We start from the raw sequence: 72089 nt of genomic DNA, 5'->3' as shown, positions 1-72089 counted from the left end.
CCGACCGCCTCCGGGCTCTTAAAGGCCATCACTGATGTTGTCAACTTGTGGCTTGGGGGGCTTTGTCCAAAAGTTCTAGCGGAGTTCATTGCTTCGGCACCGTTGACCCCCCTGTTGAAGCCTGACAATGGAATTAGACCCATCGCAGTGTGGACCATTTGGAGAAGATTGGTGTCGAAAGTCGCTATGAGTAAATAGGGGAAAAGGTTGCTGCTTATCTAGGGGATTTCCAATTCGGGGTTGGGATCCCTAATGGGGCAGAAGCGGTATTGCATAGTGCTAACAGATTTTTGAGCGCGTTTCATTCTGACGGGTCCCTGGTTATTTTCGAAATCTGTTTTACAAAACGTTAAGATTTCGATTCCAGTGTTATTAATCTGATAAAATAATCGAATTATCAGTTTCATTATTTTTTTTGAAACTGTTCTTATTTTCGAAGATGTTCTTGATGAACATCATAATTTTCGAAAAACTAACACTAATTTGGATTAACTTGGGAAACTGAAATCTGTTAAAGAGATAATGTTATCTCTAAATTTAATTTCAAAATCTTTTAAATAAAATAAAAGATATTATTTTGAAATCTTATTAAATTTTGAGATAATCTAAAATTTTAACAGAATCTCCCAAATCCCTTAAAATTAGGAAATAGGTTATCAGGTTGATTAAAATTAATTTTTCGAATTCTGCTAATGTTGCGAATCAAGGCATCCATTCGCAACAAATGGACTCAAATCGCAACAAACAAGATGTTGCGAAATCGCATGATGTTGCGAGTACTCTTAATCGCAACAACTATGTTGCGAGTGCTTTAAATCTTGCGAGTAACATGTTGCGATTATCCACTAATTATGTTGCGAATCAGAACCTGGCATCACAAAATGTTGCGAAAGGGACACATGTTGTGAAAGGTCACTAATGTTGCGAGTGCTTAAGATGTTGCGAGTATTACCTATGGATGTTGCGATCAGCCTTGACATGTTGCGAGTATTACCTTATGTTGCGAGTACTCTTAATCGCAACAATTATGTTACGAGTACTTCAAATCGCAACAATGCTGATTACATCGCAACAACATCATTCGCAACATCTCTTATAAAGCATCAATCGCAACATTACTTATGACCTCACTATCCACAACATCTAAAATCCCCTAACCAAATTCGCAACATTATTTCGAAGTAATCGCAACTTCTCTTATATCTTAGATGTTGCGAGATGATCGGAAACCCTTATGATAACCTAACTGATTAAGGGACCCAAGCAGGGGGCGCTGCCCCCCGCACCCCCCGTTAAATTACTTAACTTAAATAACACTTCTAGTTCACTTCTGCTCAACGGTGATGTGTAACCTAATATTGTTATTTAAGTCTAATTAAGTATGTCACTTAAAAGTGTATGTCCTAACATTATCAGACATTCGCGTGATTTTAGTTTTGCCTTAAATACACAAAAGTTTTCACTTCTGCCCAACGGTGATGTGTTATACTTAGTGCATTGCGAACCTACTTAGTGCCTAAAATTTTAATTGTCTCACTTCTGCCCAACGGTGATGTGTTACAATTAATTTTGCACAAAACTTTAATTTTCATAATTGCTTGAATATATTCACTTCTGCCCAACGGTGATGTGTTTTTTATTTAAGTAGAACTTAATTTAAGTCTGTTATTTTGGTGTTTTATAATAGACTATATCACAGCTTCCTTATATAATGGTCCTTACTTGTTTGCCTGCTTTAGATTAAGTGCCCTTAGATCACTCTAAATTCTTCCTTAAGTTTCCAACTAGATGCCTTATTTAGATTAGTATCTTATTTTCTCATCTTATTTCCACCAGCTCCCAACTGTGGGATTGAAACCTTGACTGGCGCTAACTTTACTGCTTGGAAAGACTCCCTTATGCTGACACTTGGTATGCTGGACTATGATCACGCGCTCAGACATGAAGCTCCTCCTGCTCTTACTGATAAGAGCACAGCTGAACAAAAACTTGCTCATGAAAGGTGGGAGAAGTGTAACAGGATGTCACTTATGCTGATCAAGAACTCTATTACTGCTACCATCAGAGGAGCCATTCCTGATTCAACTATCGCCAAGACTTATCTGGCTTCTGTGGAGGAACAATTCAAGGGAACGTCTAAGGCACATGCTTGCACTCTTATGCTTAAGTTGGTGACTACAAAGTATGATGGAAGGAGCGGTATTCGTGAGCACATCATGATGATGCAAGACACGTCGAACAAGCTTAAAGACTTGGACATGTCAATCAGTGAGGGTTTCTTAGTCCAATTCATTATGACTTCTCTTCCTGCTTCTTATGAGACTTTTAAAGTCAATTACAACACACAGAAAGAAAAATGGTCAATGAGTGAGTTGATCGTTATGTGTGTCCAAGAAGAGGAACGTCAGAAAGTGGACAAACCTGAGATGGCTTACCTTATGACTACCGATAATTCCAAGAAGCGGAAAGGAAGTTTCAAAAAGAAAGCTGCTTCTAAGTTCCAGAAAAACAATACAAGTAAAAGCACTGCCTCCAGCTCTAAGAATCCTTCAGGGAAGTTTTTCTGCAAGTTCTGTCGTCTGACAGATCATAAGCAGAAGGACTGCCCAAAATTTAAGGAATGGCTGGCTAAGAAAGGTAATGATCTCTTTATGATACTTGAGTCCTTTAATTTAGAAGTTCCATCTAATACTTGGTGGGTTGATAACGGTTCAACTGTTCATGTATCCAATTCTTTACAGGGATTCCTTACAATCCAGAAGCTGGAGGGAAACCGAAGAACACTAAAGATGCCTAATGGAAAGCCTCTAGTAGTCAAGGCTGTGGGAACTTTTGAATTACGCATGAGAACTGGGTTTTGTATTAAACTTTATGATACCTTATATATTCCTGAAATTACCAGGAATCTTGTATCAGGAATAAAGTTAGACAATGACGGTTATGTAATTTCTCATGGTCATGGCAAACTTACTATTAGCTTTGAATCTAAAGTTGTTGGTTTTGGCTATCTGGATGGTCTCTATAAATTAGAATTGGATGATGATTTTACCAAGTCTTTGTTATCATATAATCTTAATGAATCACTAACAAAGAATAAACGAAAACGAGACTTAGAAACCTCATCTAAGTTGTGGCATGAACGTTTAGGCCACATTTCACGAGAACGATTATCTCGACTCGTGAAGGATGAAGTCTTACCATCTCTCGATTTCACTGATTTTGGAACTTGCGTCAAATGCCTTAAAGGTAAAATGACATCAGCGAATAAGAAAGGTGCTACAAGGAGTTCTAATTTATTAGAAATTATTCACACTGATATCAGTGGTCCTTACACTATCGCTGGAATAACTGGAAATAATTCATTTATCACTTTCATTGATGATTATTCACGCTACATGTACTTGTATCTCATTAAGGAAAAATCTGAATCATTAACAACTTTTAAAGACTATAAAACTGAAGTTGAAAAACAATTAGGTCTTCAAATTAAAGTTGTTCGATCAGATAGAGGAGGTGAGTATTATGGTAGACATACTGACATTGGACAAGCTCCTGGCCCATTTTATGAATTTTGTAAAAGCCAGGGGATTGTGAACCAATATACCATGCCCGGTACTCCTCAGCAGAACGGTGTTGCTGAGAGAAGAAATAGAACCCTAATGAACATGGTTCGCAGTATGTTGGCCAACTCTAATTTACCTCAATTTCTCTGGACTGAGGCCTTAAAGACAGCTGTTCATATACTAAATAGGGTTCCTTCCAAATCTGTCCCTAAAACTCCTTATGAACTTTGGACAGGGAGGAAACCGAATCTAAGATATATGAAAGTATGGGGCTGTCTTGCTGAAGCAAAGCTTTATAATCCTTTTCTAAAGAAACTTGACCCGAAAACGATCAGCTGTTTCTTTATCGGCTATCCTGATCACTCAAAGGGTTATCGCTTCTATTGTCCTTCTCACATTACTAGAATTGTAGAAACCAGGCGTGCCGCATTCCTTGAGGATTTTAAGGTCAGTGGGAGCAGTGAAAATCCTAATGCTGATTTGCAAGAAGCACAAGACGCGGGGGAGAGGGATTCCTCGCTCACATTAACTCCGATTACTCCTCTTGTACTCAATGCTGCACCGCATGTCACTGCACCAAATTCTACAGAACTTATCATACCAGAAAATGAAGTCACATTAAACGATCAATATCAACACAATGCTGAACCCGATAATCAACCCAGAAGGTCATCTAGGCCCAAAAAACCTACTAATTTTGGTGATTATGTAACCTTTCTGGCTGAAGCTGAAGAAATGGATGATGGAAAGCTTAATGATCCTACCTCTTATCATGAAGCCATTAACAGTGATCAATCTTCTAATTGGAATAAAGCTATGACTGACGAGCTTGAATCCATGAAGCAAAATGACGTTTGGGATTTGGTTGAATTACCCAGCGGTGTCAAACCCGTAGGATGTAAATGGGTCTTCAAAACAAAACTGGATCCGAATGGAAACGTTGAACGCTATAAGGCGAGATTGGTTGCAAAAGGCTATACTCAGAAAGAGGGAATCGATTATCAAGAGACCTTTTCTCCAGTTTCTCGAAAAGATTCTTTAAGGATTGTCATGGCTCTAGTAGCTCATTATGATTTGGAGCTACATCAGATGGATGTCAAAACTGCTTTCCTTAATGGTGACTTGGATGAGGACGTGTTCATGACACAGCCTGAAGGTTTCAAACCCAAAGGGCAAGAACACTTAGTCTGCAAGTTAAAGAAATCTATATACGGGCTAAAGCAAGCATCGCGTCAATGGTATCTAAAGTTTGATGAAGTCATGAAGAAACAGGGTTTCGAAAAAAATCAAGTGGATCAATGCACCTACCTCAAGATGAGTGGGAGCAATTTTACTATTCTTGTCCTTTACGTAGATGACATTCTACTGGCAAGTAATAGCTTAGACATGTTGTGTGAGTCGAAGCGCTTACTTTCGCGAAATTTTGACATGAAGGATCTCGGAGAGGCTTCTTACGTTATTGGCATCGAAATACACCGAGATAGACACAATGGGATCTTAGGTCTATCCCAAAGGGCCTACATTGAGCGTGTCCTAACCCGTTACAACATGAAAGATTGCAACCCCTCTGCAGCTCCAGTAGTTAAAGGAGATGTTTTTGGCTCATTCCAAAGTCCGAAAACAGAGGCTGAAAAGGCGCAAATGAGAATGATACCTTATGCATCAGTAGTTGGAAGCCTTATGTATGCTCAGGTCTGTACTCGTCCAGATATCGCCTACATCACTGGAATGCTTGGGCGTTATCAGACTAATCCTGGTCTGGCTCATTGGAAAGCAGCTAAGAAGGTCTTGAGATATCTGCAAGGGACGAAAGACTATAATTTGACTTATAGAAGAAGTGATCATTTGGAAGTGGTGGGTTATTCTGACTCTGACTTTGCTAAATGCAAAGATGATAAGAAATCCACTTCAGGGTATATCTTTATGTTAGCAGGCGGACATTTCATGGAAGAGTCATAAACAACAGTTGACTGCAACTTCTACCATGATGGCAGAATACATTGCTGTTTACAACGCTACCTGTCAGGGAATGTTGCTTAGGAATCTTGTCACTGGACTCAAAATTGTCAATTCCATTTCTAGACCATTGAAGCTTTACTGTGATAACTCAGCTGCCGTTAGTTTCTCGAACAGTAACAGTTCGACTGGCGCTGGACTATTTCTTGATACAAAGTTTTTGTTCGTACGTGAACGAATTGAGGAAAATAATCTTTGTATTGAGTATATAAGTACTAAAGATATGCTTGCGGATCCGATTACAAAAGGTCTCCCATCTAAAGTATTCGAAGAATTTGTTTCGAGAATGGGCTTATTTAAAGATCTTATTTAATGGCATATTGTACTTACTTACGTTTATTAATAAAAGTTTCCTCACTTACTTGATTTACTTGTCTTTTAATATGTTCACGCTAGCCTAATGACATATAGACACTAATATGTAAGTCAAAATTAAGGGAATGATTTGATCCTAATGTTAAGTTTTAAATTTGGATTGTAGTATGATTAATGGGGGTCTTGTTTCGATTACTGATTCAATGACTGTATTTCTCTGCTACATTTGGGTTTAGAACTAAAATGAGTATTAATTCCTGCGCAGGCTTACCTAATGCTCATAATAAATAATCACTCGGCCAAGTGGGAGAATGTTAGAATAAATATATTTATATATTTATTTATGGCCCTTATGATTATTTATATTATTATAATTGATCAAATAATATCATAAGCCTTATTAGATAATAGGTAAAAGCTTGATGGACGCTTTTACCCTTAAGACTAATTAAAAGGTTTCCCCTTGGGTGTATATATATAGAGAGATAATTAGAGAGTCTAAGGTTGGTTAATTGGCTAATCATAACACCTCAGAGTCACCCCACAACTCTCTCTCTCAAATCGTGTTCATCAAGAACACGTAACTCCATCCTAACCGATACACCCTAAAGGGGAACCGAATCAGATTAAGAAGATGTCGATCTCCAACATCACTGGATTATCAGGTATTACATCCTTACTCGTTTCCATTATATCATCAAATAGAAGAAACTGATCAACACTTTAATAAATGATCTAATGATCATCAATAGTAAGCTACTATTGATCAACAATCACTTGATCCAATATTAGCAAATGATCATCAAATTTGGTTGTCGATGGTAACTGACATAATTGGTAATGTAGTCATCAATGTATAAGTGTTTGTCAATAGCAAGTTACTAACGAGGAATTACTACTAATTTGATTGAACAAATACGGATAGTTATAACCATTAGCCGACATACTTTTTCAAAAGAGTTGTGTTGTTCAATATGCGTACGATAAACTGTAGTTATAGATAATTACAATAATTTGATTCACGGGTCTAAAAGTTTCTAGTAGTGATGAAAAGAGGAAACAAAAATCACATGAAACAAATCGTCTCCAAAACTTTTGAAGGTGTACCATATCTTTTGGGATATATTTTTGGATAAAGTTTGGATAAATAGATGTTCTTGTGTTCTTTGTTTTGGATGAGGTTCGAACCATGTGATGCTAGAAAAAGGGAGAGTACAAGAATTTAATGATGGAGATCACAAAATCTAAACCAAAAGTATAACAGAACAATTTTATGGTAAAATTACAAGTATAGCCTTTTTCATGAATTTAATTTAGAAAGTTTTAGAGTTTATTTAGAACTACTTGACTTCAATTTATCTGATTACTTAACATAAAATTTATCAATCATGGCAAGACATGTGTCTCGACAGTGCTAATATATAGAGATGCGGCAATGTTGTTGTGTAAGGGATCTCTTACGTTGATGTGATATTTCAGTCTGAATCTACTATGATAAACACACATAGCATACTCAGTTCATTAGTAATTTTAAAAAGCCATTGATTATTTTGTTAATTAAATTGATCAAAGTGAATAATTTTATGATTTTTGCTCATTTTCTTATTGCATTTTATATCCTTTCATCACATATACATTGTTTTAGTTTATTCAATGTCCAATATATTTGAGTGTTGAGTTATATGTTGGACAATGATTTAAATATTTGTTAGCCGTAAAAACAACTCAATATAAATAAATAATAATGGATGACATAATTAAGTTTTTGTGCATCAAATTGTTTTCATTCTGTCGTTTTTTTAAAACCACATATCATACACACATCTAATCTACTCTTAATTGTACTCAAACGTTCATGACTGGACTCAAACTCTCGACCTCTAGAGAAGTGAGCACTTGATAACACATCAATATACCACTGGGCGAAATGTTTGTTGATATTAAGTAGATGAAAATCTTTTTGTTTAAACTCGTCGTTTGATTTATTTTGTAAAAATAAAATGACCACTTTATTTTTTATAACTTATACATCTTGCATCAGAAGTTACAATCCACAACTTTGGAAAAGGTTACAGTTGGATTTACATGTTTATGTTTGAAACGACAAATAAGACACGTGAACATGTGGTCTCGAAAAACTTATGCCCACATATTAAGCTATGAGGGGTCACTGTATAAAAAACTTTATTGGCAATTTTATACAAAAATATCTAAAACTATAAGAAAAAATATCTAAAACTATAAGGCTATGTCGACACGCTTTTAGTTATAAGCGAAACAAATAAATACAAAACGTTAAAATCAATCCAAGATTAAGTTCACAAGCGTGACACACTTTGCGTGTGTAGTGAAGGAAAATGAAAACCCTATATTCAAGCGAACGTGATCGCTACTTCGTCTAACGAATAGAATATTATTAAAGTTCACATTTGACACGCGTTATAACAAAATCTTAATACATATTGACAAAAGCGCACAAACAAAGAGTAATATGTCATAAGAAACAATTTGATTAAGAGACATTTTGTTACAAGACTCGTTTACAAAATACACAATCACAATAATTAAGTTATAAGGCTATGTGTAGTGGAGGGGCTACAAATAGAGACGAATTGTGACACGTGGCGTCCAGTCAGCATGGGGTGAGAATTTGTTTTTAGGGTGTAATGGTGTAGGGGCTACAAATTGGGCACACAGTACATTTTTTATTATTTTCTTTTTATAATTAAACTAATCAAATAAAAACCAATTTCTTCAAAAAATTAAATAAACATGCATTAAAATTAAAAAGAAATACAAAAAAATACATAACTAAAAATATAAAAAAACATATAGCTCGGTTGGCGTACATATTTAGGTTCGGGTCGGGAAATTGAAACGAATAGCTCGATTGGTTTAGGTTCATCAGGTTCCATTGTAAGTTCACGTTCGGTTGGTTTTGCGAATCATGGTGTTGACTGAAAAGAGGGAATGAGTGGTTCGGTTGATTCGGGTTGTTTCTATGATTCATTTTGCATATACATTTATATGCACACACAACATATATACATATACAAATACATATATACACACACAACACATATACATATATATATATAAATATCACACAACATATATACATATACATATATATACAGTAGTAATATAATAATAATATATAATATAATAATAATAATCTTCATCTCTTCCAGGCGACAAAAGAACCCCACCCATGCCCCAATTCGCCCACATATCACTGGGGGGTGGTGTTCGCGCCCCTTCACGCCCACAATTCGCCCAAGCACACGCCCACTACACATAGCCTAATGGTTTTCTCTAATCATTTTTTTTATAAACCACTCCATTAAATGTGATAGATGTCAACTTGATCCTTCATTAAGTGATTTGTGGCTTGGTGCATGAACTTATTATCTAATCTAAGGCTGAGGGGTGTGGGGGGGCGCGAGAGGGGGCGCGAGTGGGGGCGCCAGCCAATAATATTGTGACGTGTGGCAGAGAGAGAAACTTGATAAGATGGGTGTTGGTAGTGGTGCTCGCGCCCCGGGACATGGTGTGGAGGGGCGCGAGAGGGGGCGCGAGCGGTTTTTTTTTTATTTTTTTATAAATGTATTAAAAAAACGTATTATTAAAAAAACTCATAAATTATTTAAAAAAACACATTAATTAAAAAAACACATTAATATCTAAAAAAAAATTGACATTGGATACAAAAACACATGTCTAAAAAATTGACATTGGATACAAAAAAACATATCTAAAAAATTGACATTGGATACAAAAACACATTAACATTCATCTTATCTTCTCTCTCTAAAACTCTATACCCATTATTCTCTGATCATAAGCTTCTTTACAGATATTCTCTCTTTATAAAGACAACAAAAACACAAGTGGGGTTTGATATTCAAAGTTTTAAACTCATGTCTACTCTCAAAAAAACTCTATCAACACTACTGTTCTTGGTTTTGTTCTTCACTTCCATTTGTCTCCTCAAAAACCCTTCTTTAGGTATGTAATCTGATCTCAAAACAATTTTTTTATTTTTTTTGTATGTTTTGTTGTTGTAATTTTACTTATTTAATTAACTACTCCTGTTTTGTTTTATAGTTAACAGGTTTACAATGGCTTCCAAACACCAAGATTCTGAATATATCCACTTTGAGGTTAGGTTTTATGTTAATTACTTTCTTCTTCTAAAAAGAATTAATTTCTTCTTCTAAAGAATAAATTTTTTTTTTAATAAAAAACGAGCCCAACGGCTCTATTCACGCATCCCAAGCCTCCTTCACGCCATTCCCAGCCGCTAGCCCATCCGCGCCTGCCTCTTTTTCCGCGCTCGCGCCCCTCTCGCGCCCCTCTCGCGCCTCGGTGGTGTGGTGCTCGCGCCCCGGGGCGCGAGCGGCTGGCCTCTTGCGCCCTTTCTCGCGCTCCACACCCCTCAGCCTAATAATTTATAGTACCAGTAAACAATGTCATTATTGTTGCATAAAATAATCATGAATAATAACATTGTTTGAAGTTCAAGTTGGCCCATGACAGGTTTTACTTAAATGTGATATGTCTCTCAGCTGGAAACCATTAAATATAGCAACTCAATTCTATGAATCATGTGTACCATCTTATGGCTGTTTCAACAGCTAAACATTAACTCAATCATAATATAACAAGAAAAATATTCAGAAATCAAATATGAAATATAACCAATATATTTACTTGACCATAAAAAAATAACAAACTATTGTCTTTGGAGTGGTTCTTTAGAACAAACTACTAATACTTAGAAACAAAAATAAAATCACTAAAACGTGACATGATACTTAATTTGATATATTTATACTTTCTTAACGACATCACCATTTTTACTTAATTCAACGCCGTTCGGGTAATCAACATCCACCATAAATCTTGACCAGAACCAATGCTTCTTCCACACGATCACCATTTCTTCAATCGGGATGTTCTTTGTTTCAGGCAAGAAGAAGTACACGAAGATTGTCATGACAACGACCCAAAAGGCGAAGAATAGGAAAAGCCCGAATTTAAAATGGCAAAGCATGGTTAAGAACACTTGAGCAATTAGGAAAGTGAAGATCATGTTAACGGATACGTTAATACTTTGAGCTGCTGATCGAATCTCCAAAGGAAAGATTTCACTAGGCACAAGCCACCCAAGTGGGCCCCATGACCACGCGAATCCAGCCACGTATATGCATATGAAAAGCACAACTATTATCGCGTACCATTTGGGCAAATCATCAGCCTGGCCATTCACTCCAAATTTGATTCCAATGAAAATCGCAACCGCAACCTATTCCAAAAAAAAAAGTAAAATTAAAATAAGATAAATAGTAAGTGTCACATATATAGTTGAAAATAATTTTGGAATGAATTTATAACTTTGTGTTGGTAAATACTCAATAGTCAATTTTTTTTACAAACCTGACAAATGAGCATTTGAGTGCCTCCTTCAAGGAAAAGAAATCTACGTCCCCACTTGTCTACACCATAGATCGAAACACACGTTGCCAAGACATTTACCGAACCCGTGATCACGGCTGACATAAGCGAGGCATCATCGCCAAAACCAATAGTTTTGAACAAAACGGGTGCATAAAACATGATCACGTTAATCCCAGTCAACTGTTGGAAAAACGGGATCATTATAGCCATTGTTAGTTGTGGCCTATATTTCTTTTGCAACAAATTCCTCCACGGGTGTTCAATTTTCCTCGACTCTTCACTAGCATAGATTAAATCATTAAATTCCTCATCGACATCATCAACGCCTCGGATTCTACGAAGCTTTGTTCTCGCTTCCTCTTTCTGGCCACGCTCGATCATGGAGTTAGGGGTTTCGGGGAGGATTAGGGACCCCACTGTGATAATCAAGGCGGGGACCACCGCACCCCCGAGACTAAGCCTCCATCCCAAATTCCCATCGAGTTTGTTAAAGAAGTAGTTCAATATGTTAGCCACTAAGATACCGATTGTGATCGATAATTGAAAGCCGATATTGAGTGACCCTCGGTACTTGTATGGTGCCATTTCCGAAAGGTATAGCGGTACAGACTGAAATTAAAAAATAAAATTAAAAAATAAAATTATAATATCAACATAATTGTTTTTTACAATATTTATATTAGTATAATATTATACGATAATAATGTTACAAAAAATCACTTTCCTTGTCATTGTCGAAGTCAATTGTGTAGACGTTGCTATCACAAGTAAACGTTTTGTGGTGTGATAATTGGAAGACAAATAAAGTGACAACATGTGCAACGAAATAAACACAATAATTAAAGTAAAGATATTTTTATTTTATTAACTTTTTAAATTAAATCAAAAAATAGTGTATTAATAATAAAACACTTAAAACAAAGCAATGGATATCAGAGTACGGATTTGTTTACATAAGCAAGTTGTGTGGTTGGTCAAAAAGTTTAAACTAGTGTCAGAAGAATAAATAAGTTTATATGAATTTAAATAACTGATTCATAATTTAATTTTGAATATAAATTTTGATTATGCTAATAAGTACGGATTAATGTCTAGTTATACGTTTACTTTTTAAAAATTGTTTACTTCATACCTAAATTATATTTAAAAATTGTCTAAATATTATTAGATCGGATCGTCATAAATTACTATTTTGGCCTTTACGTTTGTCTTTTTAATCAAACCATCACGTTACTGCCAAAATAGTAATGAGACGAACCTGGGGTTAAAATAGTAATTTACTATCGTAAATAAAATAATTACCTGATTGGCAAACCCGATACCGAAACCGAGAAGGATTCGACCAACGATGAGCATCCACACGGCTTGAGCGAAACCGTTAATCAAAGCGCCAGCGCAAAACAAGACGCCTCCGAAAAGCATGGAGAGCTTCCTTCCAAGTTTCCGGGTGACCGTTGATGCAACCAACGACGACAACAACGCCGCTAGATACAAAGATGATGTGAACATAGTTAATGTTTGACTGTCGAACTTACAATACTGGTTGGTAGATTTGTCGGATTTTTCTTTCGTATAAACTGATGGGAAGAACTTCTTTAGAAATGGATCCATTGCTGTCACACCACCTGTTTTGTAACAAATTATAAACATAAGATTCATAGTTAAAAATAATAATAATATTATTAATAATAATATTAACAATAATAATAATAATAAATTTGATTTATAGATTCATAGTTTTTCATCAAAAAAAAAACATAGGATTCATAGAATTTTTTTTAAAATATAAGACTCAATAACCAAAAAAAGAAGTTTAACAAAAAAAATTTCAAAGTTGGAAACTATACATCTTAATCCCACACCGTTTAAAAAAGACTGTTTCATATGGATATATAAATGCCGTTTTAACTGTATATTTTCAAAGTTGGAATCTATAGCCAACCCGTTGTTCGGAAAATGCTCAAACGGCCGTTCTGACCAATACTTTTCATTTTTCATAATTTATCTCAAATGGTCAAAACGGCTATCCAAATACAGTCCAAATAACCGTTTTAACCAAAAGTTTCAAATTTGACAAGTATAATATGGACGGTTATTTGACAGTGTGAAATTAAATGGGGTGGTGTAGCTATAACATGACATTATTATTATTACTATTAATAATATTATTACCGGATATTCCGATGTCATAACCGAAAATAAGACCACCCATGGCAGCAACAACGCAAGTGAACGTGACATAAAGAGTAAGGTTCCCGGGGTAAGCTTTGTTACCGCCGGGAGCGGTCGGAATACCACCGCCGGCCATAATGACAACTGTTATGAATTATTAATGAGAATAAAAGGTTATGAAAATGAAAATGGACTATTGTAAGCCAATGGGGAATATGGGTATATATAGAGGTTAAATGTGTATTGAATTAGATCTATTTAATATTGTAATATATGTCCAGCTGGAATAAGATTTAAAATAGGAAACAAATTGTTGTTATTTTGACAACGATCTTTTTTATAAGTCAGGATTTAATTACAATTTTATTATTCAAAAACCAAAATCCTATCTTGCTTTATATCTACTTTAGTACTTTTTTATTTATTTATATTTAAATATGCACGTCAGCATTCGAAAAAATAAAAGATAAATAACAATATATTGAATTGTTTCCAAAAAATAAAAATATAAAAGAAAGCAATAAATTAAAGATTTGAAGTCACTTGTCACCCAATTTCCACGGATAAGAATTGTGTACCAATAAACTTTTGATCTTTAAGCATTCTTATTCTTTTAAAATACATTTCCATAAATGTGTGAACCCAATTTTGAATTATCCAACCCAAAGTATATTTCATATTCTTGGAATCTATTTTTAATAATAAGTGCATGAGCAATTTTAAGTAAGTATTGTGATTATCTTGGGAAAATTATATATTCGGGTGTTAAGTGTCATTTTAGTATATGTTGTTTATCCAATTACGAAACTTTAGTATGTTTTTTATTTTATTGTGAATAGATATTCCATTTTTCTAAAACTTGAAATTTTGGTATTTTTTTCCTAACATCATCTATTTTGTTCGTTAAGTTATTAGTAAATTGGTAAGTTTGTGGCATTTTCATTTATGTGATTTGTTCATTATACAACTTTAGTACCTTTTTTTTTAAAACAAGTATTATAATATCAAGTTTAAAAAAGTGAAGTAATCATTTGCAAAAAATAATCATACTATGTTTCAACGTATTGTGATTATTAGGATTTATGTGGTATGAGATCGTGATTATTCTAATGAACAAGTAAGTGTTGTGCTTATTTGGACTTATGTGGTATGAGATCGTGATTATTCTAATGTTTTTGTTGGTGTTCGCAGAAGGAATATAATTATGTATCGGACCAAACAACTTGTTTATTTTATAAGTAGTTTGTACTTTTATAAGTCTTTTAGTTGATCATAAGTCATAACTAATCAAACCCAAATCTTGCATTCCATGAACTAACTGTTTCGCTTGTATATATGGTTGTACGTCAATTACCGTATGATATATTAGTTTTTACATACGTTTCTTCGTATCGTTTATAATCTTTTGAAGATTAGTAAATACCCAAACTAAAGCATCAAGACCCAAACTAAAGCATTTGTGACACAAATATGTAGTCAACTTCGTTTAGAGCTTCTTCAATAGGACGTTTTTAAGGATCGTGAGACTAGTTTATGAGTTCTGAACAATTGTGTACGGGTTTTAGAGACTAGTTTATGAGTTCTGAACAATTGTGTACGAAACTGTGTTTTTGGTGCCCTTGTAACAAATTTAAAGTTACTAATTAATATTGTATTGTCAAGTTTGTAACCCTCTATACGGAATCTAAAAAGTATACTTGATATGTGATCATTATGACGAGTATATTTGTAGTCACTATTTTTCTCATGAATATATTCGATGCTTAAATAATGATATTTATAATATAGAATTGAAAATGATAGTTTTACAAAATACAATCTTAACATTGAAACCAACTACAAAAACTATGTATTATTTTAGGCAATATGCCTTTAAAAAGTCAAGTTGAAAACTAAAAACGTTTATAAAAAATAAATTCTACACCAAGAACGTTGATAAAAAAAATCACAACTAATTAAAAACGGTTATAAAAAATGTAATATTAAACCATACAACACAACAATGGTTTGTTAATAATTGTATTATTAAGTTATTTAATGTCTAGCTATTATAAGTCGTGAATTGGCGACATTATCTTCTTAAATAAGTAATTTTAATCAAAAAAGGATTTTTTTACTATCTTTTTCATGTTATCATTTTTTATTAACTTCTTCTATAATTGGTTATATTGCTATATATATGTTAAAAAGGTTAAAGTAGCAAGAATACGTCAACACTCAAATTATCCATTTTGAATAATACAAGATAAGATCGTAAGAAATATGTAAGCAACCGAACTATATATGTGAATATATTGACTTATTGGTTGAACTCTTGCTAGTCAACATTTTAGTTTGCCACGTTTACAAGAAACTACGTATATGTAACATGAATATGTATATATATATTCATACGTATATAGACATATCAGAAATTACCCTTATTGAAAACCAAATGTATTATTAATTTATTATACATAACATACACACCGATACGTACGTATTCAATGTATACGCCACGTGTCCTTTCAAAACCAACCGGATATCGATCATTCTAGCCTACCGACAAGTGATAACATCAAAATATCAAATTACAAAGTCGCCTACGTACAAATTATCCTGCTTTTACGCTTACGAATACGGCGTATTCAAATGAAGAGCAAGTTGCAAAATGGATCAGTATGAACATACACACATACTAATAATAGAAACAATTTGACTATATATTCTTTAGCAAATAAAAATAATAGTGTGTTCATTTGTGAATAGAAGTTTTGAGTCAAAAAACATGGCCTTGACCAAACTAAAAGTCATACTAAGATATGGTGAGAGTTATATGTGGTGTGACTAAAAACTAAAAAGACATTATTTGGATGTATCAAGTGCATAATCATAAATGTTATACGGTTTTAAAGTTTTTCCTTGAAATTTAATGATTTCATATTAATAAATATTAATGGTTTCGCACTTAAATACGAACGTTCCTTGTACACCCTTATACACATTATGTATTTTCATTATTATTTGAAGAATGCAAATATATTGTTACCATTAAAGACCACATAAATAAACTATATCTACATTAATTATATTTTATTACACTATTAATATTAGTTAAGTTTATTTTAAAAGGCAAACAACATAACATAAAGCAACTAGCTAGCAAGAAGCTAGAAACGACAACACTACTTAAACAGCTAATAACAAGCAACAAACAAACACCCAAATTAAAAGAGATTATACATTATTCACGTCCAACTTAAGTTGTAATTTTCAACACTATTTTTACCCATAAAAGGATAGATTTCTTGACTTCTTACACGATTCAATTGGCAGACGGCTTTTTCTAGTTAGAAATAACTTCATTTCAGGACCTCTAAATGCACCACCAAAGCTTCGTTTTTAGTAGGATTGACTTTGTTATTCAAAAAGGGGTAGCGGCGCAGCTTGTTGCCCGTTTGCCTGCCACTTTATTATAAACGTTTTCTAGTAAAGGATCGTATCTTTAATGCACCACCAACAAGCCGAAAGAATCACCGCGTGTACATTGCAAAGTTTATTGTAAATATTGCAACATCTCGTACATAATATGTATAAAAAGTTTGTACCCCCGAAACTTATGTGCCCCGACGGATGGTACGGCTTGCACACCCTCCGAGCCTCCCCTGTTAATATGTAAAACTTTATTAAATTATAGGTTTATGACGTCATTAAGATGACGTGGATTGAGAAACGGATGATAATTATCATCGGTGAGTAGATAATGATGTAGTTAATGGAGTGTCGGTGGGCTAGAAATCTGGGAAACGCGTGATTTGTAATAAACTTGTCACTTTTACAGCAAAGCCCCTGGTCCCACACATATCACGAGCCACTCCCCTTTATGCTACTCCTTAAATGTAGGGGTAGAATGGGAATTATGCTTCATGTTTATCTTAATTCTTGTACGTGGACATACGTTGGACAATCTAATCCGCATATTAATAACCTTTTTACGTGTGAATGAATAATACAAGAACTTTGAAATATATACTTAGGGGGTGTTTAGGATTGCTTATTTTCATCAACTTATAACTTATAAATTTTTTGAAAAATAATAAAGTGTTTGAGATTGCTTATATTGTGAGAGTAAAAGTTCAATAAGTTACACTTTTATAACTTATTAACTTAATGAAAAATTATAAGGAAGTAAAATAAGGAATCCCAAACACCCCTCAGTAACGTAATACTTGAAATAGAATGATGGGATATATATAAATTAAAAAAAGTCTAAAAATATGACAAGATAATAATCACATAAAAATATTAATAAAATAAGAATAGTAACAGTTTATAATTTCTTATAATATGATAATTTTGAAAACACTTTACTACTTTAGAATAACATGAAAGGTTAAAAAGGTAATATATATATATGTGGGTAAATATATTTTGGATCAAAATAGAGTAAAATAATGGTAGGGGTCGATGTAAAGGATTGTAAACCATGGATTTCATTATTAATCAACTTTTTACACCGAAACATAGATATCGTCATAGAAAAAATAACCATGTCGAAATGGGAAAAAAACACATGAAAAAGCTTTAACGAGTTGTTCATATATACATGAATGAATTTTACATTATCATGTGCAACTCTGTTTTGTACGAAAATTACATTAAAACTTGATAAAAATAAACATGTCAGAATAATATACTTAAAAAATAATTATACTAAAGGTTCAAAAATGTGTGTATAAGTTCTTTCCTTAAAGAATTCATAATACATAAATTCTTTAAGAAAACTTATTAAATTTTCACACATAGTGTTTTAATCTTATTTAAAATCAAGCACTTATTTTTTTAAAAGGCTAAAATCTCTTAATGCTCCTATGTATACACTATTTGTAAACATATTTTTGAATCTTATAACAAAGACAATTTGTGGCATCTATAAAGACATAGAAAAATAGAAAAGGGAAAAGTTGACCAAGACTTAGGCTGGACCACAAATGCATAATTTAAATTTTGTTCAGAAAATCAACAAATTTTGTACCGGTTCAAACTTATACCAGCCACTGGCATTCTTTAATTTGGAGTGTTGTGGGTAAAGAATATATGCCAAGTTACTTGTGGAAATCATGCATATAAGCATATTACACTATTAAAACTTTGATAATCAATATAGGCTACTTGACCAAGCAAAAAATGATGGACCATCTAGCAAAGATGTGGAGCCAAGGACCCCTATATAGGGCGCATCGACTGTTCTAACGAAGCTCGTAATGTAATGTCATCGTCTTCGAATCAAGGTACAACCTGTCATCTAATAGTGCATTTTGCTCCATCACATGTGTTATTGTCATCACCAATGTTATTATTAGCTAGCTACAAGTGTTATTTATTTAGACTTTGGTTAACTAAAAACTTTTTTTAAAATATATATATATATATATATATATATATATATATCAAACGTTCCACTATTGGAAACATCTTTATAGATGATTTGGCATGTCCTTTAGAAGATTATGTTATATGATGTAATAGTTTAATCTTGTATTATGTGTTACTTTACTGGTAATGGGTTTGAAGATATTTTGATAGAGACTGAGATATGATAATGATGATGGGTGTTGTATATGTTTCCATAACCAAACCCCACACATGCTTTCACTTGGTGCCCATCATTAAAAACCTTTTAATTTCAACAAAAAGCTACAGTTCACCTTTAGTATTCAATTCAAAAACTAATGGTGCTTTAAAGTTTAAACTTCCAATTAGGTTCCCAAATTATTAAAAAGAAGGTAGTGGTTGGAATAATTAAATACATATGTTTTGTAAGCTCATGAAGTAAGATGTGCTTATTTTTTACTTGTTAGCAGTGGTAAGGAGTCAAATTTGTTAAATATATGTTAATCTAGACTTAGTTATGTTACTTATGTAGGTCAATTGTTATGTCCTATTTTAGTGTACGGGTTTATAGTGTAAATACGTAGTAAGTCTTTCAATTAGGTTAAACTAATGACCGGTTATCCAAAAGATGGTTCTTAAATCGTTGCATCCTTACACACGTCGATTCATAATCAAGAAAAGATGCCCGTGTCAATAATTTGTATTATATCACAGTCAGTTAATAGTATTGAAGAGGTAGGACCCCGCAAAGCCCAGTTGGACCCGCAAGACACACCTTGAAGAGGTACGTCTGCGCAAGGACCAGCTGGTTCCGCAGGACCCACCATGCTCAGAGAGATGAAGACCTTACACGCAGTAAGCCAGCTGTTCACGCAGGAAAGCCTCCCTTGGTACAGTACCCTACCTGTTCCCGCAGCTGTGGGTACAAGCCAAGAAGGAAGGCTACCCGCACTAACAGTAAGGCTACACGCATAAGGCGCTAACTCTTATACTTCAGCAATGTCACCTGAGGAAGGAATGAGCAAGGCGGGAATATTCCCGCCCAAAAGAGCCAGTCCGTACGCTTCTGGAAGATCTTTTGTACTATACCTGCCAAGGTATGGACAAAATAGACAAGATCTGACCAAAGCAGCCCATGAACCAATCACAAGGTGACAGCTCACCGACAATAGTACGAGGAGGAGCACGCTCCAGTACAAAATGTCACTATCAGCCGCTGCCTACCCACCAACTCCCATCGTGGCACGTACGTAGCCCGTAGTTGGTGGAAAAGGAATATTATACAGCTGGCCGTACCTGCTTGGAAACCTACCTTCGGCTATAAATACTCCAACACCTTGGAACGGTATGATCATCTTATCCTCTCTCTAACTATTTCTCTCAATATACACATATTCAGAGCAATCTAGTCTGATTCTCACGCCGGAGGGTGGTCACAAGGAGGAACCCCCCCTTCTCAGTGACGAGCTCACGGTGTCTGTTTTGCAGGTCAAGAAGAATAACCATCTTTGCCGGACCTAACCCTCGTGGGAAACATCTACTTAACCCTAAGATTATCCGTAATCTGCCAGGGTCATTTAGTGTTTCTTCAAGTATACAAATGTTCTTCCATATATTCTTCAAGATTATTAATTTTGTTGATAATTGTTGACTGATTGATTCCATCAAAATTGAGTATTTGCATGATGAAACTCTACTTCGGCTTGTTTAATTTAAAAGATTTCGAGCTCAACCTATTTTAGCTCGGGTTATTATTAATTTGTTAAACTTTAACTTACAAAGAGGTCATGTTGGAGGATATGGAAGATTCGAAACAACAAACAGGTCAATAACACAAGTCCTCATGCTATAATGTTGTGGTGGAGAATAAGGAGAATGCGTTTTTATGGATGAAGCGACGGTCAAAATTTCACGACATGGATCGAAACAAATGGCGTAGTCATAATTTCTTTAATGTAAATTTGTAATCCCTTGTTTTTGTTTCCGGTGATTCTAGCTAGCTTCTTGTTTCATTTTTGTTTTAATAAAAAAAATGTAGTTAACAAAATGCTAGATGATTAATGAATAAAGACTGTGGGCTCGAATATAACAGAAAAAAAAATAATTATTATTATGATGCATTCAAAATAAATACGTGACTTGAAAGTCAACCATGGCAAATTGATAGAGAATGTCAACTATTGACGTCGGCCATGCTGAATTTTATTTTAAAAATCATTTTTTTCCACTGAATTAATGACTCTTTTTTCACATCTATAAATATTAAACTCTATTGGATAACTACTTTTAATGTTTTAAAAAGTTAATCTGTTTTTCTTAAAAAAAGCCTTAATTCAATTGAAAAAACACATATAAGCATTTGGGCCTTCCCTCATGAAACCATACCGTCAGCTGTTATTTGATAGTCGTTGTATCAGCACAAGCCACAATAGCAGAACTCTCTGGCATAACGTGCGGTGGGACGAAAACCGGATACCAAATGTATAAAAGGATGTGTTATATGTTTGAAATTTCTTTTGAAGCATATCTATACAGCTTCATCTACGTGTATATGTTTGATCAACACTATATATAAGTGTTTAAATGGCTATTTGGCTATCACAATTTTACAAATTAATTTTGTATTAAGCATTCTTTAAGTGTCCAAAAGATAACTTTATATCCATTATTTATGTACACTATTTTTAAATTTTTAAATGTTTTATCCTTGTTTCACACTACAAATAAGTTAACCGGTAAACAATGCCCGATAACAGACGTTATTATGCAATCAAATCATACCAAATCTAATCATCCGGATCCGGGCCCAATAACTCATGGGACCCAATATCAAGTTTTTTTAATTATTTTGTATATTTTTAAGGAGTTTTTTTTTTTTTTTTTTGTTAATTTAGATTTTTACACATTCAATAAATGAAATAGTACTTCAAACGTTGGACCTATGTTTCCAGTTGATAAGGACCACACAAGTATTTATTATTTTAATCCTTTTACTTAATTAATACTCATTGGGGTTTTCTTCAATCTATCGCTTGGAACTACCCACAATACTTGATGCAGCTTTCCTAAGACGTAACGCCAACTGTCGATGCTAACTTTGACGCTCCATGCTCGACTCATTCAAAAATACTATCAATAAACAAATTCGCCACTGTGCAAAAAACCCTTATGTCAGATTACGAACATGAAACAAACTCACCACTATGCAAAGCCCCTCAAGTCAAGAATTAAGAAGCAAACTCACCACCATATGAACGGCCCTTGAAGTTTTAACAAGATGGTTTTTCATTAGTTTAAATTTTGGGTTTACCGGGTTCCTCGGTTTAGTTCCCTTGATTTCGTAATGGACAAAATGCTTATTGTGTTGTAGATATAGGAAAACCAATAACCCAATATAGTAATTCAAGATTCCTGTTTTAATCAAATTGAGTTATTTTGAACCAAATTAAAACCGATTACCTAAATATGTGTCGTTTTAAAAAGAACCGAAAAATGTGTAATCCAATTCAATATTAAACGATTTTGGTCATTTGATTTGTTGACTTAATCAGTAAAAGTCAAATATTGAACATAGTGTATATTTTGTTAGTTAATTTCATACTAAATATATCAGGCTATGTGTAATTGAGTATTATAAGAATGAACAAAGCCCCTACATCATTACCCCTAGCATTGTTGGGCATTGTAAGTGAAATTGAGTTACACACTAGTTGTATACATTATTTTATATGTAATTTTCTTTATTATATTTAAAAACTTTAGGACATGTAGCCCAGTATATAAAATTAAAGCCCAATACAATTAGCTTGACTTAAAGCCCGACTTAAACAACGGACCTAATCCTATTGTGTTTTGTCCACACACTTTTGTTAAATGTTAATACATATTATATGGTTATATTGAATATTTTTTTTAACGAAATATGTTATAGCTGATAAGAGAGAGTCAATTTTCAAGTATCATTTAAAAAAAATAAAAAATTCTAAACTTTTTGAAGTGTATAATTAAATATTGGAAGACCAAAATGAACTAAACTTCTAGAAAAATTGTATACATACGAAAATTAACTAGCTATTGATTAATAATTAATATAACTTTTATTTTTCATATAAAACATGTAAAATTAGATAAATGTAAAGTAAAAATGAGTTACACATTAGTTGTCGATCATGCAAATATTGAGGTTGATAGGTACCACTAACAGACTTACCTTTAAGTGTTTGAGGTACAATTATCACACTTATGTTTTATGTGTTATGTTTGAGACATTATATGTGGTTCTTTAAATAAGTGGTGAAAAAACTGTGGCTTGAAAAATAAAGTGTTCTTAAATTGTAAATTTCTTATTAAAAGTAAATTTATCATACAAAGGCGTTTTGAAAAAAAATATTATTTATGGATCAAAAGGTGTATTATAATCTTGTCACAACTAAAAGACAACTTATTTTATGTTAGTATACCAAACAACATTTATACAACAATAAATACGCATATATATCATTGAATAATAAATTCATAATAAGGTGCGAGCTAAACTCAAACATGAAAAATCACATACGAGCTTAGTTTGAGCTTTAATCATACTAAAACGAAATGGTTTGAACTCGACATCTTTCTAAGTTAAAAAAGTTGGTCCGAATCGTACACAACTACATTACTTCTGACAAACATGAAAAATCACATACGAGCTTAGTTTGAGCTTTAATAATACTAAAACGAAACGGTTTGAACTCAACATCTTTCTAAGTTAAAAAAGTTGGTCCGAATAGTACACAACTACATTACTTCTGAACAAATTTTGAATAAATAGTTAAATACATGTTAGATAACATATGTAATAAGATTATTATTTGATATAGAACCTGCTTAGCTTCATTAATAAATAAATATGTTGCTTTTGTTATAAAATACTTATCTAGAAATTATATATGGTAAGTGTATATTACTTGAAATTTAATTACCATTATTAAAACTGAAAGTTTCTTTATTATCATCTCATACAAGTAATTAATATATGGTAAGGATATAATTTTCGAATTACCGTCCTATTTCTGTTAGGGATTTAAAATTTAAAAAGTTAAACTTTCCCAACAAGTAACATAAATTCTAATTTTCATGAAACTTCTTTGTGTGTGTGTGTATATATATATATATATGCTAGCACGTAAGGGTCATTATTATATGTACATGCAAAAGTTTATATTCTGAATATTTTCTTGAAATCAACTCTCTACTTGAATAACAATGGGTATTCCACAGAAATCAAGAAATACCACCAACGATATGAGTTTGAGGGTTTATAGGCGGGGAGAAAAGTGCGTCGGTAAACACATTAACCAATCAACCATCACTGTTAAATCGCTTCCGAAGGAACTATTAGTTGATGTTCTTGCCCGGGTTGCATCGTCCTCGTTCACAGATCTTTTTAATGCGAAACTCAGGTTAGTTTCATACTCATGAGTCATGATACTTTTTTTTTTCTGTTTTTATCATGTTAATTTGAACACTACATGGTTATTTGGTATAATTTATATGCATATTGTTGATTTTGTAAGAAACTATTTGTTTTTTCGATATGATTTTATTATAATATATAATATATAATTTATATGCCTTTAATGTTATTCATAGGCATGCATATTCTGTTCTGATTACTGTACAATTTCTTTTTATATTGCTATTGTTGTAAGTGAATATCATCCGTATATGCAAACAAAATATGATAATAAACCTTTACTTATTATATTTGTTTTTTTTTTTCTGAATATGTTTTTAGTTACTTATTATCATATAAATCGGTGTATGCCATAGATTTAAGTTTAAGCTTGTTACAATATTTTAATCAAGTTCTCTTTCTTTTCTTTTTTTTTTTTATACAGTTGTAAGGAATTTCTGGATTCAACATCAGACGACTGCATCTCTCAATGCATCTCCATTGACAAGTTCCCAATAATTCACTGGTTTCCGCCAAGTAAAGGAGTTCTTTCTTTCTTGACTCACTGCTTTGAGAAAGGAAACCCGGAGTCGATGTTCAGACAAGGAATGGTAAGAATAACTAATACATACATGAGACTATAATCGTTATATCGTGTTTGGTTTGGTTTGGTTTTCAATCTAAGATGCTAAAGGAAATTTTATTTAGTCCGGTCTGTTAATTAATTGTCCAATTTAAAACATTATTGCTTGTTTTTTATTTTGATCAAACAAGTACTAGAAAGTAAGTTTTACATGTTGATTATCACTCAACATTATAAGTTTATAACTAACTACAATAATGATTTTTTATTTTTACAGATTGATTATTTCAGTCAAGTTAATGTCAAAGATGGACTAGAGCTATTAAAAAGGGCGGCCGAGAAGGGACATTCCGAAGCAACATATGCGTATGGCATGATTCTTCTATCACGTGGGGATGATCAATCGAGTCAACAAGGATTAAATCTTTTGAATTCCATGAATAACTCAAAATCAAGGAATTGGAATGTGCAAGATTGTAGAAATAAAATCGATTCGATTTTAAGTCGAATGTGGATCAACAACTCTGTCACTCTAGAGAAGGTCGACACAAATTGTCAAGAACAAGATCACGTGATCCGTTTTAAAAGAAGAGGTTGGAGTTTAGATAAAGATGAAGAAATTGCATGTTGCGATACGTGTTTGTGGTATCGGGAGCTCATTTATTTTTGTAAGGCCATGAAGGTTATTGTCTAAAAAATTTGTAAGGAAGAATATAAACTATGAACTTATAATGCAGTAATAGATTGTTTTGTTATCAATGATTTAAGTTGATTATCTTAGTATGTATTTTTGTTTTTTCTATCTATAATAATTCTGTAGAAACAGGGATTAGCATCGGGTACTGATTACCGTTCGTACCGATACCATAGCATGTCGATTGGTATTGGATAACCATTTTTTCATAAACTCGGTACCGGTACCAACACCATATAAAAATGAACTTTTTGTAACGATTACCCGTACCTTAGGTATTTGATACTCACTTTTTCAGAAATTAGGTATCGGTCTATTCGGTATCGGTAATGGTTTTCACTAGGTGACAAAATGATTCATTCCACCCTCATGTTTGTTTACGGACCAACATCAACATGTATTGGATGTAAAAAATACTTTTTCCGGCCCAGTAGTTTGGGGCCCTAGGGTCTAGGCTACAGCCTAAAAACTTCTTGCAATGGGCCGGACCTGTTTATGTTTATTAACTTATTATTTGTAATAATGTTTAATTGAACGTTCTAACTAGGAACATATCAACATTTCATGTTTGTTTTATGTAATAACATTTGCCTTTCAAAAAAAAATGTAATAACATTTGGATAACATCTCATATTTACAATATTGAGCTATTTGGATATCTATCTACTCTAGACATGTTTAAAGGTTTTGTCTGTGTAAATTGACCACTGCCCCATTGATTATCGGGATCTTGTTTATCACTTTATGTATTTGTAGACAATTTTATTTGGATAGCTTGTTTTATTTATTTCTGGACAACTTTCTTATTTTTTATTTTATTTTATGCACTTTGTATAGGGACATAATTAAGGCCAAACCGAGAATAACAAACCTAGTTGATGAATCTACTATGGCCAACCTATTTTGATCTATTCTAAAGTTGTCCATCTTAACCTAAACTCAATTTGACGTGTCATACACGTTCTTACAACTCAACTTCTCAGCTTAACCACTCTTACCGTTCAAGTTCTCATAAGATATAAATATCCAAAATATTACAATTTAAACTATGATTAATTACCAAATAAGTATGATATCATGTATTATTTATTCTTAGTTTAAGATTACCAAATTCTAACGATTTTAACAATACATAAATAATTAAAATTCAATACAAAAAATGAGTGTTTTTCTTTTGACCACTAAGCTTTTTATAATACACAAGTAATCAAATTTTAAAGATAAAAAATGCATCTTTTTCTCCTTTTGACCACACCAAATTTTATGTTCAATCAACACCCACTATCTTGGATTCTTGTCCTCTTTTCATGCCTCATTCATTTGGTTTCCCTCCAAAAACATATGAAACACACTTGCACGTTGTGCATAAAAACTTGTACACTACACTTCTTTAGCACCACAAAACTAAAAGGTCTTGTATACCCCTAACCTTTTTTACACTAATTGTACAAACCCCTAAAGCAAACCACACCTCTTCAATGAAAAAAATTGAAGATTAATGTACAACCCAAATCAACACACCTATATCTATAAACACTCCATATGCAAAATCAAAATTATACCCAAACCTAATATCCGGTTTTTGTCTCAAGGAGACAAAGCAAATAAGGACACACAAATGCTAGTACGTGGACGATGAAATCGTACTCGTTTAGGAGCATTTGGGGCTTCGATGTCATCAAAATCGCTTGATGGGAAGTCTTCCGAGTTTAACGAACATCTAAAAGCCGGGATCTTTTTCGGTGTGCTATATTCAAAATGCCACTTCTTTGCAATCACAACCTGCATTTTGTACATCAAAATTAATTTTCATGTTTCTGGTAACAAGGCGTTTTTCAAAAATTAAATAATGGGGCGTTTCCAACCCTCGTTTTCTCTTCAAAACACCCATACACCACTACGTGTGGAGGTGTTTTGAGGGCTTTTTAGCTCTTGACATTTGATGACGCGTTTGATCAAAAGGCCAATCACATCTTCAGTTATTCGGTTATATATTTTATTATTTATTTAATTATTGAAAACATTATATAATCATTTACACAGGCTAAGAACCAGTATGCATAAAAACCCCACCCGCCCAATGTCTACATGACAGTGATGTGACCAGACATTTTCACTTCCACTACGATGTCCCAAAGTACAATTTAACAACTTACAGCTTCTCGTATCTGCTTAGACACATGAAACAACCTCTTCAAATCATCATGTTCCACTCCACAAACAATCTTAATCTATTCAAAAAATCAAAACCCAAAATCAGCAAAACATCATACACAAACTACACAAATTGATTAAACAACTTAAAACTTACCAAAAGTTCTTCAGGAAGAGCTTCAAGCAAAGACTTTTGACAACAAAAACCATATTCACTATCCAAAAACTGCTTCTTTGTGGGAGTATTAGTAACATCATCAACTGAGTCAATCTCCATATGATTCAACATCAATATCCTCTTTCTTCCAAATGAACTTGTACGTTTAACTAGTCCTAAAGCCATATTGGTCCTGATGTTACCATCATAAACAATCAAACTAAAGAACCAAGACCCATATCAAATATAACAAAAGAGGAATACTTAGTAAATAAATACCTTTTTTGAAGTGGAAATTAGGCCTAATTTTGTGGTGGTGGTAAATAGTTAATTGAAGTAACGGTTGTTCTTAGAAGGAAATAAAGAGTAGATCTTGTAAATGGAAGCTAAATTAAAGTTGGTTTATATAGATAGATAGAGATGGAATATTTTAAAATATTTTTGGTTTTGTGGTGGGCCCACTTGAATTTAACATTTAACTTCCTCTATATCGGTTATACTTGGTGGTGGAAAAGACTCGAAGTTTCCGATATTTTGGGGCTCTGGTTCAAGAATTATGTGGAATACTGGTATCGTATCATATGAATCAAACCAAAACCGATTGAATATAATCGTTATCCGCACTCGATTTTCATGTTTTATTAGAGGTTTGCATGAAAGCTAAAAACCCGACTCGAAACTAGAAAAACGAAGCAAAACAAAATCTGACAGTTTGGTTTCATGTTTTCGTAACAACCAAATTTACGGTTTGATCTTGGTTTTCCATGTAATAAAATAGATAAACGAATTGAACTGAATTTCTAGATATTAGTTTTTATATATGTACTAGTTTTTATCCCTCGTATTACGGGGTTTGTTTTATATTGTTTGTTTTAATATTTATTTATTTTTTGAATTTATATTTTTTTATTGTATCAAAGTTAATACTATACTTATGGTTTGATGATAAATTGTTTCACATGAAATGTTACAACCCGGTTTAAAATCTATATGCTTTTGATGAGACCCAAGACCCGTTTATTTTTTACTATAAAATTGGTTTTTTTTAATTATAAATAATATTTATGAAAGTTAATAATATACCTATGGTTTGATGAGACCCAAGACCCGTTTATTTTTTTACTATAAAATTGGTTTTTTAATTTAAATAATATATATCTATTTTAAAATAAATAAGATATTAATTTTTAGTATATCCTATTTTATAGGATTTTACATCATTAATTTGGTGAGAATAATTTTTTATTTAATGAGATGTTATAACCCGTTTAAGGAATATCTGGGTTTGGTAAGATCCATACCCATGAATTCGGGTCAAATGCATTAGAAGTCTCCATTTAAAAATCAAGCAAATCTGGTGACTCCAAAAAAGGGGGGAGCGACCACATCGCGACACCTAGGTTTTTTGGATCTTCGTTTATATATATTATAGATTCATAGTAATTATCAATAATAAGTTATTATATAACAAAAATAATTAAGTTCAAAAAAAATATAACAAAAATAATTTATGTCCAAATTCATTATTTATTGCAAGATCTTTTTATTCGGCACAAAGATTTCAAACTTAAACGGTAAAACCGCAATCGGTTTTAAAGAATCTAAAAACTGAACCGTCTACAAGACTAGATTTCGGTATTGGTACCGTTCTTTTTCGGTATTTTAAATGGTATTGACTATTGATAACTGAACCAAAAGAACCGATATGGTATGGTTTCACTCCTTTTTGGTATAGTGCCGAGTGCCGACATCATCCCTAGTAATTAGGCTTTTTAACAATTATTTTGGATCACTAGACACTAATCCACCTGATCATCTTCACCCTTCAAATACCGAAAACCACTCTCATAAAGAAAACCCATCATACCCCAACTTGAAACTTCTATCTTTTAAACAACGAGATTTAAAAAGTTTTTAATTTCTTAATGAGAAGTGGAACATTTAAAAAATAATTAGTGACCACAATACCTATAACATTGTTTCTTTTTGTTTCTAAATAAAAAAAATAATTACGCAACTTCTGGTTTATTCAAGTGCCCCCGTATTATAGCTCGACTTATTCTTTTGTAAAGCTCTTCATGGTCCAACCTTCCGTTCGTGTCTGTGGGAAGATCCATATTAACTGTTTTTCATTGACATCAATTCGATTGAATCCCGAATTAACCAATAGAATTTCCATTAACTCCATGTTAAAACGACTATTGAGCATGATGCAAAAAGCAGTTTCTGTATACGAGTTGTCTTAATAAACTTTGCAGTTTATTACTAAGTAATAAAAAAAGACAAAAAAAATTAAAAAAAAAAGTATGAGTAAACAATTAATAAGTAATAAAAGAGTTGAACTCGAGCTTGAAAATACTCACGAGCTAATGCTCAGGCTCGGCTCGTTTATACCCAACATAATTATTATGATATAAAGTGACTTGCGCGATGCGTATAATCAAAGTCAGGAACCAAACACAATGCCTGTGGTTTTCTCACATCCGTACACCCGCGATACACCATGTGAACGTAGCAATGGTATTTAGGGGGTGTTTGAGATTCTTATTTAGCCTTCTTACAACTTATATAAGTCATAAGTTATAAGATAAAAAGTCATAACTTATGACTTATCCACTCACATCCTTTAACTTTCTCAAACACCTTATAACTCATAAGATATAAGTCATAAGGAGATATACTAATAAACAATCCCGAACACCCCCTTATAGTCACTCATGTAATCAATTAAATTTTCAATCAATGGAACCATCAATCCTATGAAAAATGATTGCATCAGTCTCCGCACTTGCTAATTTGTAACTAAATGGATTTTATAAATAAATTAAAGAGAAATTAATATTAATAAAAAACTCTTGTGCAAATCAGATTTTTGGATCCTTGTCCTTATCTAAGAACACTAAAGTATTGCGAGAACTAACGATTCATGTTTTCTTTTACATAATTTTTTTACCTTTAACATACCCCACCCTTTGGGCTATGTTTTTGTTTTTTCCAAAAAATGTAATAACAGTAATAATAAATAAAATTAAGTGATTATTTCTAACAAGTACAAAGGATACCTTCAAATTTAAAGCTTTGAAAAACGTCATAGCTCTAGTTGCAGGTCAAATCAACTATATGGAAATCAGACTCCATGGGTTACAAGTTTTATTGCACTATATGTTTTTGATTTCTCACCTGTAAAGAAGTTGTTCAACAACTAATCGAAATTCGATATCGAAATTGTTGAGCACGTAACACCTAATAGAATTTTGAATGTGAGAGATGACTCAATAAAACAAGGTTTAGAATTCAGTAATTCAAACGTACATAAGATAAACATGAACATAAAAGACGAAATTCAAGGGTTAAATAAACTCAAATGTTGAGAACAAATCACATTTTCTTTCTCACATAAGGCCTCATGCTCGGAATGATTATCTTTTTCCATAAATACTTATTTAATTTAATCTTATTTATATAAATGGATTTTTAAAAATGTTATTCATATTAGAAGGTTAATTTAACGTTTCATTTTATATATGTATATTTCACATAATAAATAAGCAAGGTAGTAATTACATCAAAACATGAGGCAAGCGAATAACAAGTTGTGTCGCTACCCGTTTTTAAATTGCAAAACCCAATCTAAAATATGTATAAGTTTTTCTTTCTTTGTAAGGCAACCGGTGTTTGGTTATGAAAACATAGGTAGGTACAATGGCGCGGTCTCATGTTTATTTGTTACGAAGAAAATTAAAAGCATGTGTCCAAAAATACTTTCACTTTTTCGGATCTATTAAAATTTAGCTTCTAACATGAATAACAATAAGGACACATTAAATAAATATATGAAGTTCAACTGTTATAATGCAATTTAAAACTTAAATGTCATAAAATTACCTAATTTTATTAATTATTTTCATTTACTTGAATTTTTTTAAACATCATTGTATTAATTTTTTTTTAAAAAAAGCACTTGTTTTTTAAAACATCATTGTATTTAATAAACCGATCTCCGGCTTTTGTCTTAAGGAAAGTGTTTTTTTAGATTATTAATGTTCCTTGCGGGAATCGACGATTTACATAGCAATCTCGAGCTTGCTGGCTAGGTTCGTTTGCTGTGGATATGTATTTGGTTGAACAACCATATTCTTTCTGTCTTCACCTTGATAAGAGAAATGCTTCGAATCACAAGGGAGCTCTCAACCTTCAAACAAACTATTATAATCATCTTTATATGTTTGAGATTATAGTTAAGTATAAATGATAAGGAATGTAGAAAGCTCAAAAGAGAATTATTTTTTATGGATGAATTGGGATGTGGCGTAATTTTAGTCTTGATTATGTAACTATCTATCTTATTCTTTCACGACTTTCTCCTACCTCCTTGGTGAGGGTAAGTTTTCGATTTGCTTTTAATTATAGCCTCGCTAAAAAAGGAGGGGTTCTTGATTATTTACAATCAAAAATATATTATCTGAGCCACTTAGGTAGCTGGCCCAGTGATACATGAGTTTTTTACCAAGATGGTGTAGTTAGGAAAAATATTTACCAATTTGGTGTAGTTTTAAAACTATTTGCTAAAATGAGTACTTTCTTGAAACTTGTTTTTCTCTCTTATATTAATTGAATAAACCAAAATCTAAAACTAACATCTTTTAAAAATTATAATTTTTACCACTAAAAAAAATCTTTGGTTTTTGGGGTTGCAATGTTGTTCATACGGTATTGGTTTGATTAGTCAAGAACTCAAGATAAGAATACACAAATTAAGAATACACTTTTATTATTTGTGGTTCTTATTATAAAGAAAGAATACTAAACATATATTAAAGATATTTGATTATAAAATTAATTGAAGCTATACTTTATTTTAATTTAAATAAATAGTGTATACAAGGAACTCTTTTGATACTGGAGACATTATTAACTTTCTATCAGTTATAATCTTATTACTAAAATCAATATTGACTAGTAAGTTAATGTGATGAATGATCAAAAATTGTTTGTACACTTCTAAAAAGCACCCTAAAACATAAATATATTGTATAACTTTAAAATTAATTAAAATGAATATCAAAATTTTTAAACGTTTATTTGTCTAAATATATACGCCTATGAGAGGGGGCGCTTATACCCAACTTGGTTACAAGTGGTGAAATTGAGATGATCTATTTTTATTTTTCCTTTATTCTATTTTATCTCTTAAAAAAAATTTGTATAAAAACATGCACATATACATGTAGATATAGTGAATATACACATACACTTAAAAAAGAAAAAAAAAACCCAATTGTTAAATTAATTCTCAAAATTATGAAGATTTATGTGCATATAAATTTTTAATCAATCTGAAGAAAACTAAATAACTTAAATTCAAAGTTGATTAATATAAAATCCAACACATTGCTAATGGGCATGACTTACCCAGCAATGTAATGCAATCATAGGCATATAAAGCCGTCTTTCTCCATTAGATTGTTTCATATAGTCGGGTTTATTCGTTGTTGGTTAAAAAAAAATAATAAAATCTAACATATTAGCTCGTATAACGTACTCTCCTTCTATCTCAATATATATATTTAAATGATTTGTGATATATATTAAATATAAAAATGAAAAAACGATGAACAAATATGTGTTGGAAAGTGAGAAGGCAACCTGGAGTTTTTTACCAAGGTTATTTTTATGAAATACTAATATAAATAAAGGATATTTATTTTGAGGTTATTTTTGTATAATCCATAAACGTTGGAATATTAAAAGTCATCTGAGTAACCACTAAAAAAAATCTTTGGTTTCTGGGGTTGCAATGTTGTTCATACGGTATTGGTTTGATTCGTCAAGAACTCAAGATACTAGTACAATAACGAGTACCAACATTCACTATAGCTTACGATATCAAAAATATAATATTGTGAATATAACTGCGTTTTCAACTAAATTTATACTGTAACATCAACAAAAAGATGCACAAAATTATGTATTTCGTTTTTGTATTTAAGTTAACGAATACAAGTTATAAAAATTACTTCTAAATAATATTAATTTTCTTGAACCAATGCTAATGAAAATTTATGGCTTTATATGAAATAAATAGATAGTTAACTTAATATTATTTTATTTAAAAAGATAGTTACACATATGTTGAAATTTCTTTTACGTATTCCACAGTAACCTCGAGCAATAATTGAAATTTTTGAATAAAGTTGTAAATTATGAAAAGAGGAATCGTGTTAAAATAAAATTTTAGTGGTAAAAATTATAATTTTTAAAAGACGTTAGTTTTAGATTTTGGTTTATTCAATTAATATAAGAGCGAAAAACAAGTTTCAAGAAAGTACCCATTTTAGCAAATAGTTTTAAAACTACATCAAATTAGTAAATATTTTTCCTAACTACACCATCTTGGTAAAAAAACTCGTGATACATGGAGGCATATGCCTCTTCCTCTTTGTGGAAAGTCAGAATTGCAATTTACGATTTTTGAACATCGTGATAATTGTCAGAAAAATAATTATTATTATTACCGAATTTTGTAGGTGTATGATACTACACAAACAAACATTAAATCAGGTGAAAAGGTTAATCACCATGGATAATGATGTTCCAAGTTGGTAAGTTGTTGACCTACCTATGCAACTCAATTAAACTAACTAAATTCGTCCACGTCACCATAGTTTAATACTTTAATCATATCCTCACAGTCAATATTGTTTTGCATAAGTTTCCTAGATATGATACTGACTTATTGTGATTTTGATGTGGATAGTTGTATAAGCGCTTTTTGTTGAAAATTTTTTTTATCTTTTAAGGAATTGGTTAGTGAAAAAGAAATAATAATAACTTGGTCCCGAGCATCTACCATTATACCCATAATGGTGGGCCATACTGTTGCTATCCATAATGGAAAGGAACATTTACCTATTTATATAACAGATCGTATGGTAGGACACAAATTAGGAGAATTTGCGCCTACTTTAAATTTCCGAGGACATGCAAAAAGCGATAATAGATCTCGTCGTTAAAAAACGTTTGTTCATGTATAATAATATATATAGATATCTATCATTGATTAGTATGAGACGAACTTTATGTTAAATAAGAGAACAACAGAAGTATACGCCCAAGTACGAACATGCCATGTTATATTTGGAGGCTCATGATTGTGTTTCCAAATGTGGCCCACGAAAACGGGCATAACTTGGCCCATGAAGCGGAGCTTCAGGCCTATTACCCTGTCCGAAGCCCAAAAATGTCTCCTAAATAAAGTTTGGGCATTTTTATGTTTTTCTGCAGTTTTTATGTTTTTGTTTTTGGGTTTGTGTTCGGCCTATGGCCCATTTTAGGCCCATTTCGTATTAGACTCTTTATGTATATGCTGGATATGTAATATAAACAATCAGACTTGAATTTTATAATAATTACTTTTTCTCTTCATTTTCCCTGACATTTGAGTGGGATTTTTAGGGTTTTTGAAGTTCATCACGGGTATTCGTTGAATCAACATGATTCGATCTTCATTTTGTTTATACCGCTGCATCAGATTTATATTTTGATACACTTCTATGTAAAAAAATAGAGATGGCAAGCTTAATGTATTAGTTTACATTTGACATTCCTCTTTTTTTTTTCTTTTTTTAACAACCAAATCATTATTTACCACCACCCCAAATTATTATTCCTCTTCTATGTGATTTATTTATGTAGGTTCAATGTTAAAATTATGAGTCAGATGGATTTAGATTTAGATTTAGAAATAGTGTATATTAGGGGTTAAAGTAATGTAAATTATTGTTTTATTTTACTCCGTACTTACTAAAAAAGTCCAAACTAAGAAGTCTACATTGGTGTAAAGTGTTTTTCTAAATACAAAACGTTATTATGAGAAGTGATGAGAAGTTGAGAATAGAGGTGGGAAAACTGTGTTTTTATTAGGAATCGTGAGCTGGGTAGGAACCGGTTTTGAGTTTGGTCAATAAAGTTAAGAATCGGGCCAGGAAAGAACTAGTTCCAGGTATGGTCAGGTTTTGGCTGGGTTGGGTAGGGTTTTGACCGGTTGAGGTGGAACTGGTTTCGGTGGGCCGGTTCGGTTCCTTGTCCGGGTACGGTTTATCTGAGAGGTTTCAGAAACTGAAACCACTCGTAGATCAGGGATACCAGGTTCGGTTCCGGGTCAAGTCCAAAACCGGGTTGTATGCCCGCCTCTAGTTGAGAACACTAAGTCACTAATGAAACCCGATTACATCTTCACACGGGCTTACAGATCATAATATAAAATAAAGTGATTAAAATTCTGTTAAAATAAGAGAGAAATATTAAAACACATTATTCACGTTTTCAAGCCTTCTAAAATCTTAAACTACTTTTAAGCCCACTGATTCTAATGAGCCCAGTAATAAATTCTCATATATTATAATTAATACAAAATAGCAAAAGACGTCTTTTATATTTGATCGTTTTTTCAATAGACATCCTTTAACAAAAGAAATGGCAGAAAACATGCTTCATGTTACATACTTTGATGCTAACATGAGGGGTAGTATTGTAATTTTATGTTTTTGTTTTTTTTCTTCTTTCGGCTTTCGCTCCCTTTAATCCTTCATTGTCGGGAGCAAAAATTACATTGACAACGACACCTACAGTTCAATAAAGAAATACGAGTGAATCAATAACAGCTTGGTTTCTGTATATAGATTAAAACACTAAACAACCACACGTGAGAAGGAAAATGTGACTCGTTTTCCCTTATCTGCAGCCAACCCATATGGGCGAACCAAGGTATCAAACACTACTTTCCATATCCGTCCATATGGTCATTTTGTGTTATGTTTCATATTTGTGTTTTAAAGTATCAAGTTCTGCGCAAAACACGAGACTTTAATAATATTAATTTTAATTATCTAGGCCTTAAGCACGGGGGAGGTGTAGAAGCTCTGTCAAGCTGTTTGGAATGTTAAAAAGTTGGAAATCGTTGATAGCAGATGGTGTAGAGTTGGAAATATGGTAATCTTTGACCTTTTCTTAGTCAAACATGATTTTTTGAGTATGGTTGAGTTTGTGTGAGTCAACAACTTGTTCAGACGGTATATAAATAATCATGAGGTTGGATTTGTCTGGAATGGTAATTTGGGGATTTGGGATAGTAAAAATTTGGAAAATAACTATGAACACGACTCGTTAGACCCAAAATGTGAACGTATGTATATATGTGTATTTGGACGTATAAAATATATTCGTGTATATATATATATATGTTGCCATTTTTTTATTATGAAATGTCTAGTTTGACCCGACATGTTTTTTGTATTCTTTAATATAGGACAATATTCAAGACAAGGTTATTAGGATGCGGGTAATAATAAGCCAGTTGATGAGGTCAAGTGCCTTAGATGTGCACCTGTTACACAGTGGTTGGGAACAAGGTATTGAGCGAAAGGTGAAAAAATATGTCCAACAATGTGGCGTCCGTGTACGAAATTGGTCATCATGCAACAAGTGAATCAATTGCGTGTCGACTGATGATATGGATGTTGATAATGATATGGTTGTTGAAAATGAAGGTACTGAGTGATTAATTATAAACAACTCGTAAAACCCTTACTTAGACCCGGATATATAATATAGGTCGGGTTAAGGGTATTTAAATTTCACTTTAAAGGGTAAAAGGGTTTCAAGGGTCCGACCCTTTTTCAAACCCTTGAACTGTTTCATATGATTCATCCGAAGTTTCCCAACTACTAAGAAAAATAAAAATAATGGGTCATACTACTGATTTGAAACATATATATGAGAATCACCGAATTGTTCTCTACATTTAATTCGTGAATGTGAATATTATTTGCATCAGTTCAAATGGTTGATAAACTTTCGAAGTTAGACTTTATTATGTTATTAAACGAAAGTATAATTGTTCTAAATTTCATATATTAAAGTCATATATGAGATATGCAACTAGTAAATGCAGAAAAGGAGATACGATTACTGCCTTAAAGGGTAAATGGTTGAGCCATTGAAACCTTTATTTGTACCCGACTCGTTTATTGTTTAGAGGGTACGGTCTCGGGTCCACATTTCTTCCTAAAAGGGTAAATGGTCCGAATTTGGGATTAGATAAAAGAGGTCAGGTCTTACTCTTCGAACAATCCTAAAGATATGTATCTCATTGATGTGGGGAAGTTTGTTGGAGAAGTCGGAATATACTTTAATTTTAACATAGTATGAGGGTTAAATCTTTTTTGTTTCTATTTTATGAAGGTCTAGTAGGTCATTAGTAGTAACTAGTGGGAGAACTTGAATATCTAAACAGGGGAGATGGAAATATATGTTATATTTGGGTTTTTGGATTAGGAGGTGGCTAAACCAAATAATTCTAATATCATTTAAATCTAATGGACTAATACTTAATGGTGGATCCATGATTTTATTCATATGAAGTCAACGTTTTTTAAATGTCTTATTTTCATACAACCAACATAAAGTTTTTTTTTGTTTTTCTACGGCCAACTAAGTAATACCGGGTATCCCGTACGCGCCCCCATTGGCTAAAGGTAGCCCGAGCCGGCCACTACTTCGGACGGACGGAGCCCCTAGCAGTCCACCTGTTGAGGGATTCACAGGATAAAACCTGACCCCCACACCTGTCAAACGGCACGACAGCGAGGAGCCAAAAAACTCAAGTCGACAAATACTTTAATTTTAACCCAAAAAACTTGAGATAAAGTGAAGAGTAAATTGCTTGAAATATCCACCAATGCATTATCGTTCCAAGTTCCATAATTAAGATAATTACAAACAACCTCCATATTTGCGATTTTTTTAACGACCAACTAATAGCGACCATTACACTCATGATCGAAGACAATTAACACTAGGTAGCAAAAGCCTATCATCTCCAGTAACCAACTAACCCAATAGACCAATCTACCATCTTCAAACAATTAATTTGCAGTACCCAAAATAATTAAATAAAATGTTAAAAAGTTTTCTACTTTACCAATACTGTAACCATATATCGTTACAGTCACATAAAACGACTTCACACTAAACAAATCCTGAAGATCACACTGGTGAGTCATGTCGCTTTCAAAACTCAGTACGGTTGTTCAACTACAAGACAAACACTCAACAAATGCTTTAACATGCATGCTTTCAAAACTAAGTAGGGTTGCTTGCTTAACTATAAGACATATTGTTGTTCAACTATAACACGAATACTCAACCCTGCTTAGTTTAACATGTATCACCCCCCTTCAAATCATCGTTACAAATTAGAATCACATACAAACCTATTAACTTTTTTTTTCCTTGGTATCCAAACCTGTTACTTTATCAAAACCTCATTTTCTAACCCTAGATGTCTTTTTGAAAAAGTTAGAATTGAAAAAGTTATAATTATATGAAAATCAGTAGCGTTTCTTTTCTTTTTTGAAAAAGTTAGAATTGATTTTCAAATGACATATGCATCAACAATCTAACGTGATGAAATTTCAATAGTATCATGTGTTTGCAAAACAATGAACCCCCCCCCCCCCACACCACAACACACACACAAAATATTATTCATTTATTATTAATTAAATATATATGCTAAAAATGGTAGTAGATACAAAAGAAACATAGCATATAATTAGGATAATTACAATGAAAAACTATTCGAATAAGGTTTTTTCAATACCCGATCTATATCCAAAATTACCCGAAAAATAGCTTTAAAGTACCATAAAAAGGTGCAACCCCATAAAACAAAAAAAAACAAATAGTTTTTTTTTTCCTAAGGCCATCCAACTTATGAACACTTTATCCGACACCTTATAAAGCGAGAAATAAAACACATCAAGTCAAAAAACCAAATAAAGGGAGTAGAATCCATATACGGGTGGTCAAGTCAAGTTGTAACATCCGAGTTTTTATATGATTGGAGAATAGAATATAGATTAGAACAATTTAATTAATTCATGGGCATATTATTATATTGTTGGTTGGGCCAAGTGATTGGACTAATTCATTCAAGCTATGCGAAAGCCTAACACAATACAATTTCTCAACTGATTGGGACTTAGGTCGGTTTACTCTGATTTCAACGATCATGAACTCTATTATTACATTCATTATAAACTCCTTATGGATATTATTAATTTAAACTCACCCAAATACATTATAAAATCCTCCATTAATCTCTAACCAGCAAGTTGCCCGTGCGATACAACGGTGTACGCACAAACGTAATTGGTGTTAGTATGTTTGTAACCTCACAACGGTATGTAAGTAACCTGACGGTGGTACGCATTTAACGTGGCATCGGACATGTAGCCGGTGCCAGTAAGCGCATCACATAACGTCTATACGTGAGCAACTCGGTATGTCATCCACGTAACTGATGCTTAAACGCGCGTAACTGGTGGCAACAAGCAAGAAGCAAAGATGAAATGTATAGTAATTTCAAATAAACTATTTTTTAACCCAATCTGTTTTGACGGACCAGTTTCGACCCGAATTCCATTTTGACATGAACCCTTTTGATCTAAACTCATCCCATGATGAACTAAATTAACCCTTTTTGTATTAACATGTTCCATTCTAACCCATTCCAACACCATTAGCTGAACCTGTCCGACCAGTTGCCGGTAATAAATGGTAATCGCGTAACATGTTAGTTTTTTAAAAATTAATAAACTATAGCAATACCATACTCAAATTAAAGAGACTAAAATGCTCGTTTTTATGGTGTAATTTTTTAGAAAAAATATTAAATAGTTACGGTCGTTAAAGAATCACGGGGGTAGTTGGTTTAGAATTAGGGGAAAATGTGTAACTATTTAATAAATTAACAAACTTGATTAAAGTTGAAAGACCATTATCGTAACTTATTTTTGAATGAGCAAAGACTAAATTGCGCCTAAATTTTTAAAACTTTATGCATTATTACTTGTATGACATGCAATAAGAGTGGTACCTCTTAAAATTTAAGAGGTCCCTAACTCCTATATTATATATTGTATAGATATAGATATATACTTTGGTCAAAACTTTAAGTATGAACATCAATGTCTCCCTTCAATACTCGACTTCTCATAAATCAGATAATAACCATATCGATCTTAAACCGATCTTTAACCAAACTGGATCAAAAAAATGAAAATACAATATAATTTAGACATAACCTTTGTTAATTTAGTTTTGAGAATATACCAGTTATCTCATAGTGACTCGGCAAATAGATATGATAAAACGGGGGTGTTACAAATATAAATTTAGCATATATTTAAGTACTACTTCAGCATACGAAATCATTTTTTTTTTTAGAATACGTATAAATCCCATTGAAATTGGGATGTTACACATAGACCCAAAGTTGTGGCTCCTTTTTTTTTTTTTTTTTAACTTGTATTTCAACGCGCACCACATCTCATATTGAATCCATGTATGTTAATAATCAAATGACACAAGAAATTCATGATTTGTTAATAGACTTCATCTGAAAGACTGGCTAGGAACAACCCGAAAGGTTCAAGAACAAAAATCAAATGACTCAAGAAACTCATGATTTGTTAATTTAACCCGAATGGCTAGGAACGAGCCGAAAGGTTCAAGAACAGACGTTATTCACAATAATTCTTAATAACAAAAAACTGAAAACCCAAACTTAATTAACAAAGAAGTTTATAGGTGAACTATCAAATTCCAGTAATGTGGCATCTTCGGTAAGCCCCTTTGAGATGAGGTAATCGAGGTCTCATTCCATTTTCCGCAATTCGAATACACCGGCAACCGATCGTTGGCGTCAGTGCTAGCACAGAGGGTAGCAAAACGTTCCACGTTTTGGGTTTCGAAACGACCGAACATATCGTTTAGTCGGTCCAATTCTACCCGAGGGTCCCCAGATTTTTATTTTATTAGAAGAGTGTGATATACAGATCGGATTTTCAATTAAAAAAACCTTTATCCTTAAAATTTCATTAACTAGTATTTTTTAAGGTTAGGGCTTATACAAGACATTTGGGACTGAGTGTGAAACAACATTATTATTATTACTTTTTGTATAGATGAAGGTGTTCATCAGGACCACAACCACAGGTAAGGCCTTCCCTTTGAAGGTTAAAGGCTCGGACACGTTCGATATTGTTATGGCGAAGATCAAAGTAATGCCGCATGAATGCAGCAACATTGACAACTGTTCGTGCCTTCCTTCCGTCATCACAAAGGTACCGATTTATTACTTGTTTTGTTCGCATGGTTACTTTTCGAATAGTAGCATGTTGTCTTTTGTACATTTGGATCAAGTATGCTACATTTGTTTTGTTAGTATGTTTTGTACATTTGGATGAGATTGAGACCGACATAATTACATAAATGAATATAGATGAACAAATGTAAGTGAACACAACAAACATAAACGGACATAATTGAAAACACTTAAATGAACACAAATTAAAAAAATATAAAACATTTAATTAGATGACTCATCCAGATAATAATGAATTATGTTCTATTAATACATAAACGAACATAAATAAACATACATAAATAAACGAACGGAACATGTGTTCATGTTCGTTCGTTTAATAAATAAACGAACTTCCCGCCGAACGTTCGGTTCGTTTACAGGCCTAAGTAACATTTGGGTGATATGTTCTTTGATTCTTTATATAGATGCTGCTGGTCATCAGGCCCACCACAGGCAAAACCATCACTCATGACGTTAACGGCTCCGACACGCTTGATCTTGTTAAGGCGAAGACCAGATACACCTACAGCCTTGACAACCGTGACATTCGTTGGGAACTCATCCCTGAACCTGTGTACTGGGAAAAGTGGTGGTCGACGCTGATATTCGTGCGTGTTAGTCAATAATGGAAATACCATCACCCTGGCAGTTAATAATTGCCGTGAAATTTGTGACTTGATGCACCTGATCCGCTGCCAGAAAGGTATTCTCCCTTTCAGGCAGACGCTATTCTTCGCTGGAACAAGACTCGATACGAAAGCATGCACGATGGCCGACTACAACATTGATGAAGGGTCCACCCTGGATCTTGTGCTGATGGGGACTAAACAAAAACCCGATGGTTTTTTGGAGTCCACCGATGAAACGGATGAGAACCATTGGTTGGTTCTTAACAACTGCAAGATCAAAAAAGTTAAAAAGGCGATTGAAAAAATGGCTGACGTTTCTTTCAAGCGGAAGAAGCTGGTCCGTCCTGGAGAGGAGCTTGACGACAACTGCTTCCTGTCAAATTACGACATCCACGAGAAGGTCACCTTCTGGCTTGTGGATGATGCGTTCATGACGAGAAGCGTGTCGATGACGATTTACATCCAGTTACCCGTCACTCAGAAGACCATTCGTCTAAATGTCGAAAGCACAGACACCATTCACGCTGTGAAAGCCATGATTCAGTCCCAGAATGGCATTCCTAGGGGTCAGCAGGTTTTGTTTTTGCCGTATAAGCGGCTACACGAGGACACCTTCACCCTTGCAGACTACTTTATCCCAGATGGATCCACCCTCTATCTTGCTCAAGTTCTTGGTGAGAACGTGTTTCGCACTTAGCAACATGAATTCACGCTCAAGTACATGGTTAAACGTAGTTTCTTTATCTTTATATAAATCAAGAACTGGATTGCTTGATTGCGTATTTATTCAAGGAGTTTAAGATTTGATGGATGTAAAACGGTTTTGACTTTCTAAGTTTAGTTCATATGCCTGCTTCGAATATGTTTTTATACTCATTACAGATAAAAATATGTTTAACCACTGTGTACCCGGTTAGCTTTGTACCCTGCATACCCGGCCCGTTCATTATTTAGAGGGTAGGGTCCTAGGTCCATGTTTTTTTTTTCTAAAAGGGTAAAGTGTTAGGGCTGGGTCTTGGGTAAGAGGGTCGGGTCCTACCCTTTGATATTTTTTATAGATCACCTAGTCATGAAATAAGCCCGTATGCGTTTGAGAGAACAATCTCATTTGACCCGTATGACCTTTCGTCGAGTCTTTTTATATTAAAAAAAAGACTCAATTAATAATCATTTACGCCAAACATGAGACATCTAAAACCTTAGCTCATGTAGTTTCAGTCTGACAATAATTATGACAAAATTATTAATACATAAGGCTCAATTAATAAACGCTGAAAACGGATCATAATCTTAAGCATGAACAATAAAAACCGTTCTCCGACAATACCATCTTCAATGTACATTGTTTCTACAAAACTTGCGATATTCCAAAATATGGATTGCTAATACGAAAAAATTGACCTTTAGATCAAGAGTCTACGAACGAGTTTTCTTGATCGAATTGACTTTTGGAGTCAACATGCTTGGTGTTTGCAGCATAATCCTCTGCTGAGTAAACAGAGAAACTCCAAACCGAAGCACAATTTTCGTCATCTGCACGAAATATACTAATGATATTAAGAGCATTGTTTAAAACTGTAAAAGTATATACAAGGTTTAATGAATCCAAATCATATTATAACTTTGTTAGTGGACATAATCAGTAAAAGGGTTAGAAAAATATACCTGATAAAGTCAAACTCAAATCACCATCGGAATCATCAAGAGCTCCAAATCTTCGGTGTCCTGAAGCAGTTGCGGCCATTGGCAAAAACGGATGGAAAGAGAAACCACTAACCGTATCTGCACACAAAGCATTTATAAATTAAAATTACAGACGTGTTAGTTAAGTCTCATTCAAATATATATATATATATATATATATATATATATATATATATATAGGATGAGTATCATTACAAAACTATTGCATTTATAACTTATAAGAAGTGCGAAATAGGAGTACCTGATGCAGCTTGAAAGCTCGAGACCCATTGACCTGTTTGTAGATCATATATATGTACCAAACCATCCTACATTCACATTTTGTAAAATAATTAATCTACTGGAATGTGTTACAGAATTACACTAAGGTTTAGTCATAAGTGAAAATTTTACAAAAATACCTGTCCACCAGTACCAAGATGTCGACCATAGAGCTCAGTGTCAAACTGTATCCGTTGATTGGTTGTCTCAGTCGACCTATATAATCTAATATTAAACAAAGAAAAACATTAGACTTGAATATATAATCATTTAAGTCTAGTACCAACATAATATGATAAATTGAATTAAACAACTATTTGTAAATATTACCAAAGAGAAAAAGGTACCTACTTGTATACAATTTCAACGGTCTTGCGTATGTCCCAGCATAAGATATATGGATCCTACACAAATAGCATATAATAATAAGTAGGAATATAACTAATTACTATAATGAAAAAACAGTAATTATACCTTTCGCCCCCCTGTATAAAGGTAATTTCCATCTTTGGAGAATTGAACCTGTAACGATATTAGTGATTTTCTTAATAATGATTAGACGCAAACTTATAATCATAGTTGTTTACTTACATGTGTGACCCCACCTTCTTGACCATGTAACACACACAATTGTTCCATATTATCTTCCCTATGTATTGCGGTAGTTTGACTATATGACCCTGTAGCAAGCATCCCCGTGTGACTTGGAGAAAAGGCAATTGAAGATATGATACCTGAAAACAACGAATATATGATTGCAGTTAAATTTCATTTAACATTAGAAGAATTATTTAAAATAACGTGTGAGTACCAATAACCAACCTGATTGGCCTTCCTTATTTCCTTGAATGGTTGAATGTTGTTCAAAATCTCTACCGGGACGATGAATATCGAATATCCTGATGGACTTGTTGTAACCAGCAAATATCCTGAATTACATCATCTTTTCAGTATCAATATTTTCAAACTAATAATTTGTACATTAGAACAAGGTGACAACCAGCATTATAAAAAATATTGAATAAATCCTTTAAAGTTTTGCAGCTTTAGTTTCTTGCAGAAAGTAGAAGCTTACTTAGTCCCTGTGGGGTTGAAACCAATTGAAAATGCAGCAGTTATTTCATCCATGTTATCATATGCTCTATATGTGCAACGTAACTGCAATTACAGTTTAAACGAAGTGTTTCATATTATGATATAACACAAAAAGTATTCATGATATAAAAGATACTTGTAATGCTCATTTAGTGGCATTTAATACATGGATAATATTTCTAAGATCAGTGAAAAATTAAATTCACTCAAAGATATGATGACACACCTGGCCTGTACTCGTATCCCAGAGATGAATAGGATGGTCCCGTGTTGTAGTTGCAAACACACAAGAGACCGGATCTACAATACAATTAGAGTGCATTGTTCTTGTTAAAGGACGATTTACATGCAAATAAAACTAAAAAAATTAATAATAACGGAAAAGGATTGCCATTAAAGAGATGCACCTGAAGCAGACATGTAAGGGTACCAACAGTAATCATATATGGATTCTCCCTCGGTTATAGCAAGGTTTGCAGGAAATGAATCTGCAAATCACAAAGTATGATGAGAAATAAAATACTAAAGATTTCCTGTAATTATTAAATATAAATTATAAACTAACCTTCAGTAGAAGCTGAAGAATAAATATTTTCATCTGCATTGTTTTCATAATCTGGTCTGTGAAAGAATAAAAGAGTGATTACAAATGTATAAACCTCACGATCAATGGGGTGAAAATGGTCGAACTGCTCGAGAGATACACAAGATCAGATCAATAAAAAGCTCAAAACGAGCCAAGCCTCAAATAAAGCTCGTTTAATTATTGAGCCCGAGCTCGAGTCTTGTATGGGAAGATCATCTAGACTCATCGAGCCTTAACTTGTGTATTTTTAAACTTTAGCTCTTTTAGACTTCTACATATTAATTACAAACTATACAACAGAGTTCGAGCTGAGATTTGGCTCGTTTAAGGCGTTGCACATGACTACACGAGCTCAACTCGAGCTTAGGCCCGTTTAAGGTTTCTCAACAATATGAATATAATTAATAATGATAATAAATTAGGTAACAAATAATACATGATCCGAGCTCCAGCTTGTGAAAATGATTCCCGAGCCGAGCTCGAAAAAAAGAGCTTGAAACGAGCCAAGCCTCAAATAAAGTTCGCTTACTTATCGAGTCCGAGCTGAAGCCTCGTATGGGAAGATCGTTTAGGCTCGTCGAGCCTGAACGAGCCTTGTCTATTTTTCTAATTTTAGTTCTTTTGGACTTCTATGTATTAATTTCACACTATACAACTAAGCTCGACCCGAACTTTGGCTCGTTTAAGGTACTGCACAAGAGCTCGACTAGAGCTTAGGCTAGTTTTAAGTTTTCCCAAAATATATAAAAATAATTAAAAATATTAATGAATTAGTTAATAAATAATACATGAGCTGAGCCCAAGGTTGAAAAAACGACTCCCAAGCCAAGCTCGAGTTGTAGAAAAAGAGCTCAAAACTAGCCGAGCTCAAGCTCTCGTAAGTCAAAGCAAGCTAAGCCTGAGCTAGTAAAAACGAATCTTGGGCCCAGCTTTTGTAAGTCAAAACAAGCCAACTCGAGCTCGAGCTTCTAAAAATGACTCCCGAGTTTGAGCTCGAGCTCTTGTAACTCAAAACAAGCCGAGTCAGGTTTATAAAAACGACTCCCCGGTTTTATTTTTTAATTTTTTATTCCCATTTATCTTTATATATATCAGCTACAACAAAGCGATTACAATAAAGTGGCAGGCAAACGGGCAACAAGCTGCGCCGCAACCCCCAGTCGAGCTCGAGCTTTAGAAAACGAGCACAGCTTGAGCTTGTAAAAATAACCACCAAGCCAAGCTCGAACTATAGAAAAAGAGCTGGATATAAAAGAATCGAGCTCAAGCTCTCGTAAGTCAAAACAAGCCTAGGTTGAGCTTTAGAAAAAGAGCTAGAACACTCCTAAGTCAAAACAGGTCAAGCTCGAGCTTCAGAAAGAGCTCGAAACGAGCAGAGCTTGAGCTCGAGCTTTCATAAGTCAAAACACCCCCTCGGCGAAATTGATGACACCAGGGTACTTGAAACAATCAATACACAAAAATGTACTTAAAAACAGTGAGAATTGATTATATAAACTACTTACAACGTGAATACACTGAGAGTATTATCATCAGAGCTCGTCAAAAAGCACGAACCATCCGGTGACCTAAAACAACAACAATCAATAATAATAATAACAATAATAATAATAATAATAATAGTTTACCATTTGACGCCCTTGAGGAAGTTATTAGGGTTATTAGAGGCTCTAAAATGTTTATAAAAATGGTAGGTTTTGTAAGGAGGAACGTCGAAACGAATTGCTGCCGGATAATTATTATTACTATTATATTTCGATTGGTTATCCGCCGTCTGTTGTTCGGTATCTACGAGCTGCTGCTGTTGCTCCTCCATTTTCACTGAGTCAACTCAGTAACTAGAATTTATTGATTTAATTATAAGAGCGCCAAAATTAACAAAATGGGCGCTCGATGACCAAGGCCATGGCTATTCCCGAGTCGAGCCCGATTCGAGCCATGGTGGTTTCGAGCTCAGGCTCGAAATTAAACGAAGCAACTCAACTAAGGCTCTAGCTCGATTTTGAAGTTAAACGAGATTAAGATCGAGCCGAGCTTAAGTCAATTTTGGCTCGATAACAAAAATGAGCCAGCTCGGCTTAGGATGTTTCAAGTCAAGTTTTTTTAGTTAGTTTTATTCGAGCTTTTATCGAGCGAGCCACGAGCCCGAGCCTCGAGCTTTTTGAACAGCCCTTAGGGGTCCGTCACTCCCAACTATAAGTCGTTCCTCTATTCATGGTTTAATGTGAATATCAAACTATCCAAGTCATAAAATCAGTTTTTTTAATGGTCAACGAATCTTTCAAATAGGTTACTTTGAATTCACCATATCTGGATACACTCGTTTTTTATCCTATGAAAACCATCACCTTAAGTTCAACGCCCGTGAACACTTTCCCGAAGGCACAACAGTGTGATGAGATAAAACCCGTTCAATTCAAAGAATCCAACTAGTGAAAGACGCATACTCGGTCAGTCTCTCATTATCACTCTGGTTCCTCTGAAACTAAATGCTAGGGGCAGAATATGAAACACCGAGTCTCTTATTTACCCACTCCAACACAAGCTCATTTTACTTTTCTTCCTTTTTTACTTTTTCTTTAACGGTGTTTTGACTCTTCTGTAAGTTATTGGATCTCTACCGGTCATCAATACCCGAATTCGAGCTTAGATGCAGGACATAGGTGTCAAATTGGAGAAACAAGAAAAGATGGGTAGGGAACGAACATCAATCCCCTCACCCTGTGCCATTTCCCTTCCCGTGCCGACCATGTGTAGTGATGGAAGAGGAAAATGCCCTCCTCCATTGGTCGGAGACAGTTTAGCCCCGCCTTCAACCGATAATTGAGCCCTCAAAACACCCCAAGGCGGTGTATCGGGCGTTTTGGGCTCTTTTCCCCTCTAAAACGTTCCATTACGGATTTACGGATGATGGTCTAACAGCCTTTGTCTTACTTTCCGATAATTTGCTCATAATAAACTGTCAAGAGTGGATCACGAATGGCCCTAGTTTCTTATCATCGAATATATCACTGAGTCACAATTATAAGACGCATCTGAGAATAAATAATCTTACAAGACAGTTTAATAGTTATATGCTTTCAAAATAGATGCCTACATGCATCATCTTACTCCTAAGGGACTAGTATTTTTTTTTCTTTCAAAATACACAATTCGTACTCTCGGAAAACCGGGTGACTTGAAGTCCCAATAAACATCAAATTACTTTGCGAAAACGCATCATTCTTAGTAGTCCAGATTACATTTTTTTAAATACATAGCCCAACAATACATGGAAATCTGTTAATGGGAACATGAAATGTGTCTCATATTTGTATGTTGATAAAAAAAATCAATGTCACAAATTATTATTTTGAGCAAGTGCAATGCTTTTGAAGTATGTCTCATCTTTGTACTTGGCGTATAAAGGAAGATCAAACGTATTCTCAGCAATTTTACCGTCTTCATGTATTTTAGCAATAAGGCTTTCCAGAGACGGAAAGTTGGCCTGTCATCCATCAGAATCAAATCATAATTCATATGTGAAATATACAAAATAATCAAGGACCAAACAATTTCATCTTGGCATCACGAAACTTTTAATAGCATAAAACTACTTATTACACGGTTAATTTTAACCGGTTTACTTAAAAACAAATTTGGTAATATTTTATCTCTACCAGGTTAAATGGTTCAGGCATGTTAAAAGTGTATTTTAGTGCATAAAACCTCCTAACACATTTAATACAAGGATCTGAACACAATAAGATATTATTAGTTTGACATGTTATAAGGATGTTGAAAGTTCTCGGCCATAAGTGTTTCAGGTTAACACTTAACAGTCAAGTCAACCCAACCCGAATGACCTGAACGCAAACTTTACCCGTTTTAACCCATAACCCAACAACACACCCATTTTGCCACTTCTAGTCTTTTTAAACGAGTTATCCAAACATACCTCGGGTCGAATATAGCCAACAATAATAAGATGTAATTCTTCTCCATAGAAATCTTCATCAAACTTATGAAGCAACCATGGTTCCTAAATTTAAAAAAAGGAAGGATTAATAAAACACGCATTAAAAACCTATGATTTTAAGATTAAAGTATGTTTAAAAAGATTATACTCACTATAGTCTTTCCGGTGTTATCAAAGTACGGGTTCCAACCAATGCTCATAACCATCTTGTAAAATCCCCGGTTTGATAATTTGGCCCAGCCAAAATATACACCGGCCGGATGCTCAGAAACGACGGTTGCATACCCTTCCACTGATAAATTAGCTGAAACAGTAAAGGTCATTGGTTATTGCAGAATTAGTGTAAAAATACTAACTTTAGAAAAGATAAATGCAAGTGAAGATAAGATGAAGGTGGGAAACCTGTGGGTATTCCAAGCACTTTTGAGCCCCGACCATAACCTTTGATAACAGGACCGCCTATATGCCAAGGTTCTAAGGGTAAAGTACCATTTATCCCTGAAAATAAAGAACATTGAATTAGTGAATACAGCTGACATATAAGTGAGTTTACTGGAATATGTATAAATTAGTGAGAAGTATTTACAATCTTCAAATGGAGGTAGGCCCCACTTTTCAGGACGTAGGTCGAGAAGTGAATTGATCACCTCGTCAGCTGCAGTGTAAAGATGGGATTGTTTTGGAAGAGATGGTACAGCAACCACTTCCATGTCAGCAGCTTTAGCAGCAGCAACACCTGGCCTGACGCGTACAAATCATTGCAATTTTAATAATCATGTTATCATCAAGAAGACAGTTTATAAGCATATAAACAGTTTCCTGGATTTCAGTTTAACAATTTGTCATCTCTTTTTGTACAGAAGGGTGTACAAAATTGTTTTCTAAAAATTGAGCTAGCAATTTTTCAAACAGTTGACAGGCGTTTTAGTTCATTTCTGAAGAATCAGGCTATACGCACACCACTGACATACTATCCACACATCACAGATCACTGACAGATTATACAGGTTGTATAACATTTTTCAAATATCATGCGCCGAATAAGGTTAACAGCCCATACAGATAGCTCTTAATGGCCCACTATGGCCTTTATTATGTCAAATTAGGTCTTGAAGTGTTATATAAGGTTGTAATGAGTCGTATTAAATTAACATGAGCAATAACACAGTATAGATCCAAACATACATATCTTAATGGGGTTTATTCGCTCATTCATGTATTAATGTTCTGTATTGGGCCTTAATGATTATGATGGTAGTTAACCAATATTGACTCTAGTTTACCATCACTGACCAATATTGATCCTAACTAGCCATCATTGACTAATATAACAATTCACCAATATTGACCCTAACTAATCGAGCCAAAGGTGGTCTGCAATAGCTATAGGGCCTGTATAAGGTTATACGGCCCATATAACTTTACTGAAACTAACTGATGTGACAGTAATGTGTTGTGTCAGACTGTCAGGGGTGGTGTATCTTCTATTTATGATACTGAAGCTTATTTATGATAAGCACCTTTACTGAAACAAACTGATGCAACATCGTTTCTGAAAAGCAAACTTACAGTGAATCTTCAATAACAAGACATTTGGAAGGATCAATGCTAAGCCTCTTTGCTGCTTCCAGGAATCTGATAATAGAAAAAAGTACAATGTTTAAGATGAGAACCGTCATCTGATAACTTTATAATAAAAAACACAAACTAGCTAGAGCAACTCAGCATGTTTCATCTTACATTTCCGGAGATGGCTTTCCTGCTTTTACTTCATCACCTGCAACAATGGCTGTAAAGGATTCTTTCCAAGCTGCAAATAGAAACTTCTAAGATAACAACTTAAACTATGTGACTAACTTGTCTAAAAGCTCGTAATTGGAAGATTCGGTGTGCTTATCATATTCAACTTACTAGGATGATAACTGATCTTTTGTTCAATGCTATCTCTTGGAGAATTAGAAGCCAATGCCATTTGCACTCCATGGCCTCTCAAATGTTTAATCAAACGATAGGCGCCTGGCAGCGCTTTAAGTTTGCACCATCTGGCAATTTGAATAATAAAATCAGAAATCATATCAAAGTTCTATACAGTTTCAACCATTGTCATCCAAATTTTGTCTAGTAAGTGAAAACTAATAGGAAGAGTGTGGTTCATAACTGATCAGAGAACATTGGAGAAATTTCTGAAAGCAAGTCTTCTTTTGACAAAGGAAGCCCATAATCCTCAACAATAGCAGCTGCAGCTTCTATAGGTGTTTTCCCAATTATCTTTTGTGCTTCTCTCCCATCCCATTTCTTCTTGTATTTAACCAAGTAAACTTTCAAAATTTCACTCACAATACCATCTGTCATAAAGATATTTTAAGCTAACGAATTTCAAGTTATGCGTCAACTTAACCTCTAAATTCATGCTGATTAAAGCAACTTAACCTTCCACAATAATGTGCATTAGAAAGCAAAACGATACCTGTATTTACAAGTGTTCCATCCAAGTCAAGAATCACACATGAAGCCAATTTCCTTATAGAATTCATCATCCAATTTATCAGGACAAGGCGAATACTTTAGGCTCGCAATCACAAAACTCTGCAGTAGCAATACAGATTGGTTTAGACATATGCCAAACTTTTAGAAAGTAACAGGGAGTATGCAATCAAAAATGGGAAAATTACATTGAATTTGTTGTATTTCCAGTTTGTCCATATACTGAGTGTAATTTCAGCGTACTAGTAATTTCGATTAACACTGACAGGTAATTTGAACTAATGCCTGACAAATTGTAGGAAATCAGGCCCCGAATTTATATAGCCGTAACCATCTATTTATATTAAATAACTTCCTAAACATATGACCACCCAAACTCCTAATAACATGCAATTAAATCAAATTATTACACCGATAAGCATACTTATAAATTAAACCTATCTCTTGAATCTTTCACGAATCACGGTTCAATCCCTTTAACTTCAACACATTGACTAGTTAGGATTAACTTCCAATAACAATATCATTCAGGCATTTTATCAAACACCTTATCTTCATATTATCCAACCTATTAATATTAAATAACTGCGTAAGCATACTAGGACCCAAACTCATAATATCTAGCTATTCATACAGTACATAAACAAGCAATTAAATCAAACTCTACATAGTCAATATCGGTGGTATCTCGGTTATCGGTCCACACGTGAAATATCGGTCAAAATGTCAGTACCGATAATATCGGCTATATTTCACCGATATTCCCGATATCAGTGTTTTAAGTCTTAATTATCAACATTTAGTGTTTAATGTTGGTGTTTTAAGTCTTAATCAGTTCCTACTTGCTACAATTGTTAGTGTTTTGCAAGTTGCAAAAGGATAATTTGCTAATAGTATGAGAGTATACTGAGATAGATATATAAATTCTTCATGATACTATAGTTACAGATATCCCACCGCGATAACGATATCCAATATTTTTCCACATTAACTAATAATAACTACATAGATATGTCAAATTTAATAGTATGATATTATTCAGCAAACACATACAAATTTCATGCAGGCATTTTATCAAACACCTTAAAGTAAACAAACTAACAAACCATCAGTATCATAATATTAATTCCGTACACAAGCAATTTATCGAACACCTAATCTACATAATAATATCCGGTACTTCAATAATTATACTCCACAAAACTTAATCCAATCATGCATATCCAAATCAGTAAAACAATACTATCCAATTGTTAGGGTTTGATACATAGAAATGAAATCCGTACGTACCTTTGATTTAATTATTAATTAAACTGATTTGATAACCGGCAACAAGTTCTACGGCCAGATGTTTGTTTAGCAGACAAATTATTATTATTATTATTATTATTATGGACGGAATTACGACGGTGAATTACGTGGTGTGGTGAAATCGGACTGATAAAACAAAGCTTTATCGTGTTTGTTTGTTTGTTTGTTAATGAAGACGTCATGTTAGGTGCGAGTGCGAGTGCGAGTGCGAGTGTGAGACCAACTTATTATTTTATTATTATTAAAAGTTTAAATCACGGGTGTTGGATTATGTGGACTTGTCAATAGTGGTCCTTGTATTAGGGGTGCAAACGAGACGAGACGACTGTGAGTTACTTGAGTTTGGATTGATAGAAAGCTTGAAATGAAATGAGATGGGCTTTGTCAAGTCCGAGCCATGAATAAAGATCGTTTAGTTAACGAGTATGAGCTCAAGTTTTGTATAGGAAGCTCGTTTAGGCTTGTTGAGACTTAACGATCCTTGTGTATTTTTAAGTTTGACTTGTTTTGGACTTTTTACATGATCGAGCTCGAGTCTGGATTTGGCTCGTTTAAGGTAATACACAAGGTCGATTTGAGATTAAGGTCGTTTTAAGATTTCTCTTGAAATATATAAAACTAATTAAATACATATGTAATATAAAATAATTAATAAATAATAAACGTGTCAAGCCCGAGTTTGAAAAGTCAGTTCTTGAGCCGAGCTCCAGCTTTGAAAAAAAAAAGCATGAAATGACCCGAGCGTGGATATTTTTGAGCTTGGGATCGGCTCGTTTACACATGTGCAGTACGTTTATAACTCGATAAGCGAGTGAAATTAAATATGTCACGAGATGATAGTTAGTTTGAAGTTTTCTACTATGCCTTATTAGTTCAAAGATTGGCGGTTGATTGTGTGAAAACACGTCTTGATACAAAGCGGATCTGAGATAATTTGGTTGATTACTTAATGTGTGAATGTGGATTACAGTATAAAAATAAAATATCTCGAGTAATAATGAATGTGAGTTAAAAAGGAATTCGATTATATAGACAAACTATCCTTGAACAAACATCATAAACTCTACGCTAGAAAAGCAAAAAAGAATAAGCGTGAATCAATAAAGGTTTGTACGTTTGGAGATTCCCTTATAAAAAGTTCATCCAAAATGCGCATCTATGGTGCAAGGATCGTATCATGACTCCTAGTGCGATCAATAAAGATGACGTTAGATTTGCAACTCCAATTGCATCTTAAAAATAACTAAAATGCCCTTATGTACATGGTATATTACGAGACTTAGCATAAAATTGGAATGAAAGTAGTGTAAAAAACTAAACCGCAACAAATAATCATATAAAATACAGTGAGTAAAGGTCATTTTCTAAAATGACTAGTTTTATAATTTAAGATATTCGAAAGAATAAAAATTGTAGTTAGTAAAATTTAAACAAAAATAAAGTTTATTTACAAGAATAGTTCATTACGGCTAGAAAAACTATAACACCCTTAAGGCTTAAGTTAACAAAAATATTTAACCTCAATATGACAAGAACTAAAGGAGGTTTAAAGTTAGGACAACATAAGTGAAAATAAAAAAATTAAAAGACCCATTTTATAATATGGGTAATTAAAAAATAACAAATTTGTAATTTAGTCTTAACATAATCTAGTGAATTCTATCACTACAAATATTTTAATATATTTTATTAGTGGCCTAAACTCAAGATGGGTTGTGGCATTTCTTTATGGGCTAAATAAAAGACACGAGCATTGACCCATAGGCCACAGTATTATACCAAATTAAAAACGGGTTGTGATATTAATTTATGTAGTCATTTAATCACAATATATTTTTCAAATGTAAAAATGACCATATTTCATTCAAAACTAAATTAACTAAATTCTTTCAAACTAAGACTTGATAAACATAAATGAAATTTAAATACTAAATTAACATTTAGTTTTAAAACTTAATATTCGTTAACATTAATTTATGATGTATTAAATTATTAATTAAAAATCAGTTTGAGCCATTAACATTTAAAAAATCTCAAAACTTAGTCAGGCCCATTATTAAATTTTGTATATATCACAAAAATCTAACTCGTATTTTATTTTTCTTCAAGATGTGGTCGTCACCACTACGCCACCACCAATTTAAACCCCTAGTAATCTTCATTTCGTTAATAATTTACATTTAAATGGAGCGGGACAATCGGGATGACTACATGCTACCCCAGACAAGGTGTTCTTCTTGTCAGGTCAGATGAAGGGGGGGGGGGGGGGGTGTTGTTTCTGGCGGGGCCGAAGCCACCCCAAGGGCACTCCGACCAATCTTATAATTGATAATGATTTATTGCATGTCATGTAGGAGATACAATACAGTTACAATCTTTATTTCTTTTTCTTGCAACAAGTTATTTCATCTAAGATTCTCTAACTATGTACTTACAATCTAACCAAGTGGTAAGATTAGAATCCTCTCACTAGTATTAAGTTATTATGTCATTAAACAAGTTGGTTATCATAGAATTCAATCAGTTCCCTGTTAAGTGTTAACTATCAAGTTCTTAAGGGTTGGAAAAGTTACTCATATAAATTTAAAATTTGAATAAAATAAAAATATAAGTAGTGTTTAAAGTTACACAAATTAATGCGTTTAAAAGAAAAACATTACAAATTTTATCATTTTACCCATTGAATGCATATAATATTTTCGTCAAAACTAAAAATAAATTTGGTTCGTATATCAGCAATGATATTATGTACAAGTTTATAATTCACTCTATATATATAAAAACAATAAAAATATAAAAAGATAATATTTTTCATTTAATCTGGACACACATTCCTTATCTGTTAATACCATAGACAAGGAATGGTGCTTGTTCGCCCACATCTCCACCCCCGTCATTGTACAGACAATGTCACATGGGCTACGATTATAGTGATGGATGGATGCGACAGAACAAACCGATGTATATTGATCTAAAACACGTTTTTTTAATATTTCATATCAGTATTAAATAGATAATTACAAACAACCTAAAGTATTTGATTAACAATATAAAATGACTTAACATGGTTATGCGTATCTAAGGTAAATTTGTGGTTGTTACTTCAACCCGTTTTCATTTTAAGTTTCTAATTACATTTTGTTCTTCATTTTTAACGCTCCCTTTAATGTGAATTGACCCGTTCATAAGTAAATGTGTCATGTTCGAAAAGAAATATATGCATTATATGACAGGAGGTGGCCCTTTTTATTTAAGAATTATTTGAAAAATCAAAATGCTAAACATAACTTTTATATTGTTATATTCATTTTCAATAACTTATCCTATAGAAACCTAAAAGTCAACCACTTCAAGTAACTTTATTTACCTGTCACATTATTTTCTACCTTATTTGTTTGTCATGGGCTGTAAGTCTGTAACGGTGTATATAACGTGTACAAAATAATATTAAAAAACCAAATGAATTGACTAAACAATTTAATATTTAAATATTCATAAGAATCTGTAAAGGGATGGGAGGAGTGACCTAAGCAAATTATATAATCGAGATAACATAATATTTACATCTCACTTTAACCAAAGTAATATTTCCTTAGTCCAAATCCATAACCCTACAATGACTTGTACTCCATGCAATAGATATTGTACATTAGTTTGATAGTAATAATAATATGTTTGTACATATGACCAACCATTATATAAGCATGTTGAAAACCAACACGCAACCTCTGTCATCCAGCCCAGCTACCTAACAAACTACACGCCTTACCCTACCCCCCTCCCCCAACCCACCCCACCCCCACACCCCTCTTGTTCTTCTTTAACCTTCAGTTTACACACATACCTTGTTGAATCTCTTCTTCCTCAACATACACTTGTAAGTCTCTCTCTATCATTCATTTACAATAATGTTACATCTATATGCATGTATATGTGATATTGATAGTTTGATACATATGTATGCATGTATATGTGTTGTGTATGTTTTGTTTTTAGTGATTAAATGATTAAATCTATGCATGTACATGTTTCTATGATAGTTATGATTTTGGATTAGAACTTAAGACTTAAGAGTCTTAGAAGCATGGACACTTATATTGCTTGTTGAATCCTTATGTCATTCTTGATCATTGTTCATATTAATTAATAGTTCATAGATATATAGATACATGTATATTGTATAAATATGTTTTTATTATTGATCTTTATTCATATTATAAATGGGTTTTCTTGCAAATAACTTAATGTCTTGTGGGATTTTTTAATCAGTATATACATTTCTAAAGTTTTAGAATTTTTTTTATAAAGCATAATGTATGTACACATTTGCCATCATATATTCATATAAGTATATGACAATATATGATCATTCTTCTTCATGTATTTATATTGCTTGTTGAATCTTTAAATCATTCTTGATCATTTTAGTTAATACTTAATAGTCATATATATAGGGCATAATACATGTTTTTATTCTTGTAATTAGACATGGGTTTTCTTGAAAATAACTTATTATTTATGTTATTTTTATCCTTATATACTTTTTATAGTCTTAGAATTTTTTATATAAGCATAATGATTAATGCATACATATTTTTCCCATCATATATTCATATTCATTCCTTTTGTATATGAATTTTTTTTTTTTTTTTTTTTTTTTTTTTTAATCTTTAATTTTACCTTTTATTTCTACTGATGAAACATAGATATTACATCAATATAGCAGGTAGGCGGGCAACAAGCTGCGCCGCCACCCCTTTCTGAATTGCAAACCCTAACCTGCTAAAGACATACCCCTGCCCCTTTGGAGTCGACACATTGCTATGCACAACCTTTTGGACCCTGGTTAGAAAACGGATAGCTTCCGGTGCCAAGGAGCCAAATGTATCAAAAGCCAGAGGGACAAAAACATGTTGGTTCTCTTCGCAGGCTTTAGCATGTTTCTCCACCTTCTTCGTTTCAGCCCTTTTTATTGCTTGCCCAGCTACAAACCCATTATCCCTCAAACCAGCTAAGGGAGATACCCCTGTGAGGTCAACACAAGCGTGTTTTCCCCCGGCCCAACCAAAGACGAGCAAATCTGCCGGTCGTAGAGTGGATCTCCCTTCCGTGGGGTCTGTAAGGAAGTTTACGGGGGCTTCCTTTTTAGCTGATATCCCAGCTCGCCTTAAGATGTCCCAAAGAACGTCCCGCACCCAATCATGTCGGTATTTGAACCCAGGCATCTCCTTGCAATGAACCGCATGCTCTCCGAATTTATCCAGGCAGGCCTTACGGCAGATCGGACATGTTTCGTCTTCGGGGTACATTGGGACCATCAAACGGTACTTAAGAATGGCCCTATACTCGACCGCAGACATGCTTTGGCCCAAGCCATCAATCGGGATAACGGTCAGAAAATCTTGGGCATGAGGACCTTGTAAGCATTCAAAAACCGCCTTCTGTCGGGGGGACAATCCAAAAACTTCTCCCAGGCTCTGAGCGATTTTTCCAAAAAGGGCATTCGCCAAAGTTTTTTGAGGCTTTGGTGGGGCGGTGTCCATATTAGAGAAACCGCCAATGTCAAAGTCTGGGAGAGCGCCATTTAGGCGTTCCAGGGCCTGCACATAGTCTGGGTCCAGGTCGACAACTCCGCTGTTCCTTAAGATGTGATTCTGTAGCTTCCAAGACTGAGCCCTCGACGCTACAAAAGCGTAAACCCCGACATCATGAGCCGAAAGAAGGCCTAAACCCCCTAAGCGCATCGGTAAAGATGCAAGTCGCCACTGAAGATCACCAAAGAACGGGCCTCCACATACAACTATGTCTTCAATGGCTTCTCGTAGCCCCTTATCAAAACAGGATACCGCATCATCCATCATATGGGGGTGGCAGGTTCGTAACCCAAAAAGCAACTTAGCAACCCCCATGCAAGACCTAAGCAGGAGGAGTTCGCTCTGGGGATCCCTAAGGCAAGGTAAGAGTTTCATAAGATCAACCGCACGAGATGCTCTCCGCCTCGCCAACTCCTTAATAAAGTAGGGATCTCGACTAACAGCCCCTCCAAGGAGCTTTACCCCTCTCTCTGGTCTACCAATCCCACTAGGGAAGAGCCCATCTTTGACTTTCACCCCGTTACACGTTGGCCAAAAAACCTCGGTTTTCTTAATATTAAGTTGCAGCCCCAATGATGGCCCTTCCGAGTTGATAATGTCTAGGGCTTTAGCGACTTCGTTGGCACCACCAATAATAGTCCCATCATCCAAGTACCAAGCATGAAATGGGAGGTTACAGTCGTTTTGTACCCGGAGAACAAGAGGGTGTAATGCTAAGGCAAAGAGGAGGGGCCCAAGGGGGTCTCCCTGCTGAACCCCAGTAGTAGCCCCTATACAGTTATCATCAACGTACAACCTAGCCGGCTGGGCATAAAGGAACTGGACCCATAGATAGATAGACGGGCAATGATGATGAACCTCTCGGAGAAGAGCTGTGCGGTCGACCATATTGAAGGCGTTGGAGAAGTCCACGGTAAGCATAGCTAAAGAGCCGTCCGCGTGAAAGGAGTTAAGAAACCGGTTCGCGCTGTGAAGCACCGCCTCTGCCCCATTAGGGGTCCCCACCCCAAACTGAAAGTCCCTTAAATACTGAGTCATTTCCTTCCCAACCATCTTCATAGCCACTTTAGAAACCAACCTACGCCAGATAGCCCCCACAGCAATGGGCCGAATTCCATTATCCGGCTTTAATAAAGGGGTAAGGGGGGCCGAAGCAATAAACTCAGCGAGCACCTTGGGGCACAGACCCCCTAGCCATAAGTTGACGACTTCAGTGATGGCTGAGAGCAGCCCCATGGAAGTCACTGATCCCTCACCACTAAGAGCATCCAACAAGTGTTGCGCCCGCAACCCGTCTCTCCCGCATGAGGTCCCTTTAGGAAATGATCGGATACATCTAAGCACACAGTCCCCATCCACAGAGAGAGTAGGCAGGACGACAGAGCTAGAAGGCAAGGACGGAGGCGGCACCACTGGGTGTTTATCAATGAGGGCTTTCATGGTTGAATCTCCGAGAGGGGCAACCCCACTTGAGCATAATACCTTGACTGCAGCTGTGAAATGACCATCCCTGACTTTCCTGAGACATTGTTTAATATTAAGGCTGTTTTCAGAACCCTCCTCCCCTCCAACCTCTCTTTTAGAAAAAAAGCTCCCCCCCACGTTATCAAAGAGAGAAAGAACCAAATCAGCAAAACCAGATCCATCTTTCCACACCGCAAGTGCTTGCTGAATGCTACTACATTGCAAAGACTTTCGATTCCCTGACCTGCGTTCCTGCCTAGTGGAAGGTTTCACCACCCTTAAAGTACAACGCGGCAACAAAAGTAATTTGACCCAATTCTCAATCGAGCCTGGTGAAACCACTACCTTGCGTAAAGCGCATGCCAAAGTCTGAGCAAACGCCAAACGACAACTTGGGGGGATGCTCTTAACCGTTTGAATGGGAAGGGAGAAAACCCGTTCCAAAAGGGATACATCCCCAACCACTCCTACAGATGGACTTGGGTCCATATCCACAGACACACGATTAGGTTTCTGGATCCCAACAATGAATTCTCCAGCATCTCCAGAATCCACAGAAAAAGAATAGACACCATCAGCATGCTTGCACCCCCTGCTAAGGGCATGCAACGTCATGCACCTCCCACATAACCATTTATCCCCCTCCCGAAGGGCTTCCCCAACATCAATAAACAGGTCCAAATCCTTAGAGATAGCGTCTTTTAAAAGGTTCTTCCGAGTATCCGTTTTGAAATGGGTACTTTGCATGTGCTCAGTTAGGCGGAAAAACCCCGAGGACCCAGGTCTACCATCCTTACACTCGTGGAAATGCTTAAAGGGGCATGGCCTTAAACCGTAAGTGGAGCTAGGACCAAGCCCTCCTGTATTTACGTTTCGAATTCTTTTTATGGTAGCCATGTACACACGAGAACAGAAACAAACAAATCACAAAAGACACCGGACCCCTAAAGACCCCGACTCGAGATGAGTTAGAGCAAGAAACAGAGACCAAACCCCTCACACTCGAAGGAGGGGAGCAACTACGGGTTGCTCACCCCCATCTAGCACCCCACAACAACCGCTAAGGCATAAGAGGAGGAAGGTATAGCTCCAAAACAAAGCAAAATGGGTAGAACTCCAACTCACAATACCCCCTTAAGCACCCAAAAGGAAAATAGAAAGAACAAGAGTGAAAAATCAAGAAGTTTGGTTGAGGCAAAAGGTCGAACAGTTGGTGTGCATGACAGAAAAAAAGGTAAGTGACTATGTGAAATAGGAGTGAATGATTCAGTGGTGTATGATTCAGTAGAAGACAGGGTGGGGTGCGTAAGTGACTATGTGAAATAGGAGTGATTTTCTTGGAATGTGCTGACCAGGGGAAGGGAGGCTTTTCGGCCTGTGTGCTGACCAGGGGAAGGAGTGATTTTCTTGGTATATGAATCCAATATTTTTTTTCCTTTTATTCTCATATGAGTGATATGATCATTCTTTTTCAACATATTTTCTTTACAAGATTATAAGATATATAAATGTATTTAGAATTGAAAAATGTAATAAAATAATAAATTGGAAAGGGAAAACCAAGTGCATTAAATGAAGTGTACATTTTGCATTGAATTTTTTAAGTTTTTTTTCAATGTGAATTAATTCAACATGACTAGATGACTTGTCAAATCTTGATTGGGTATAAACATGACTCTAATCTATGTGGATCAACAACAGAGGAAAAGGGAGGGCTAAGATCTCTGCACGTGTCCCAATAATCTTCTCCATTGCTCAAGAGGAAAGATGCGAGGACAACAAAAATGAACTTATTATCAAACTTTTTTTATTTTTATTTATTTATTATGTAGTAATGGATGATCCGACCCGATTGTTTCAAGATTTATTCTTATAGGAAATGACCCTTTTGCCCCTACAAAACAACTCATGAAACAAAGGGAGAGAACGAAGTTGATTAATTGCTAATGATTGATTGACTTCTTTTTATATAATGTAACTACTTTTATATAATAAAATGGTAATATAAATATAATACATTGGCATATATCTATATCCCTTGTTTTATTATGTTTTGGACTTTTGGTTGGTTATTTGGTTGTTTTTTGTATATCATATGTCTTGTTTGGTAATTTTAATGTTATACCTAAAAAAGTTAAAACCCATAAATAAAGATGTCAAAAAGTATATTTCACACATTATATTGAATATAGGAAAAACACTTGCTTTTAAGTTTGGGCAAAATAAGGTGGCTTTCTTTTATGGTATTTATAGAATAGATATTATAAAAAGTAGAGAAAAAGCCTTGTATTCAAAAGGAGCTCTTCATTATGTACTATGTTTTTACTAAAAGTAGTGCTACCTTTTTCTTTTATTTCATTTTGTTGCATCTTTTTTCACATGTATTATTAAAAAGTTAGTAAATAAATATTGGGTTTTTGTATATTCAAATTATGTGTTGAAACTTGAAACGCATAATTGTAAATCAAAATCACATAGATTGTGTTATAGACTTGGTGGAACCATTGTGCTTGGTAGTAAGATTTCCCATCCAAAATCCATATAATGTTCTTATTTGATGAAATGAAAATGACTGATGCTATGATATGAAATAATATTCTATACAAAATTGGATTTGTCTCTCCGAAACATCATTAATGGTGTGACGTTATTCAGTAAGACCATCAAGAAAACATGTACTTGGTTTCAAACTTTCGATGATACTCTTGGTTTAAAGAGCATGTGATGCTTGAAATCCTAAAGGTCAAGAAGTGATACAAAGACGCTACTCGCTAGCTTCACGTACACGAGGCTTAGACTATTAGAAATACTAATAAATAGATTGTAGATAGTATTTTCTAACTAATAGTTGTTAACACTAAAAAAATACTAACACAAATACGCACACAAAATGTTGTATAACCAAAATGAAATCGATATCTATAAGTAATATGACAATGTAAAAACATATGAAAAAAACAAAAACAAAAGTAGTTTATGTTACGTAAAGTCGTAAACCATAACACAAACAAGAAACATTGATTATTTAAGAGACAATTTTCAAGTTTTTTTAAGAATTACCAACTATAGATGTTAACATAAGCACAAATTTTACTGAGTAATGAATATTATTATTGTGAAGTATATATGAGTGGGTATATAGATATTAGTTATGGTCGTTATTCAAAGGTGTGCTAAGAGAAGAAAGATGAAGTGTCAATGTTGAATGTTGACATGTGAAAATGCTCATTCCTTTGTAGACATACAACATAATTGTTGGGATGAAAAAGGGAATGTCATCCATATATCAAATTATTGCTTTACTAGTACTCCATCTTCTTGTATAATGATATTTAATTATTACTTGCACTTAAACAATTTAATGGATATTTTCATTACCAAATGATAATAAAATAAAAAGCTAATTATTAGTATTTGCAATATTTGTATCTCAACTTGGAATGAGTCAATGACTTTGTACATGTTTTCTGTTGGAGATGAAACAAATCCAAATCAAGTATCTACCTAAATAAATTGAATATTATCTAATTTGTAAAATAAATATATTTCAGTTTAGCAATGAGTCATTTTTTAATCAAATTGAATCTTTACTAAAAAAACTGATTTGGTTGAATTGACTTGTTCAATCTCGACGATTGAAATCGGTAGACACACTGCTCTTAGGAAGAAGTGATAGAGCTTCTCGGTTCAAGTCTGAGTCATCTTCTAAAAGAAATCCAATATCCTATAATAAAAAATAAAAAAAATCCCATTTCTATTTCTTAATTAATATAGGGGATCGATTAAACGAGCCGGCTCGTATAAACTTAGGTCCATGACCATGCAAACTGAAGCGGTTTTCATAACGCTTCACGCTTACAATACATGTACAAAATGGTGGTTAAATAAAAACAGTTATTTCATGAACATAAAAGCACATGCTTATGCAAAAACTGCAATATGCTAAATTTTTATGAACAAAAACCTCTTCAGGATTTGAATTTAAAGATCTAATGACATTTAAAACTAAAAAAATATAATTACACCGAATGATTATGTACTTTGATGAATCTAGAGCATGTCATAACGCATAAAGTTAGCTTCTAGGATTAAACGAAAAACTTAACGAAGCTCTAATAATATCTTTTTTCTAAAAGATGATCAGCAAGGTGAGCTCCTACTCACATAACAAAACAGCTTCAACCTAACCACCATCACCGCCACCACGAATCAATAACTACTATCTTCGCCTGTGACAACGGCTACTATTAGCTAATAATGGAAATGGTACCTTTATAGCCTTATAGATCATGATTTATGTGATATCCATCAGTGTTGCCATTGATCGACGGCTTCTGCATATTAATGTATGTATGTTTAGATTCTTGAACTACTTTCGTTATCCCCATGGAACCTGAAACAGGAGAAGACTCTTCTTCCCGTTCGGGTAGTATATTCAAGTCAATATTTTGGCTTTTGAAAGACAAACTGGACGGTTTTTCTTTACTCGGGTTATTTTCAGAAGTTTGACCAGCCCCTGATTTGTGGTCACTGATAATATTACTATTTACCATCCGTGTATAGCGGATGATGTCAGCATACAGCAGTTGAGACGGATTCTGCATCCTTGGGGGTGGTGTAGTAGAATGCTTGCAAGTTGATTTGTGGTTGCTGCCACTTGGCGGTTGAATGCAGACGATGCATGTGCAGCCATGTTTATGGTGGGGGTGTTTTGTTGTGGCCTTCCCGTCATGGTCTGCCAGGTCAGCAAGTGCGTAAAGGCCATTCATGGTGTTGCTTGATTCTGGATTTTCTAATTATTAAACGCGTGCAGATAAATTAGCAAATATTATACAAGATTTACACAAATTTTTACAAGAAATGCGCATATATTATACCGTGATTGATCATGGGAAGCATATACTCGAGATGTTCGGGCGTTGTTTCAGCCTTCGTTGAACAAAGAGATCTTGTAGGCAAATGGGATAAAATATAATATAAATGTAAAACTCTTGGTATAACATTATAAGAAGTTAATTAATATTTTAGTAAACTTACCGAACATTGTCAGTTGAAAATTCTGAAGAACTCCCTATAATTGGTGCCTCCTGTTATATTAATCATTAATCGAATATTTTATATGAGGTTATTTAGGAAGCTTGTATGCATAATCAGATATATAAAACATTAAATGTGTCGAAATTGCAGTGCTTACCTGAAAAACCTCAAACTCAACACCATCAATTAATACAACGGTGGGAGAACTAGAAAGAGTCGGTTGTAACAATCCTTGCGCTTGTTCCAAAGTGAAACTGAATTTAAGGTATTTACTATCTGAACACATTTTCTTCCTTTTAGCACGGTTAGAAATTATATCAACATCTGACCATGTGCCATCTTGATTTCTCGACTTATTATCATTTAAAGCATCTTCATGAACGAAAACACTTGTAGTTGTTACATTGCTCTGCTGTCAATGAGGAACATCAGATTGATTTTTTTACACATAACTTAATTGGCATCACCGCAAGGAAAAACAGAAGATAAAAACGTATCTCAAGTTGACACATTCATAAGTAAACGCAAAAATTTCCACCTCTAAAAGCTAGTAACCGAAGATACCCCTATACTATGTTTGACTTTGGATTTGACTAATGTCATGTATCACTCAACCGTTCAAAAGGAGACAAACCTTGTGAGATGGAGATGCAACCGAAGCTTTTCTACATCCCATAATAAGCTTTCCTTCAGGCTCCAGCTTACTAAATGTCACTGAAACAATATAACAAATGAGCAACAATTCAAATATAGTAGAGCATATTACATATCTGAATAAATTTATTTTACCTGTATCGCCAGCTCGCAACTGCATTGACTGTATACATGGAGTCATTCCTTCTAAAACATATATTCTACTATTATTATTGGGCCAGAGTCTATACTGTAACACCCATTGCGTTCCCTTCAAATCTTGGATGGCAAGTGGACAGCCTTCAGGCTCAGAAATCGGAGGCAGGTAAGCCTGTACAACAACCATATACAAACTATATTCGTAACACAGATATCAAAAATCTTAAAAACAGTTATACAGTGTCACTATTTATATCATTGGCACTAACCTCTGCATATTTTTTTGGTACAACCAACCGACCCATCTTCCCGGCATCACTAACGCTCAACACTTTCTCAAACAAAGGGGTAATCTTGGCAGTTGAACTATCACAATGTTAAGGGCATGATTTCAGATAAATGATTTGTGTAAACAAACGATAATAATAATCAACAATGGTTAATAAAAGCAGGATACCCTCCACAGTATTGCTGGTGTTCTTGATCTTTAGATTGGGGAGAGTAGTAGGAAAGTAGCTGATGGCGGGCCCGTGGTTCGCCTCGATCCTTAGCATTACGGGCCTGATTTCCAAGAGACGTGCTGGTTTCATTGTTATTATTATTAGAGCATTGTTTACTTACTGATGGTGGAGGGGCTAACTGTTGAACATGAATTCCAGACACTCTTCCATTTTCACTTTTTTGATCGTGTGCCATAAATGTTTCTTGCAAACTCGAAAGATTCCTAAAAGAATCATCTTTAAACCAACTGTGTTTCACATCATACTGGATTCCTGAATAAAACGTTCGGCTAAGTGAACTTATATCGGTAACTAAAGAAAGTTCTTGACTTTATCTAACAAAATAACATTTTACCAGTGGTTTGGGCTCTATCGCCAGTTATTTCTGGTGCACAGACCGGCCAGCCGTCATTCACAGATCTTGCACGAGGATCAATTGTTTTACTTTGACCCAGAGAACAGGAAGTCAGCTGTAATTCATGTTGACTTTTAGAAGAACCAAACAGACTGGGTGCTTGCTGCCAAGGTACAGGATCTGATCCAGTAATATATCTCCAATTTTTGGTTGAAACATCTTTAATTTTTTCAGAAGGTACATGGAGAGAGTGAAAAGCAGATGGCCAACTAGGATTTGGTGTCTAAAGCAATGAATTAATTATTAATATAGCAAAATTTGTGTAAGTTTATGTTAGATAACCAAAATCAACAAATGCAGGTAACAGCTGAATGCGAATAATACCAAGATGTATTCTGTTTTTGCACAGTTGAGGCACTCAATGCCTCCAGCATCCAACAATACGAACATATGGAATGACACTATGCATCCACAATGTATTTTCTACAAAGCAAAACCGCGCACTAATATATAGGACTTATTGTATATAGAATATGTCGATTAAGCTTAATTATCTTTGAAAGATTTCTAACCTTTCCACAAGATTCACAACATCTCCAGCCAGAAGCATTCAAGTGATACGTATCACAAAATTTTCCATCTTTAAAAGCAGAACTACAGTCAATTAAACATAAATCAGTGAACTTAATATAACTAAAAAACAATACAAAAGAAAAACAGCTGGAAACAAAGTAAATATAGAGTTTATGAGGTCATCATATAAATATCAGCTGGAAGCTTCGGGTATACGTCCGAAGATCATAAATTAAGGTTGACATCATAACTGATATTATTATAAACAAACACATGTTTCTGCCTTCACTTTTTTCCTTGCGAAGTCACGCCACATTTCAAGGAAGTACATTGATTGCACCACAAAAATACATGGCTTCTTCAACAAGGAACATCATTTAAAGATTTCTATATCTAATTCATATATAGTTCTATCCACAGCAGAGCTATGCGCCTATGTCATCTAAGTTGTGAAAGCTTTATCTCCACCGGCATTACGATATTGCCAAACCCTAAATCAAGATTACAACAAGATATAAAGCTCCTTTAGCTTCCGAATTCTAGAGGTGCGCATAGCCAGTTCGGTTATGAAAGACTAACCATAACCATAACCGAATGCCATGTTAACCATAAGTCGGTTTCGCTTAGGTTCGGTTAATTGTCCAATGTATTTCCATGCTTTATACCTTTGCTCTAGTTATAACTGGTTCAGTTAGACAATTGCAAGCTCAATTATGAAGCTTCAAAACTTAAATTTTCCGGTTCTAAGCTTGGTTATAAACAGCTGAAGCATAAACTTAGTTGTTCGAAGCTAGAAATGGAGGTATAAAATTCGGAAAACATATACATACAAGGTTCGGTTTGGTTTCAGTTAATGAAATCACGTTAACCGTAACCATAACCAAAAGGTCGGTTAATCATATTCACTTAACCATAACCATCGGTTAATTTTGGTAATTTTTTGGGTAACCATAACCAAGCTCAATTATGTTCGAAACTTATATATGCCGGTTCCAAGCCATGTTACAGACAGTTGCAACATAAACTTAAAATGTTCGAAGCCGGAAATGAAGGTATAATTCTGAAAAACATATACATACAAGGTTCGGTTTCGGTTAAAGTCAGTTAACGAAGACACATTAACATAACCATAGCCATAACCAAAACTGAATGGTCGGTTAATTAATCATATTCACTTAACCATAACCATCGGTTTTGTCCGGTGATTTTTAGTTCCAGTCATTTTTTCGGTTAACGGTCCCGAACCTAACATAAACATACAAGTTTCGATTAAAGTCAGTTAACAAAAACACATTAACCATAACCATAATCATAACCATAACCATAACCGAACAAAGGTCGGTTAATCACATTCACTTAACCATAACCACCAGTTTCGTACAGTTCCGGTTAAATTTTTCAGTTAACTGTTCATTTAAAACAACAACACAAAATTCTCCGATTCCAAAACCTAATACATTACTTACAACACAAGTAACACCATCATCATCATCAGCAACAGCAGCAGCAGCATAACAACAAAACACAAATATCACCAAACTATTATCTAACAACTTAACAACAAACACGCAATTAATAATAAGTAAGCATTTTATATTTATATGATTCTATCAAATAATAACTAATCAAAGGTATAAAAGAGGGAAATAGAGGTATAAAATTCGGAAAACATAAACATACAAGTTTCGGTTAAAGTCAGTTAACAAAGACACATTAACCATAACCATCGGTTTTGTTCAGTTACGGTTAATTCTGGTTAAAAGAACAACAAAAAACTCCCCGATTCCAAAACCTAAAACATTACTTACAACACAAGTAACATCATCATTAGCATAACAAAAAAACACAAATATAACCAAACTATTATCTAACAACTTAACAACAAACACATAATTAATAATAATAATAATAATAATAATAATAATAATAAGTAAGCAAGCATTATATATTTATATGATTCTATCAAATAATAACTAATTAAAGGTATAAATTCGGTTAAAGTCAGTTCACAAAGATACATTAACCATAACCATAACCGAAATGTCAGTCAATCAATCATATTCACTTAGCCATAACCACCAGTTTCGTTCCGTTACGGTTAATTCCGGTTAAAAGAACAACAAAAAATTCTCCAATTCCAAAACCTAAAACATTACTTACAACACAAGCAACATCATCACAAAATTATTATCTAACTTAACAACAAGCACATAATAATAATAAGTATAAGCATTATTACATATTAAAATATTATATTATTCTCTCAAATAATAACTGACTTACGCGCATCGATCGCACAGGTCAGCGAAGTCTCCGGTACGGCAAAGCCAGCCTTGTGTAGGCACTTCGATAGACTGTTTACAAGTCGAATTGAAACACACCTTCAGAACTGAACCGGAACACGAATCCATCATATTATTCACTAGCGGCGGCCACAACAATAATAATAATAATAATATTAATAATAAGTCAGCCTGTAGAGAGTAAGAAAGTAAGAACCCTAAGATAGCATTTTGCGTGACTGTTATTGTTGTTATGTTTGCTTGCGTGAGGCAGCAAACAGAGAGAGAGAGAGATTGTGTATCTATAGGTTGAATATATATATATATATAATATATAATGTGTGTCAGGTTGTTTGGGTTTAGTGGGTGGGTATCTAGATTCTAGAGTCTACAATGTAAGTCTTTTAATATATAATATGATTTTTGGCACCGCTTGATGGAATAAAGCGAAGTCTACTAGGCAAAATGATACGCAACCATGGTATAGCGTAAATTGACTCTATATATATACTAGGTTAGGTACCCGTATGCTACACGGGTTGAATAATTAATACAATGAAAAATACATAAAGATGTTCACTAAGTGACACAATATAATAATAATAATAATAATAAAAGAAGTTTCTTAGGCGTTCAAGTTCAAACATTTAAGATACGTTTAAATCATCACCTTTACTTTGAAAAGCAATGACACAGACCATAGAAAAGTATCACAATTTAACAATATCATATGCATGATATTTATCATATTATAATATATAATGTAAATCCATCCCGGAGAAAAAAGATGGATCGGAGAGCCTTTTTTATGTGATTTCTTATTCGTCTGCAATTCTTAAGAGCATAAAAAGCTTTGAATATTCCAATCTAGATATTAAAACATGATGATAGGTTATGATAATGATTTACTTTTAACACTTCTCGTAACACAAAAAAATAACTGCTCTTGATTCTAAAATCCAAACAGATACAAGACCAACAAATTTTACATTTAATAATCAAACAAAAATACACACAAATAACCAACCCATGTCTTGCAGATGGGCCATCATTAATCCAATAGGCCGAGTTCGTGTGTAACTTGTTATTTAAAGGTCCTCTTGAGCACGTTTGCATGCCTGGGCCATGTGAATTGATTGTGTAAAATCCGTCACAAGATCCACATTTACAAGCCTGTAAAATACAACGAATTGCGTTAATCGGTTTGCTGACCCGTTTACTAAAATGCATGTCGATTTGGAATGAAATATGTTGTTTGACCTATAATGCCGAAGTGTAGCACAATGTATCCTTTGGACTTTAAAAGTCAAACCATAGTTTCTACTTATGCT

General features: G+C 34.0%; 6 protein-coding genes across 8 annotated transcripts; 1 reads left to right on the top strand and 5 right to left on the bottom strand.

The window, feature by feature from the left end:
• Positions 1–10620: 10620 nt before the first annotated feature.
• On the bottom strand, positions 10621–13752 carry LOC143621195 (sugar carrier protein C-like). Its single transcript, XM_077092705.1, has 4 exons — positions 13527–13752; positions 12657–12979; positions 11334–11963; positions 10621–11202 (listed from the first exon to the last, which is right to left on the bottom strand). Exons 1-4 carry the CDS (start codon positions 13660–13662, stop codon positions 10726–10728), a joined length of 1566 nt encoding a protein of 521 aa, XP_076948820.1. The 5' UTR covers positions 13663–13752; the 3' UTR covers positions 10621–10725.
• Positions 13753–24050: 10298 nt separating this feature from the next.
• Positions 24051–25914, top strand: LOC143621111 (putative F-box protein At1g67623). The gene is made up of 3 exons (XM_077092631.1): positions 24051–24340; positions 24779–24944; positions 25194–25914. Exons 1-3 carry the CDS (start codon positions 24144–24146, stop codon positions 25608–25610), a joined length of 780 nt encoding a protein of 259 aa, XP_076948746.1. The 5' UTR covers positions 24051–24143; the 3' UTR covers positions 25611–25914.
• Positions 25915–26686: 772 nt separating this feature from the next.
• On the bottom strand, positions 26687–28314 carry LOC143621110 (F-box protein At1g61340-like). 2 transcript variants are annotated; one of them, XM_077092629.1, is made up of 4 exons: positions 28201–28314; positions 27922–28114; positions 27767–27841; positions 26689–27392 (listed from the first exon to the last, which is right to left on the bottom strand). In XM_077092629.1, the coding sequence occupies exons 2-4, from the start codon at positions 28105–28107 to the stop codon at positions 27198–27200; spliced, it is 456 nt and encodes a 151-aa protein (XP_076948744.1). In that variant the 5' UTR covers positions 28108–28114; positions 28201–28314; the 3' UTR covers positions 26689–27197. The 2 variants fall into 2 exon arrangements, with proteins under 2 accessions (XP_076948745.1, XP_076948744.1); XM_077092630.1 differs by lacking the exon at positions 28201–28314 and having other exon boundaries at positions 26687–27392; positions 27922–28129.
• Positions 28315–44007: 15693 nt separating this feature from the next.
• Positions 44008–48285, bottom strand: LOC143621193 (uncharacterized). Its single transcript, XM_077092702.1, has 15 exons — positions 48037–48285; positions 47914–47976; positions 46388–46443; positions 46230–46310; positions 46049–46122; positions 45803–45885; positions 45550–45656; positions 45319–45461; positions 45202–45249; positions 45079–45131; positions 44868–44952; positions 44708–44774; positions 44428–44544; positions 44164–44295; positions 44008–44051 (listed from the first exon to the last, which is right to left on the bottom strand). The coding sequence occupies exons 1-14, from the start codon at positions 48222–48224 to the stop codon at positions 44171–44173; spliced, it is 1290 nt and encodes a 429-aa protein (XP_076948817.1). The 5' UTR covers positions 48225–48285; the 3' UTR covers positions 44008–44051; positions 44164–44170.
• A 1257-nt stretch (positions 48286–49542) lies between these two features.
• On the bottom strand, positions 49543–54315 carry LOC143621194 (bifunctional riboflavin kinase/FMN phosphatase-like). Of its 2 annotated transcripts, none has more exons than XM_077092703.1 (11): positions 54137–54315; positions 52834–52952; positions 52525–52711; positions 52278–52408; positions 52107–52176; positions 51936–52001; positions 50953–51107; positions 50769–50864; positions 50519–50670; positions 50346–50429; positions 49543–49895 (listed from the first exon to the last, which is right to left on the bottom strand). In XM_077092703.1, exons 2-11 carry the CDS (start codon positions 52901–52903, stop codon positions 49746–49748), a joined length of 1161 nt encoding a protein of 386 aa, XP_076948818.1. In that variant the 5' UTR covers positions 52904–52952; positions 54137–54315; the 3' UTR covers positions 49543–49745. The 2 variants fall into 2 exon arrangements, with proteins under 2 accessions (XP_076948818.1, XP_076948819.1); XM_077092704.1 differs by having other exon boundaries at positions 54141–54315.
• Positions 54316–65232: 10917 nt separating this feature from the next.
• On the bottom strand, positions 65233–70890 carry LOC143621236 (B3 domain-containing protein Os07g0563300-like). Its single transcript, XM_077092733.1, has 12 exons — positions 70760–70890; positions 68476–68557; positions 68288–68386; positions 67904–68186; positions 67506–67821; positions 67318–67423; positions 67046–67220; positions 66891–66970; positions 66414–66668; positions 66257–66306; positions 66097–66167; positions 65233–66011 (listed from the first exon to the last, which is right to left on the bottom strand). Exons 1-12 carry the CDS (start codon positions 70888–70890, stop codon positions 65500–65502), a joined length of 2160 nt encoding a protein of 719 aa, XP_076948848.1. The 3' UTR covers positions 65233–65499.
• Between the last annotated feature and the right edge of the window lie 1199 nt (positions 70891–72089).

The sequence above is a fragment of the Bidens hawaiensis genome, unplaced genomic scaffold (genome assembly GCF_021521415.1).
Source record: "Bidens hawaiensis isolate Kalapana, Puna unplaced genomic scaffold, B.hawaiensis_p1.1 tig00002772_1, whole genome shotgun sequence".
In the NCBI taxonomy this organism is placed as follows: domain Eukaryota; kingdom Viridiplantae; phylum Streptophyta; class Magnoliopsida; order Asterales; family Asteraceae; genus Bidens; species Bidens hawaiensis.
This window is presented reverse-complemented; position numbering and strand designations above follow the sequence as displayed.

Coding starts and splice junctions, on each gene's coding strand:
- LOC143621194 (XM_077092703.1), bottom strand. CDS start 52,903: ATGATGAATTCTATAAGGAAATTGGCTTCATGTGTGATTCTTGACTTG. Junction 52,177..52,277: donor AAAGATCAGTTATCATCCTA/GTAAGTTGAATA, acceptor TTCTATTTGCAG/CTTGGAAAGAATCCTTTACA. Junction 50,671..50,768: donor AGTGCTTGGAATACCCACAG/GTTTCCCACCTT, acceptor TTACTGTTTCAG/CTAATTTATCAGTGGAAGGG.
- LOC143621193 (XM_077092702.1), bottom strand. CDS start 48,224: ATGGAGGAGCAACAGCAGCAGCTCGTAGATACCGAACAACAGACGGCG. Junction 45,657..45,802: donor TTCAACCCCACAGGGACTAA/GTAAGCTTCTAC, acceptor GATGTAATTCAG/GATATTTGCTGGTTACAACA. Junction 45,462..45,549: donor AAATAAGGAAGGCCAATCAG/GTTGGTTATTGG, acceptor CGTTGTTTTCAG/GTATCATATCTTCAATTGCC.
- LOC143621236 (XM_077092733.1), bottom strand. CDS start 70,890: ATGATGGATTCGTGTTCCGGTTCAGTTCTGAAGGTGTGTTTCAATTCG. Junction 68,387..68,475: donor GTTGTGAATCTTGTGGAAAG/GTTAGAAATCTT, acceptor TTTGCTTTGTAG/AAAATACATTGTGGATGCAT. Junction 67,822..67,903: donor CGATAGAGCCCAAACCACTG/GTAAAATGTTAT, acceptor CGTTTTATTCAG/GAATCCAGTATGATGTGAAA.
- LOC143621195 (XM_077092705.1), bottom strand. CDS start 13,662: ATGGCCGGCGGTGGTATTCCGACCGCTCCCGGCGGTAACAAAGCTTAC. Junction 11,964..12,656: donor GTATCGGGTTTGCCAATCAG/GTAATTATTTTA, acceptor TTTTAATTTCAG/TCTGTACCGCTATACCTTTC. Junction 11,203..11,333: donor CTCAAATGCTCATTTGTCAG/GTTTGTAAAAAA, acceptor TTTTTGGAATAG/GTTGCGGTTGCGATTTTCAT.
- LOC143621111 (XM_077092631.1), top strand. CDS start 24,144: ATGGGTATTCCACAGAAATCAAGAAATACCACCAACGATATGAGTTTG. Junction 24,341..24,778: donor CTTTTTAATGCGAAACTCAG/GTTAGTTTCATA, acceptor TTTTTTATACAG/TTGTAAGGAATTTCTGGATT. Junction 24,945..25,193: donor CGATGTTCAGACAAGGAATG/GTAAGAATAACT, acceptor TTATTTTTACAG/ATTGATTATTTCAGTCAAGT.
- LOC143621110 (XM_077092629.1), bottom strand. CDS start 28,107: ATGGCTTTAGGACTAGTTAAACGTACAAGTTCATTTGGAAGAAAGAGG. Junction 27,842..27,921: donor CTCTTCCTGAAGAACTTTTG/GTAAGTTTTAAG, acceptor TTTTTTGAATAG/ATTAAGATTGTTTGTGGAGT. Junction 27,393..27,766: donor CTAAGCAGATACGAGAAGCT/GTAAGTTGTTAA, acceptor TACAAAATGCAG/GTTGTGATTGCAAAGAAGTG.